This window comes from Rattus norvegicus, chromosome 10, assembly GCF_021556685.1.
Source record: "Rattus norvegicus strain SHRSP/BbbUtx chromosome 10, alternate assembly SHRSP_T2T, whole genome shotgun sequence".
In the NCBI taxonomy this organism is placed as follows: Eukaryota; Metazoa; Chordata; class Mammalia; order Rodentia; family Muridae; genus Rattus; species Rattus norvegicus.
In genome coordinates, this window is record NC_141543.1 from 79,513,028 (window position 1) to 79,577,500 (window position 64,473).

At 48.8% G+C, this 64,473-nt stretch overlaps 1 protein-coding gene and 1 long non-coding RNA gene across 16 annotated transcripts; one reads left to right on the top strand and one right to left on the bottom strand.

Moving 5' to 3' along the window:
• Positions 1 to 14,311: 14,311 nt before the first annotated feature.
• On the bottom strand, positions 14,312 to 47,452 carry Akap1 (A-kinase anchoring protein 1). 14 transcript variants are annotated; one of them, XR_015630137.1, is made up of 14 exons: positions 34,117 to 34,295; positions 27,970 to 29,563; positions 27,535 to 27,547; positions 27,321 to 27,423; positions 26,990 to 27,069; positions 25,164 to 25,297; positions 23,651 to 23,777; positions 23,002 to 23,129; positions 20,715 to 20,892; positions 18,602 to 18,752; positions 18,172 to 18,239; positions 16,248 to 16,321; positions 15,568 to 15,630; positions 15,165 to 15,334 (listed from the first exon to the last, which is right to left on the bottom strand). XR_015630137.1 is itself a non-coding variant. In XM_087569308.1 (12 exons), the coding sequence occupies exons 3-12, from the start codon at positions 29,534 to 29,536 to the stop codon at positions 15,260 to 15,262; spliced, it is 2,565 nt and encodes an 854-aa protein (XP_087425434.1). In that variant the 5' UTR covers positions 29,537 to 29,563; positions 36,342 to 36,729; positions 47,297 to 47,420; the 3' UTR covers positions 14,312 to 15,259.
• LOC134480855 (uncharacterized) lies at positions 34,367 to 35,710 on the top strand. 2 transcript variants are annotated; one of them, XR_015631929.1, is made up of 2 exons: positions 34,367 to 34,604; positions 35,585 to 35,710. It is a non-coding gene; the product is annotated as an uncharacterized LOC134480855 (long non-coding RNA). The 2 variants fall into 2 exon arrangements; XR_015631928.1 differs by having other exon boundaries at positions 34,372 to 34,604; positions 35,607 to 35,710.
• Positions 47,453 to 64,473: the final 17,021 nt, after the last annotated feature.

Sequence of the window (64,473 nt, forward strand, 5' to 3'; positions counted from 1 at the left end):
CTGATGCCCTCTTCCTGTGTGTCTGGGGACAGCTACAGTGTACTTATATATAATAAATCTTTAAAAAAAAAAGTTGGGGAGGAAGGAAAGGGTTTATTCAGCTTACACTTCCAGATCCTAGTCTTATCACTGGAGGAAGTCAGGACAGGAACTCAAGCAGGGCTGGAACCTGAAGGCAAAAGCAGATGTAGAGGCCATGGAGGGATGCTGCCTACTCCCAGGCTGGTCATGGATTGATCAGCACCACCCACACTGATCACTAATTGAGAAAATGCCTTACAGCTGGATCTCTTGGAGGCATTTCCTTAGCTGAGGCTCCTTCCTCTCTGATGTCTAACTTGTGTCGAGTTGACACACAAAACTGGTCTGGACAACAGGAGTTGAAGCTGGGCTATAAAGCCTGAAGGCCCACCCCTAACTGACTGATTTATTTCTTTATTATATATAAGTACACTGTAGCTGTCTTCAGACACACCAGAAGAGGGCATCAGATCTCATCACAGATGGTTGTGAGCCACCATGTGGTTGCTGGGATTTGAACTCAGGACCGCTGGAAGAGCAATCAGTGGTATTAACCACTAAGCCATCTCTCCAGCCCAAGACTCCACTTCTTAAAGATACTATAACCTTCCCAAATAGCACCACTAGCTGGGGTCCCTATCTTAGTGAGGGTTCCATTACTGTGAAGAGACACCATGACCAAGGCAAGTCTTATAAGAACAACATTTAATTGGAGATGGCTTACAGTTTCAGAGGTTCAGTCCATTATCAACAGGGCAGAAAGCATGGCAGCGTGCAGACAGGCATGGTGCTGGAGAAGGAGCTGAGAGTTCTACATTTTGATCAGAAGGCAGCCAGGAGGACCCTCTATTTCCACCCTGGGTGGAGTTTGAGCATAGGAGACCTCAGAGCCCACCTACTCAGTGATGCACTTCCTTCAACAAAGCCACATCTTGGGTTCTCGGAACTCAAGGGGCCTGAGACCACAGGCTGTTCAAATCTGCTGCCATTTTTCAATGGCTTGGTTAGGAAAGGCAAGATTTCTCTCCATATTGTGAGATCAAAGCGGAGGGTAGCAGTAATTTGTTGGTTGAAGGAGCTCCCCGCCATCCGTAGCCGAGGCCGTGGTTCTTTATTTGTCCATTTGTGAAATCTATTCACGGATACCATCATGGCTTGGAGAGAAAGCTTTTCTTGGTAGTGATTTCTATTTGCAGAAAAGTGGCAGCTTCTGAGTGAGCTTCCCCAGGATCGTTTCCTCCTAACCTCACCACTGAACGGAAGCTCAGCCCAGCCCTCAGGCCCGAGAGCCCCCGTCACTGCCAAAACAGGAACTAATCCCATAATTTCTTCAGATTTCACAGCTTTCCCACTGAGGGCCTTACTGATCTCAGAGTCAAACGCAGGCCGTCACATTGCATTTAATCCAATCTACGTTTTCATCCGTCTCAATAATCTTCATCTAGTAGATAAATTCCCACACACACCAACGTACACATTTGCTTTACTTCTAACTTACTCTTATTTGTTGTGGGCTGAGGTCAAACCTCATGCATGTTAGGCAAGTGCTCTACCATTGAGCTACACTCCTAGCCCAGGTGACTGAACTTAACAATAACAAAATATTAACTTTGTTTTTCATAAAGGAGTTTGGGAAGCTTTCTCTCTCTTTTTTTTTTAAATATTTATTTATTTTGTATACGAGTATACTGTACACTGTAGCTGTCTTCAGACACACCAGAAGAGGGCATCGGATCCCATTACAGATGGTTGTGAGCCACCATGTGGTTGCTGGGATTTGAACTCAGGACCTCTGGAAGAGCAGTCAGTGCTCTTAACCACTGAACCATCTCTTCAGCTCAAGAAGATTTCTTTGAAGAAAGAAAGAAGGGATATAGTATATTTGTTTAAATAAATGTATTCACTATGTATGGTGGCAAAAGTCTTTAATCCCAGCATTCTAGAGGCAGAGACAGGTGGATTTCTAGTAAGTCAAGGCTAGTCTACATAGCGTAAATAAATAAAAGTATAATAGTATAAATAAACATAAATTAAAATGTTTGTTTAAGGGCTGGAGAGATGGCTCAGTGGTTAAGAGCACTGACTGCTCTTCCAGAGGTCCTGAGTTCAAATCCCAGCAACCACATGGTGGCTCACAACCATCTGTAAAGAGATCCGATGCCCTCTTCTGGTGTATCTGAAGACAGCTACAGCGTACTCATATAAATACAATAAATATTAAAAAAAAGTTTGTTTACCACTAGATGGTTTAACATCAACTTGACAAAAGGCAGAGTCATCTGAGAGGAAGAACCTCATTTAAGAAAATGCCTCCATCAGACTGGGCTATAGGCAAGCCTGTAGGGCATCAGTTCCTGCCTCCAGGTTCCTGCCCTGCTTGAGTTCCTGTCCTGACTTCCTCCAGTGATGAACAGTGACACGAAAGTGTAAGCCAAATAAGTTCTTTCCTCCCCAAGTTGCTCCTGGTCATGGTGTTTCACCACAGCAATGGTCACCCTAAGACAACACCCATCCTTCTGTCCATTCACTTTTGCAGTGGTGGGGTTAGAACCTAGGGCCTTTGGTGCGACACACGTGGAGTCCCAGTACTCCAGGTCTGCCAAGGCTCCAAACACTTTCTACCGCGTTTTCAAGAGACTGCTGCTAGGCGTGGTGGCACACTCTGGTAATTCAAGTAGTCAGGAATCGGAAGCAAGAGGACAAGTTCACCACCATTCTGGTCTACATAGCAAGTTCTAGTCTATATAGCCAGGCCTATATTGTAGGACCATATCTATATCTACTGTTACATCTGTACCTGTATCTATCTCTATTATAACTATATCTATATTATAACTATATCGTCTATATCTGTATCTATATCTTCTTTATCACCTATATCTATCTATATCAGAGAGACAGACAGAGAGAGAGAGAGAGAGAGAGAGAGAGAGAGAGAGAGAGAGAGAGAAACCGATTTCAACCAGGCCAGCTGAAAGCACCTGTAATTCCAGCTGCTCAGGAGACTGAAGCAGGAGATTCTTTGTTTGAGAACAGTCTGGGAAATTTAGCAACAATGTCTCTCCACATAAAAAGAGCTACAAAAGGACTGGACTTGCCGGTGCTAGCCAGCAGCTGCACAGGCTTGTCCTCGGTCCAGAGGCCTCTCCTTACCCACCACCCATCCCAGCCTTCTCCTTTCCTGCTCCCTTTCCTGTTCCCTCCCTCCTCAGTGCCCCTCCCCATGGGATCCCTTCTTCTGTACCTCCAGTGCACCGGTGTTTTGCTGGCCCAAGACCCCCTCCTAAACTCTCAAGTGCTTGGCAGAACAAAAGGCTAACGTGGAAGGCAAGCCAGGACTGCTAATGCCGATTTTGTCTTGTCCTCAGGTCTCCCACACAGCAGGTCTCTGAGTAAGTGCAGTGAGCCTGTCTCCAAGTGTATTTACATGCACACTTGTCCCCAGACACACAGGAAGCAGGACCTGAGTTGAGGGCAACTTTCTTGACCCCTCCCCTGCTTCCCCTCCTTACCCACTCCCCTCCCCTGTTGTCCTTCCCTGTCCCCTCTGCTCCTCTCCCCTACTCTTCTTCCCCACCCACTCCCCTCCCTAAGCTCAGGATCCTAGTCCTGGTCCCATGGCCTGGAGGATTCCTGTCTAGCGCCCTCCTCCTCTTTAGTGCCTTACTTCCTGTCCTGAACTGTTGCTCCAAGTCTCCACATCCCCGTGCTTTTGCCTCTGAGGGCGCCCGTTTCCTGACTAAGTAACAAGCCAGCCAGTACAAAGGCTGAATAAACAGTCAGTAGAAATTAACTTGAACGTTCAGGGAGAAGAACAAAGACTTCCGACGTGAGCCAGGGAAGGAATCGTAATTGCCAGAGAGAGAGGGGCGGCCCTGAGCTCAGGCTGCTGGAGACTTGGGAGTGGGGGATGTTGACAGTGGCAAAGACAGGCAGGCGAGATGCTGACTTGATAAGGGAACGAGTGAGAATTCTAATTCAAGGAAGATGCAGATGGAGAGGGACAGGGGGACGGAGAGGAGGGGCCGCTGAGGGGTCCAAAGGCAAATGGTAAGGTCCCCCTGCTCCTGGCTGGGCATCCTTGCCTGGGCTCCCAGCCCAGAGTAGATGTTCTCATGGGGACACTAACAGCCAAGTAGGCAAACATGGAGACTCCGGGATAGGAGGAAAAGCAGAGGCAACGGCATTGTGTCTCCAGGGTGGAAGAAGTGATGAACCCTATGGGCTCAAAGAAACGTGTAGCACCCCGCCCTAAGCCCACAGAAGCAGACCCTTTTAAGAGACTTCTACAGAGAAGCAATAGGCACGACCTGTCCTTACCCCACCCCGTGTGGCAGCTTACAGAGAGATATGAATGTTCAGAGCCATGCCGGAGAAGGGCGCTTCAGGGCAGAATCCTGAGGAAGAGTGCATCCTGGATCCTAGGGGACAGCCTGAGATGAGAAAACAGGCTTCTATGCCTTGAAGGGAAGGAGAGGGGAAGTGGAGTCCTGAGGGTGCAGAGGCTAAGCAGATAACGCCAGGGGACTTCTGAGGGAGGGGAGACTGGTTGGTCATTCCAGAAATGGAGTAAAAGGAAGCTTCCTGGCAGAAAGGAGACAGCTCCCAAGACAGGTCTATCAGACTAGTCTGAAAGATCTGAACAGCCGTGTTTGCTGGAGGGAGACCATGTCAGACCACCCAACCTCCAGAGATCACTAGGAGGGACAACCCGGTCCCTGCTGCTACTGGTGGCCCACCAGAGTGCACATTCTCAGCTGCTGGACACAACACACATGTTCGAAAGCCAAGTGCTGGTACACGGGCTTGGGAAGGGTCCATGCAGGACACCAGGCTTCAGTCCTTGAGTAACTTCTGCCTTTTAATGCTATGTCAAAGCCCCTTCCCCCCCAACCCAGGACGGACTACACCTCTGAAAATCCCTGATTTTTTTTTTTTTAAATTTGTTTGGCAAAAGACATCTCCATGCTCTGTGGCCTCTTAATTTCGTAGATGGTAAAGTGCAGAGAATTAAAGAATCAATGGGCAATTAAGGAGGCACTGGCAGGTTCTGGCCAAGAGCATATTATTTATTTATTCGGCCAGCTACACTCATTTTTAAAGAGCTAACTTCCATTTTGTTTCTGACATCAAAAATAAATCAAACTAAAAACTGTATACATCATAACTGGAAAAAAAAATCATTTGCATGGTATGTCGCCCCTGAAGCCTCCTCAGCGGCCGACCTGCAAAAGGAAATTTTGTCGGTGTCAGAAAAAAAAAAAAAGAAAAAAAAGAAAAGAAAAGATGAGATGAATTCATTCGGCACTGGCCTTCCCTGAGGGTACAGATGGGATCGAAAAGACAAAAATAAGGTTTTAATTCACTAGTGATTTTCCCACCCTGTCTCAAGCTTCTTTTTGATTCTGAGCATCCATTTTCCTGGGTCGTCTTGGGAAGGTTGCAAGATTTCAATCCATTAACACAGTAGTAGGCTGGTGAAATTTCAGAACAGGCTGAGCTGAACAGCCACAATGAGGACACAAGCTGCCCTGGGGCTCCCGGCAGAACTCAGACAGCTATGATTCAGCTCCTAGACCACGATCTGTCGCCCTAAAGAAGGGGATCTCTTTGAAGAGCCCTCTTTTTCTCTCCTCCACTTCCCCTTACCCGACTTGGGAGAAAAACAGCGTTGCCCCCAAGCCCATATCAGCTTTCTGATTTTGGCCAGCTCCTCGGCATTAGTTATACCTGCACCAATGACCTTCTTCCACCCTCCACCGCCCTTTTTCACTCTCCCTTTCCCTGACTCCTCACCCCTCCCCAGCAAGCGCTCTGGCTTTCTACAGGCATCTACCCCGGCGGCTACCCCAAGGTTGATTCTAGGACAGTGGCTCCCAAACTTAAGACTGCATCTAAACTACGTAGACAGAGTGCTACACGGTTCTCGTTCAGTAAGTCTAGGGTGCGAGCAGGGAATTTGCATTCATATTAAGTTTAATACTGAGACAGTGCTTGGAGAACCTGTTTTCAGTGATGAGGCCAAGGGAGGGGATACCTATAGTAGCTTGTGCTGTGGCTCCATCTAGTGGAAACATAGCGCAATAGCAGCAGTCTGCCCTGTGGCGTGCACAAGACTTAACTGCACTCCTTTGAACACTTCAAAAACACATTCTCTTTTAACGGCTCTACTTTTTAAGGTAGGCCGTTTACTGTTTAAAGCACTCTTTCCATCCTCTGAATAGGACAATTAAAAACTATGCCCTGCCCAATGTGGATGAAATGAAACAGGAAACTGGGTGTTTTGAGGGTAGAAACTAAACTGATTTTGATAACTGTCCCTCAGAAACATCTGACCTAAAGCATGACACTGCATGCACACATGGCAGACAGCAGAACATCACCCAGATTACACAATAACTAGCTCTAAGTCACCACAGGAACCAAGAACTCCATGTTGTCTCAATCCAGTGGGGAAGCGTACCACTTTAGAAGAAACTCAAGCCTGGGGCTATGGCTGTTGTAAAGAACCTACTGCAGCAAGCTCGAGACCCTAGGTTGACTCTCAGGCACCACCTAAATTGGGTATAGTGGTTACACCTGTCATCCCAGCCTTGGCAGTTGGGAGACAGAAGTGGGAGGAAGGTTAACCAAGCAGTGATGGTGGACAACTTCAATTCCAGCACCAGGGAGGCAGAAGCAGGTGGATCTCTGTGAGTTTGAGGCTGGCCTGGTCTACAGAGCAAGTTCCAGGATGCACAGAAAAGACCTGTCTCAAAAAAACAAAAAGAGGGAGGAGGGGGCTGGGGATTTAGCTCAGTGGTAGAGCGCTTACCTAGGAAGCGCAAGGCCCTGGGTTCGGTCCCCAGCTCCGAAAAAAAGAACCAAAAAAAAAAAAAAAGAGGGAGGAAGGAGAAAGAAGAGGAGGAGGAGGAGGAGGGAGAGGAGGAAGAAGGGGAGGAAGAAGAGAAGGAATAAAAAAGAAGAAAGTTGTTCAAGGTTATCCTTCTAGTTTAAAACTCAAAGAAAAAGTAAAAGAGAGGGTCACAAGTTCAAGACTCACCTCAGCTACCTGGACTGTGGAGTGAGTTCAAGGCCAGCTTGGACAACTGTATCAACATAGAAATGTAAACAGAACTGACATTGTAGCCTAGTAATAGAACACATGTGTATCTGCCCCACCTCAATACTGAAAACAAGGTAAGTTTCAAAGTTCCATTCTTAAGAATCTCTGTTTCAGGCTGGAGAGATGGCTGGGTAGTTAAGAGCACTGACTGCGGGGTTGGGGATTTAGCTCAGTGGTAGAGCGCTTGCCTAGGAAGCGCAAGGCCCTGGGTTCGATCCCCAGCTCCGAAAAAAAGAACAAAAAAAAAAAAAAAAAAAAAAAAAAAAAGAGCACCGGCTGCTCTTCCAGCGATCCTGAGTTCAAAGCCCAGTGTCTCACAACCATCTGTAATGAGATCTGATGCCCTCTTCTGGTGTGTCTGAAGACAGCTACAGTGTATTTATATAGAATAAATAAATCTTAAAAAAGAATGTTTCAATGGGCCTGTGCCCAGCCACTTGCAAGCATTATAGGTAAATTGAAGCAAATGCTTGAGCCTCTAGTGTGAGGCAGTCTGAAGGGCAGTGATCTCAAAACCATGTTCCCTACCTAGCACCATCCAACAGCAGTCTGAGCCGCACTCGAACTCATGACAACACATGTTCATTAACCTCCCAGTAAACATCAGAGGGGCAGGGGCGGGGCTGGAGAGGTGCCCCAGGGGTTCAGAGTGTCACCAGTTGTTCTTCCAAGGGATCCAGGTTTGAGGTAGCTCCCAAGCACCTGTAACTCCAGCTCCGGGGGCTCTGACGTCCTCTTTCGACTTCTTCAGGCACCGGGCAGGCATGTGATACACAGACATACTTGCAGGCCAAACACTCATCTGTATAAATGATATTTTTTTATGGCAAAGGAGGAGCCAGGCTCTTGGTTTGGTTGGTAGAGTGCTCGCCCACCATGACTGAAGCCCTAAATTTGGCCCCTGGCACCGCACAGCCAGGCGTGGTGGTATACACCTGTGCTCTCGGCACTTGTGAGGGGAAAAGATCAGAAGTTCAAGATCACCCCGCGCTGACATGGGCAATTCAAGGCCAGCTTAAGCGACATGAGATCTCCTATTGAGAACTAAATTAGACTGACTGAGCTGGGCACAGAACTGGGCACAGAACAGGACATGAGGGAACTGTAGGACCCAACACGCATCCTATCCTCACCTTTTGAAGGGATATGTGCATGTTCGAGAAGGTATCACATTCTATGCTCCAGATTCCCGTGCATTTATTATATGCTAAAGGTGACAACGGGGTAGTAATATTCCAAAGCTAATGAGTGCTGTATCCTCAGAGGCTAAAAACATCAGATCCCCTGGAACTGGAGCCACCTGAACCCAGGACCTCTACAAGAGCAGTGCGTGATCTTAACCACTGAGACACCTCTAAACTCCCACCCCAGATTTTTTCATGTGGATTCCAAGGTTGAGAATCCCCTGTTTGTAAAGCAATCACTTTACTGATTTATGCATGTAGACCCTCCCCCAAATAATCTTTTAAAATATGGATTTTTATTCTGTGTGTCTGCATGTATATGTGCATACACGCATGTGCATGTGAGTAGACACAGAGGCCAGAAAAGGAAGTCAAACCTCCTGTAGTTGGGGTCACAGGCACTTTTAGCTGGCCAGTGTAGGTGCTAGGAACTTGACTCTAGTCCCCTGAAAGAGCTGCAAACATTCTCAACTGCTGAACGATCTCTCCAGCCCCCAAAAGGTCACAATGTTTAATTATCTTAGTGAGTAGCTTCACCGCAGACCAGTGAAATCCGCTCATGCGGTAGGTTTCAGGTAAGTATAATACACAGCCAATATAAACCATCATGGCCCTGGGGAAGTACTCAACCTTCGATGAACAAAGAACAGACTCCGAGTCCCTCAAGTGAAAGTAAATGTCTGGGTGCAGGGGCTTGTGCTTATGGGGACCAAGTCACTTAGGAACCTGGGCACCCAAGCACCCATAGAGAGCAGAGCCTGGGTACCAGAAGACACAGGTTCAAGGCCAGGCCCAGCCTATTGTGAGCCTAGTCCCTACCACCCCAAGGGTTCCAGGACCCCACAGAAAAGGGAAGAAAGGCCCCCACTTAGGCTAGCGCCATCTGCTATAGACTCATTGGCACACTTCCGCAGAGAGCTTCCTGAAGGCTCTGGGTCTGTCTCAGCTTTGTAGCCGTTAGCAGGCTTGGCGTACGTGCACAGGCACTTGGTGCAGAAACCCATAGGAGCAGTCAGAATGCCTTGCCTGTCATCCTGCCAGGAAGACCAGAGAAAGACAAGAACTGCATCCCGGCTCAGGGAGGAAGAATCAGCCGTCCTTGCCCAGAGCACCGGGGGTTTCTCCAAGGCCGTCTGTCTCCACCAGATGTCAGTTGGGCCTGCTTCTCTAAACAAACAAGTCAGGATCTCACTGAGATTATATTCTTTGTAAAGATACAAGTCAACCTCCTTGAGAGGAATATCCAGTTGGCCCCTGTTTGCCAAACAGATTAACCCGAAATCAAACCTGGCAATCCTGTTGAAATTCACCTTCACTTAAAAATGTATAGCCATAGTACGGTGTGCGCACTCATGCCATATAGCCATGTTCATGTGAGCGTTCATGAGAGCAGAAGCACACGTGTGGAGGTCAGAGAACAACCTCAAGTGTTGGTCTTCTCCATCTACCCCAAGACAGGTAGGTTTGCACACTGCCCCACCAGGCTAGCTGCCCAGGGAGCTTTCTGACGTTTCTGTCTCCCCCTACCCTCCCCCCACCCCCAGCGCACTAGGATTATAACACCCAGCTCTCTGTGGGATCTGAGGATCCAAACCTGGGTCCTCGAACCAGCACTCACTCATCAGCAACCACCTTTTGTTTTTTTTTTTTTTTTTTATTTAGAAAAGAGAGGGTTATGGGAACACAGAATTTGTGCTAAGTCAAATATGGTGCACAGGTGGCCATGGGGCCAGAGTGCTGTCTTCAGAGAAAAGGTTGGAAGGTTGGGGTGGTGGTGGTGGTGTCTTAGTCAGGGTTTCTATTCCTGCACAAACATCATGACCAAGAAGCAGGTTGAGGGGGCTGGAGAGATGGCTCAGTGGTTAAGAGCACCGACTGCTCTTCCCGAGGTCCTGAGTTCAAATCCCAGCAACCACATGGTGGCTCACAACCATCTGTAATGAAATCTGATGCCCTCTTCTGGTGTGTCTGAAGACAGCTACAGTGTACTCATAGATAAAATATTTTTAAAAATTAAAAAAAAAAAGCAGGTTGGGGAGGAAAAGGGTTTATTCAGCTTACACTTCCACATTGCTGTTCATCACCAAAGGAAGTCAGGACTGAACTCACACAGGGCAGGAAGCAGGAGCTGATGCAGAGGCCATGGAGGGATGTTACTTACTGGCTTGCTTCCCCTGGCTTGCTCAGCTTGCTTTCTTACAGAACCCAGGACCACCAGCCCAGGAACAGCACCACCCACAATGGGCTGGGTCCTCCCGCCTTGATGACTAGTTGAAAAAAATGCCTTTCAGCTGGGTCTCAAATGGAGCCATTTCCTCAAGGTAGGCTTTCTCCGGGATAACTTCAGCTTGTGTCAAGTTACACACAAAACCAGCCAGTACAGGTGGCTTGAATGGGAAGGGCACTAACTTGATGGGGGTTAGGTGTGGCCTTATGAGAAGAAGTGTGCCATTCATTGGAAGAGGGTTTTGGAGTTTCAGTTGCCCGACGTAGGACTTCAGCAACCTCTCCAGCACCATGTCTGTCTGAGTGCCGCCATGCTTCTCACCATGACGATAATGGACTAAACCTCTGAAACTGTACGCTGGCCCCAGGGAAATGTTTTCCTTTGTAAGAGGTCATGGTGTCTCTTTACAGCAATAGAAAGGTGGCTAAGACAGGGGTCTAGAGTGACATCACCGAGCAGTTGACACACAAACCTCGTCTGGCAGCTTATGGCAATTCTGCCTCACCCTACCTCCATCGTGGCTTAGCTGAAGCTCTTCTGTGTCCTCTTCACTCTGAAACATGGCTGACACTGGGCACAGGATGAAGGAAAGCAGGACTGCCCTCTTACCTGCAACCTGTGACACATACCGCCTTACCTCAGCATCAGGAGGAACCCTATGTCCACATTTAAGTCCTACAGGGCTGAAGGACTGTTGTGGAGTAGAAAGGATTCTTGGCAAAGGGGACACCCAGTTAACCGGAGATGCCCAGTCAAATAATGGTGCTTGTCAGGTCAAGACGACACACATCACGTCTCCTGCCTTGGAAAATCAGAGTGCCCACTCTTCGATTCCTCAGGGGCGGGGGAAATGGCTCAGGATGTGCTCTTGTCACTGGGGCATCAGTCCCCTGGCTTTGGGGGTAGTGCCTGAGACGGCCTCTGTCTACCTGTAGTCTCAGGTCCTCCAAAGTTGTCTAGCTTCACACACTGCAGTGGCCTGTGAGTTCCTACCTGCTCATTCCATGGCAGTCTGTAGGCCTCAGGCTGGGAGGCACGGCCCTCCCGCTGAAGGGCCTCTTCACTCTGAGCCTTGCGGTCCTTCAGTAAGAATGAAAAGGAGGCCTCAGATCCACAATCCAGGGACCCTCACACTCCCATGCTTGTTACCTGGTTTTCTCACCTCAGTAATCACCAGTAAAACACTTTAATGGAAAAAAAAGGGGGGGGGGGGAGGTTCACATGTCCTGATCATAACAAATCAGACATAGTCCAAAGGGAAGGTGAGTCAAAACCAAAGGCTCAGGGGTGCTGTGGAAGATACAGGTGTGCAGTGAAGATGGCGGACAGTTGGATCAAAATGTGTTTTAAAATGACTGGCTTAATGTCACAATTCAGAAGTCTGAAGGCAATCTAGGGGCACACACACATGTAATTCTAGCACCCAGGAAGCAGAGACAGGATTGAAGTTTGATGCCAGCTTGGCCTACATAGCAAAACTTCACGCAATCTTAAAAACACTTCCCGAAACATGCCTTTAAAACTACTGCGTGTGTGTGCGATGTGGACATGTGGAGGTCAGAGGACAACTTTGGGAAGTGGTTTTTCTACGTCCACCCTGGATTTTCAACTGGGCATTGAACTCAGGTCTAAGGAGCCATCTCCCAGCCCATAATCATGTTTTTGACACATTACCCACCATATAGCCCAGGGTGCTTCAGTTCTCCTGCTTGTATAGCAAGACCTGGCCAATCTATAGCGTTTACAGTAACGATCTGTGTAAGGGTGCTGGGACTGGCGGACGGTCTAGTATTGCTGTCTGAGAGAGAAGCCACAAGCCAGTTACTGGTATGGACTGGAGACACAGAAATAGAGACTGCCACAGAACGTCCACACCAGTTATCAAACCGTGGACTTTCTTTTTTTTTTTTTTTAAATTATATCTTTATTTTCTGATACGAGCACACTGTAGCTGTCTCCAAACACACCAGAATAGATGGCTGTGAGCCACCATGTGGTTGCTGGGAATTGAACTCAGGACCTCTGGAAGAGCAGTACAGTGCTCTTAACCGCTGAGCCATCTCTCCAGCCCCCCCCCCTTTTTTTTTTAATGTATTTATTTTTATTCCACGTGGAAATGTGGGCACTGGGAAATGAACCCAGGTCCTCTGGAAGAACAGCTGGTGCTGTTAACCGCTGAGCCATCTCTCCACCCCTTAATGTTACAACTTTTTTTTTTTTTCCGGGGGGGCTGGGGACCGAACCCAGGACCTTGCGCTTCCTAGGTAAGTGCTCTACCACTGAGCCAAATCCCCAACCCGGACTTTGTTGTTAATGTTTTTCTTACACGATTTAAGCGAAAAAATATCAAAATTTCCTTCTTTTTAATTGCAGTTTTTGGGAAACTGTCACAGTGAGGAGTCAGGTTCTGTTTTTAAATAATTTATTGTTTTATGCACATTAGTGTTCTGACCACCCACCAGTCCGTGTGAGGGTGTCGGGTCCCCTGGAACAGGAGTTACAGTTGTGAGCTGCCATGTGGGTTCAGGAAATTGAACCCCATCAGGTTGTCTTTCTACTGTGTTTTACCAGACTGCCCTAGACATTATCAGCAGAGTTGATTTTTCCTTCTAGGTCATCTTACATAAAGAGCACTCACCCTTTGGCTCAGATGTTACAAACTTTTCCTGGCTTGATTCATACTTGACTTTTAAGCCTTTCACAGAAGCAAAACCATCAATGGCCCTGTATTCCCCTGTTCCCCTATGATCTAAAACTATCCCTCTGGCCGACCATTTAAGTACTGGCATTTGTCAGGGGACATAAACCTAGGTGAGCATGGGGTTCCTTGCTACTTAGATAAGTGGTTAACAGCACTTCGACTGGGGAGTGGCTGGCCTTGAGACTTGGCTCTGCTCTGTTCTGCTTTAAGTAGCTCAGCCAGGAAGGGTTCCTGCCTCACAGGCTTGTGGATTCCGTATCACCACAGCACGGCACAGATCACTGTGGGAGTCCTCTAGTGTGACGGCTGTAAGTGACTTCAGTTCTCAGGAGCTGGATGCTGGTCTTGGCATAAGCAAAGCTATACTTGCAGTAGCAGGTAACCTAGAACCTAGGCTCTGCAGTGACCAGCTACTCCTGTGTCTCTCAGGGCTCAGAGGATACTAACGCCTGCAGTGAGCTGGAAGAAACAGTACCATCGAAGGGCAGTCCCCAAGATTCAGTCCCCGAGATTCCACCCTCACCCCCAGCAGTTGGCTGGATCAGGCTAAGATGCCTTTGATGACCCCTAGTAACAGGAGTCTCAGATAAACTAACTTGGAAAACCCCAAACGCCTGCTCCTCTGAAAAGTGTCTGTCTTTTGTAGGGTTCATACCTTCATGATTGGCCCTCCAACCTCCTTTTCTCCCGAACTCCCAACCACGCCCCGTAGAACCACCCTCCAAGGATGACTGAGACCTTAAGATCTGAGAGACCGAGAACCTACATCCTCCCCAGACCCTATGGCGTTGGCCAGAGGAGCCTGTGTCTCTATCCTCTACCTTCCACAGCCTCTCTCTACACCACACCCTGTGTTCTCTCAATGCAGAGGCCAGAGGAAGCTGGGCTGCCACCTGGTGGGAGCAGGGGGAAGAGCAGGCCAGAATGTCTTCTAAGGTTTTGGGTCCTCCCTTTCTTTCACCGTGGCCCTTGAGAGCCACAGCTGGACCCTCTACCACACCACTCGCCACTACTCCTTAGTCCCAGCCCCAAATTTCTGCCACCACTGAAGAAAAAAAAAAATGGACTCAAGGTTATAGTTTATACAATTCAAAATTTATGTAAAGTCCATGATACTTAAGTTATTCTTAAATTGCACAATGCTAAAGACAGCCTATAAAAGTCAAACACACCACTGCAAGGTAATCCAATGAAGGTTTTTTTTAAATGCGTACAGGAAAAAAAAATCAAATCCCCAATGACAGTCTCCCATACAGCTTCCTGTCTGCACAGAAGCTCAGGGCCCCTGGCTGGAGCAGCAGGGGAGTTAGTCCCACTCCATGGGATGGGTGGACTTGTGGAAGAGTTTTAAGTTCCCTTTGTTCTCCAGTGTGTCTTGTACAAAATATTACATTTTTAAACATATTTACAGAGTTTGCACAAATAGAAAATGGTTACAAATTACAACCAGGCTTGGCAAGATAATAGCTTCCCCTCTCCCCACTCACTGGGGTCAGGTGTGACAATCGCTCCTTATTTACACCTATGTTTAAAAAAGTCTTGAGTTCCCAGAGACCCGGAGGAAGTATATAAAAACTGCTAAACACCGTCAACTCATCCAAGTGAGCCACACAGGGAATCCATACCGATTAGTCCGTGTCTCACTCCCTGAATAAAGACTCTGAAATTGACCCTCTCAGCCAGCCCCACACCCGCCCTGGCCTGCCTGCTGCAGTGTGTGGGGTTTGGGTGGGGAGAGGGGAACGGATGGGATGGGAATGGGACAGCCTGGCTGAGAGACCTCCCGCCAGACAGCCTCCAGCCAGGCTAAGCCAGCTGGCTGGTGAAGCGCCCGCCACTCTAAGGCTTTGAAAGGATACCCAGCTCCTCCTGGGAGGAGTCTCCTTCTCCACAGGACTACAGAATGGGGAAAGAAGACTCAGTGAGAACAGTGTTCGTTACTCTGCTGTTAAATCTCTGTCCTGGGTGCCAAACCCAATCTCAACAGTGCAAAGAAGACCGAAGCAGCCCAGGAGCCACGGTCAAAGGCTGGCATAGCAGCTGTCTACCCACTGTGCCAGGCCCCGCTCCACCAGCGACCGGTTTATCAACACCACCTGGAAAAGAGAGTTTTCTTGAGAATTCTGCCTGGTACCTAGGGGCTAGGTCTCAAGCAAGCACATCTAGCTTCATGGCACTACATGACACTAATACCATCACTCCCAACCCTGATGCCCAGTGTCCCCTGAGTGGCACTGGCCCACGATCATGTTGTCTAAGAGTGGCCAAAACTAGTTCCCAGTCAGCCTGTGCTGCTGACAGCAGCTTGGGTAGAAAGGGGCAGACTCACTTCATCTCCAACCACACTCCATAGCTGAATCAGAGGAAGGCCAGTTGCACTGTAGCTTGTCACCTGGAGGGACATGGGGCATAAAAACATCTTAGGCTGTACACACTTAAAACTTGAGACGAGTTTTACCAAGTAACCTAGACAGGTCTCAAACTCAAAATTTTCCTGCCTTAGCCTTCAGAGTGCTCCAATTAAAGGAGTGTGCCAGGCCTGGCTTATGCACTTCAAGCTTGCTGGTCACTCCAGCCCCATGACCATAGGGGTCTGAAGGAATTTAAGTGTCCGATCTCAAGAAGTCGGGACACTTAGCTGCACTAGGCAGGAGACTCCCCTGACAGCCCCTGGCTGGTCTCCAGCCTCCTGCCCCCCTCCCACACCTGGGCCAGTCTCCTGCTCTCTGCCATGCACCTGGGTCAGCCTCCTGTCCCCCACCCCACCCCCACCCCCCCACCCCCAGACACACCTGGGTCAGCCTCCTACTCCCCCACATACACACACACCTGGGCCAGTCTCCTGCCCCACCCCCACCCCCCACCTGGGTCAGCTCCCTACTCCCACCACACATCTGGGCCAGGTTTCTGCACACCCCCCAAACACACACACACACACATACACACCCCTGGGTCAGCCTCCCCCCTCCCCCCCACGCCTGGGCCAGCCTCCTACTCCCCCACACACACCTGGGCCAGCAGTGCTGTATTGCCTGTCATCTCACTCATGGCTGCGTCTGCCTCGGGTGAAAAGTGATCATCATCTAGAAAAGAAGAAAAAGACAAAACAGTTCAGACGCCCTCTGGGGCAAAACAGTCTCGTCACTTATAGGCTGCTCCAGACACTGCAGACTGCAGGACTGTGTCTAGGACAACCACCTTACCAGCTGAGTCTATGCCTCTGTGACTCACGTGGGTAAACACAGGGGAGCCCCAGCTGCATGTGCCCCCCAAGGCATAGGGCACACAGGATGGGGGGGTGAACACATTTGTGTACTTCCAACCAAACCCGCAACGCCCAGAAGACAGAAGGGCGGGCATGTCTACTTTATGGGCAAAGGCTGATCCCCAAAGGGCAACGGGCTCCCACATGCTGGATTACAATTAGGCAGCATTCTAGTCCCAGCAGGGCCCAGTGTGGGTGGACGTCCTCTAGTGGGCAGGACTCAGGTGGCTCGAGTATAAAGTGACAGATAAGAGAACAGGCCAAGGCAGGGAGCAGGAGGGTGGGAGGAGAGCTTTAAGCTGTGGTGGGCAAGTCTTGTGATGAAGCAGGGCTATTTCTGTGGGCTGGCCAGACTGTTAGGTGGACAGCACAGAGACGGGTGGGGAAGAGGGGGAGGGAGGGAGCCTGCCGGTGCTCTGGCAGGACTTCAGCCGCTGCACCACACCCCCCTTTTTTAAAGAAAGACAGCAAACTCATGGCAATGCCCCTGCTTTGGCCTCCTGAATACTGAGATTTCAAGTGTGCAGCATCACGCCTGGTTACACTGAGGTAAGTCTTGAGCACTTAAACGGCTCTGACACAACAGGATCTGAAGGGGAGAGGGCAACGGGTCAGACAGACTTACCTACAGCGTGAGAAGCTGCGATCTGACCACTTTCTACATCAGTACACATGTGACTCCCACAGCCACCCTGACGTGTGAGCGCCACCCTATCGTGCCAGAGGACATGAGCCCAGCACCCGTTCTCTAGCAATGCTCTCGGTCTTAGACACGCAGGTCAGCACAGTCCCCACCCCACCCAAGGAGTGGAGATTGTGCCAAGCAGTGTGCTGGCCCCGAGCCTGTCCCCTCTGGCCACATCCTAAAAAACCTCGTGGAACCGCAGGCTGGCAGCTGGGTAAAGTGCAAAGCAGCAGACCCTGAATGAGGCCACAGCAGCTCTGGCTTCGCCTGGGGACTTGCTAGAAATCTGAGATCTTAGGCTACTGTGTCACTGCTCCGCACTGGCCCCTGGTATTCTCAGACCCGGCGGCTGCTCCCTGGCGTTACTTCTGGCACTGTAGGGCCATATAGAACTAACACTAATTTATCTCAGCGGTGGCTGGTTCCAGTGTGCACCACACCATGTTAGCCTAGCTACCTTCTAGCCCCAGGGGTCCCTCCAGTCCCATTGCTAGTTGCCCCGGTCAGCCCTGGCCAGCCAGGAACTCTGGTCCCAGCTACCCGGTAACATCAAGACTCAACAAACTGTAACCCAACAATCAGATTTATGTGTTCAATAGTCAATCTAAGATACATCCACAGAATAAATTCACTGCCAATTAATAAAGATAGAAATTGCCCACCTAGACAGGATAAAATTGACCTAGACCACCTGGATCGGAATCATCTTCCTCCACTGTCTCTATCTTGATTCCCCTCATTCCTCCTCCTCCCTTCTTCCTAGACTTTTCCCCGCCCACCCTTCCTTCTCATCCAATGATAGGCTTCACCTTATCCTGGACCCGCCTTGCTGCATAATGACATCATCCGACACTGGGCCTCAGTCTAGACTATTCAACCAGAAGCTAACAGTGACAGCAACTGTCTACACAGGCGATAGGCGAGGGCCCCAGGCCCCAGTGTTCCTCACCCCCTCCCCCAGCAGCTGGGGGCTCGCCTGTTACCTGACAGCGGAACCACACTGTCCAGAAGGACTTCTGCTCCTTGGAATGGCAGGGTCACAAAGTCAGACCTGGAAAGGCAAGGAAGGGATGGGTTTAACATGGCCAACAGCATCTGACCTCAGCACAGCGACACCTACAATCCAGGGTGACGAGCACACCTGACTGCAGATGGACAACTGCTACAGCCTGGCTCAGAGGGTAAACTCAGGTGTCTCTCACTCCACATGCCTGGCACTGGGGCTCCTCCCACTGAGCGGCTTCCTGGTTCTGTGAGGCTGAGGCAGGTCAGCACCTTTGTCTACATCTGATGTGAACACAAAGTTGGCAGCAGGAGGGGAAGACTCCAGCCCCATCTGAAGCTGGGCAGAACTGAGCCATGCACCCATGCCATGCAGGGGTGACTTGTGATTGGCCAAGGAGTCCCACTCACCTAATTTGCCGGAGCACGTCGACTTTCACCCTCTTATATCCACCATAGTCCACGTAGCGAATCTCCACCTCATTGGTCTCCTCATAGGAGGCCACTACTTGGGCTCGCCACCAGGCCCCGTCCGCACCAGGGGCAGCGCAGATAACCGTTACTGCAGGGTGGGAGGACAAGTGTGTGGGACACGTCTGGCCTAGGGCAGGGCTGTGAGGGCTACCCTGGTCATTGCTCCCCACCTTCCCACATTGTCAGAGGCATGCATTTCCACAGGGAGGGGACAGGGACAACACGAATCCTCCACAAACTCTCTCCCGGAGCCCAAGACAAGCAAGGGAAAACCCAGGACATGGGAAATCCAGCTCAGCACATCCCCAAAGCTACCCAATCCTGAAGGACCTTCAGTCTGGGTCCATGACTCTGAGATGTAGCCTAAACCTAGTACAATACAAAACTCACTGAGCAGGAGTGAGGGCCTGCCCTATGTGTGTATGCATGGACGCGGAGGCCGGATATGACCTTCCTCAGATGTTGTGTCATTCCTCAGATATTGGGCCTTTTAAAAAAAAATGCTGGCTGGTCAGTGAACTCCAGGAGTCTGACTATCTCTGCCTCCTCAGGGCTGGCGCACAAGCATACTATACACAGCTTTCCTTCCTTTCTTCCTGTGAGAAAATCAAACTCACATCCTGTGACGAACATTCACTAAATTACCTCCCAGCCCTGGGCCTAAGGAAGTCCCCGGAGAGAATCAAGCACTGCTAAGCTTAGTGGCCCAGCACCTAGGACCTGGTCTACCTGACTCCACAACAACCCCAACAGAGAGCCTGGCAGAAGGACATCCTAGGTCTATAGCTCACACCATTGAGCCTCTGCCTCACAAGTACAGAGTGCCCCAGGCAGCCGAGCTGGGCAGGGTCAGGTACCGATCACGGCAGCACCTCTAGCATCTGCTGCAGCTAACTACACCTGGTCCTGATGCAGGCGGCAAAGCCCCAGTGCAGCTAGCTAAGCTTCCACTCCAGTTTGAGCTTGATCTCGGGCTAGATTACTGGAGAATCTGATGAAAATTAAAACCCCATTCTCCCAAAGGGGGGAGGGGGCTACAGATAACTTCAAAGCCCACGAGGAGACAGGAGGCATGTTTTGCATTTAGTCCCCTACCCACTGATATAACAACAAAGGCACCAGGACACCCCAGCCCTGTTCAAGCTGCCTCAGCAAGTCCCTTGTTTGAGAGATAGCGACTCACCCAGACCACTGCACAGGTGACAAGCTACACCCGAATGCCCCACATGACACTCAGCATATCCACTCTACTCCCTGGTGGGCAAGCCTGGGTACCACTCGGTATCGCCCCACTTAGAAGACGCAACGCCCAGTCTGGAGAGGTGGTTCTGTGGTTAGGAGCATGTGTTGTTCTCGAAGACCTAGGTTTGATTCCTCGACCGACATGGTGGTTCACAACCCTCCATAACTACAGTTCCAGGGGACCCAAAGCCTTTCTGACCTCCATGGGCACCAGGCACACATGTGGTGCACATACATACATGCAGGCAAAAATACTCACGAATAACATAAAATGAATGAATCTAATCTTAAAAAAATGTTTAGGTGGGGTTGGGGATTTAGCTCAGTGGTAGAGCGCTTGCCTAGGAAGTGCAAGGCCCTGGGTTCGGTCCCCAGCTCCGAAAAAAAAAGAACCAAAAAAAAAAAAAAAATGTTTAGGGTTGGGGATTTAGCTCAGGGGTAGAGCACTTGCCTAGCAAGCGCAAGGCCCTGGGTTCGGTCCCCAGCTCCGAAAAAAAGAAAAGAAAAAAAAATGTTTAAAAGAAGACGTAAAGTGTCAGGGCTATGATGAGTCCACCCATCAAATCGCCACTCCAATCCTACTGCTTTGGCCGGTCAGTGAAAGTACGAGCTAGCACTGGGCTAGCCAGAAAACTCACTCCAGTATAATTCCATAACGACACAAGAATTTAAGGATGCTGTCACACAAGGGAGCCTGAACAGTCTTTTCCTGATCCAGACCAAGGCTGACACGGGCAACCCTCCTTGCCTACACGTCTTGGCCTGACCAGGAGCCAGGACTGTCCCTGACTCTCCAGGCAGCACTTACTTTCCACTGGGGTGGGCAAGGTGGGGATTCCAGGCTGAGAGTAACAGAGGTACATCTGCTGGTCCAGGCTGCGCAGTGCGTGGAAGGTGGGGTGTGTGTGTTGCTGTACAAATAGGTGCCCAGCATTGACCTGGTTGACCACGATGACTTCCACAGTGATACCATCAGGCAGCATGAGCTGGAGAAGGAAGAGGCAGCCAACACTATATCAGTTATTCTCATGTATGGGGTACGTCCCGAAGCCCCAGGGCAAGTCCAGGAGCTGGCACAGTAACATGGCACCCAGATAACAGAGGTCTGTGGGCTGTTGCATTGTAATACCGAAACCTGCCATTAGAGGCAGCATCACCTCGGGATAAGATAAGGGAGACCCCTAACCCAAACTAGGCAGCCAGAGGCCAACTATATATGCAGTGCTGACGACTCCTTGCACAGGCTGGGCAAGGGTCTATCTCCTGGAGCATGCAAGCAATCAACCCATCACTCACTCCCTCCCTCCCTCCCTCCTCCCCCTCCCTTCCACTCCTTCTGGAATTTTTAGTTCATGCTCACTGAGTTCCCTTGACTTTTTCCTTTCTTTTTAAAAGATTTATTTTATTTGTATGGATCTTTTGCCTACACGCATGCACACGCATACATATACACACATATGAGTGTGCATGCACAGACCATGCACATGCCACCGCCATGGATTCCCTGAAACTGTAGTTATTAGACAGTTGTGAGCTGCTGTGTGGGTACTGGGAATTGAACCCAGGTCCTCTAGAGGAACAGGCAGTGCTCCTAACTGCTGAACCATTTCTCCAGCCCCCTTCCCACTTCTTCTTTTTTTTTTTTCTTTTTTTCGGAGTTGGGGACCGAACCCAGGGCCTTAAGCGCTCTACCACTGAGCTAAATCCCAACCCGCCCTTCCCACTTCTTTTGTTGAGTCTAAGTCAAAGAAAGCAAGTGGGAGTGAGCAGTTTGCTCAGAACAACATGCCGGAGAATCCTGGGTGAGCTGCTTCAGGCCTCTTTGGACCTACAGTTGACTCTAGAGCTTGGAAGAATTTCCCTGTCTCAGAAAAGCAAGCAGCAGCCTCAAGGCAGGTCCCCTGGTGTCCTATTCAGTCCTCTGTGCCTTCTAATTGGCTCCTAGATCAATCGCATCCTATCCACCTCCACCTCGATTCACTTTGGGGTGGGGTCTGAATGTGTGCTCATCTGCTAAGGGGCAGTGCAACAGGTCCTAGCAGAGGCTTCTAAGAGCCCCATGCTTGGCACCCTTTTCCCTGACGCTAAGCTATGGCAACAAAGCAGGGCTCTGAACACAGGAAGGTTTGGACTGTGCCTTCAAACCTAGTGGCCCCAAGAACATCCTTTACTTCTATGGGTCCCTGTAGCCCTGCTGACTTCAAAACACCTGGAGTCTCCTCCCCAGTCCCACTGAGCAAGCAGAACACAAGGGAAGGAAACCACCCACACTAGCCATTCCATTATTAAGGAAGAGAGGCCACAGCCAAGCCTTCTGAGAAAGCCTCTAATTCAGAAGTAAAGCATGGAGTGGAGCCTACCCCATTCCCTAATGCCCACAGTGGAAGAACCCTACCTCCACCCCCTACAGCACAAGGGTCTCTGGTTGGGAAAGACAGAGGTGAAACACCTACCATCCTAAACAAAACCCGAAGGGGCAATCTTCCTGAAGCGGCTTGCTCAGCCTCTGAAATGCAGTGAACAGTGTGTGGCCCACAGAACTGAGCCATCTACTCTCAGCAACAAGGGGCCCAGCAAGGGCCAGGGGCAGGCCTGCTCATCGCTCTGGAGACAGTACCTTCTCTTCTGCCAACTTCTTGGGCTTCCAGGCTAGGGACTCTGCATTTACCAACTAAAATCCAGGCAGTTTCTGAGGAGAGGCAAGAGGAGGGAGTCCTTTGCCAGGGCCACTATTCAGCCCAGCTGACTACAAAGAATGTAGCAGTCCATCTAAGCTCATACAAATCCTTATTGGCAGACCCTACCCAGGCCTCCTCAGAAGTCCCACACCCAGTCACCTAGCTCAGTCTTCCATAGTCAAAAGCCCAGAAAAAAGAAAGCATGCCCAGGGCAGGAAAGGAAGTATAATCCTCCTAGTATGGGTTCAAGAGGCCCTGGCTTCTCACCAGCACTCTCTCCTGCCGTCAGAGAAGACACCGGCAGAACTGAGTGGAGGCCAGAGCAAAGAGCACACACACCCACTGGCCTGCTTAGCCCACGCCAGGAGCCTCCACTGGGTAAGAGTCAAGAACTGAGATCCTGTAGAGCATGCTCACCCACGATGTCATCGGCAGGGAAGGCAGTGCCAGAGAAGGCAGCGGTGGTGCATAGATATTGGTGAGGTTCAGCTCCTTAAACTTCTTCCCAATCAAGTTCAGAGCTTTGTCCACATGATGCTGAGAGCCTACAGGTAAGGACAGGACACAGCCTCTGTGGGTAAAAGAAGAGTGACAGCAAACACAAACCCACCCTCAGGCCTCTTTGGGATTCTCGCGTGCAAGGGTTTCTAAGGTGCCAAACACTGGCTTTGCGTTAGGAATGAAGTCACTTAAATCCACTCCCCTTTGGTCCCCATGCTTTGAACACACCAAGAAGCTGGCAGATGGGAAAGGCACAAGTGGCCTCAGCCAGAAGGTACCTGTGACTGTGAGGGAAATGTGGATGACAGGCACTGTGACCCAGGACCCTGGCCCTGTCACTGAGCACCCACCCTGGCTAGACAGAGACATGGTGCAGAGGGGCAGTCTCCCACAAGCACCCGAACCGGAGGAGTCTGTAGGAAGACACCCAGCATGCCCTCTACCTAGAAACCCACAGTTTCTATTTAAAAGCTAAACTTCCAAATGGACAGCTGCAACCAGGAAGCTACTGCCTTGTGTTGAATTCAGGCGAGGGAGCCAAGCACAGGGCACCACCGCCACTGACCTTCTATGTGGCAGATCTGGATGTTCTGTGTGTAAGGCAGGGTGGAGATGTAGATCTTGGCACCAGACGTCTGCTTCAGAAAACTCACGTACCGTCCCTGCTTGCCAATCAGTCGACCAACTAAATGCTTCCAGGGAAAGAGAGAGGTAAGGATGACAGGAAACCAACTCCTCGCTGCCCAAGGACCCAGGCTTAGTCAAGCTCACACCATTCGTTTCTGTCAGCATGTATTTTTCAGAACTGTTCTAAGCACTTATGCTCACTATGTACCTACGGATAGACAACTTTATCATCTTCCACATGAAGAGAAACAAGCTGGGACATGCTCTGGAACCCACACAAGCCCACACAGCTGCTAAGCAGCTGAAGGGGACAGCCTGGCCCAGGACTCAGCATCTCATTCTAACAGTATGTCCCAGACCAGGAATATTACAGTACCCCTCCTACACATGCATGCACTCTTAATAATCCACTGCTCTAAGGGCTGACTCTCATTCTGAACATCCCTGCCACTCCAAGTCCACCAGGGGCCACAGACAAAAGAGCTGGTTGGACAACGAAAGCATGAGAACACTCAAGACTCCCACCCCACCACTAAAGAAGAGCAAGTACATACAAGTGCCCAGTGCACCAGAACTCCAGGCAAACAGAAGACGCCAGACTTAAGCATAGTGTAAGGCAAGCCCTGCAACAATTCCTAATGACCCCAGCCCTGGAGGGTGGCAAGGGACATGGTCCCTACTCACCCAGAGCCTGCCTCACTATGCCCTCTGTGACCACCGAGGGCAGGATTGATAACAAGGTCACTAGGGAAAGAAACTACCACGGGAGCCAGCAGCCCGGGGTCAGCCTAGGAGTCTTGACCCAAAGTTCAGACTCAGCTTGGAGCCAAGTGCCCTGGGGATTAAGCAGTCTGCCAATTACTTTTGAACCCCAGTGACAAACACTAGTAAGCGGTTAAGTTCTAACAGCAAGGGGCTAGAAACTACTTAGGCGCTGGGGACTGGTGAAGCACCTCGCATTCCTACGATGAACAATGCAGTTAAAACAATGTTTTTAAAGACTAGCACAGGAAAATTAAGTTGCTAAAAATTTAGAAGTATTAGTTAAGACACCACAATCTTGGCTTGTTTAACAATCACAGGGTGTGAGGTGAGAGGGAACACAGCCGCTCGGGGTTGGCCTGCCTGCCTGCCTTTGCTTCTGCCTCAGGCTTTCTGTACTCTACAGCAGCTGACACTCTGCCCAGTTATCGAGTCCACCTCACAGTGCAGAGCAGGGAGACTCTGGCGTTCACTCCTCTGACTGACATTTGCTAGTATACAGAGAAGACCTAAGCCCCAGCCCACACAGAGGAGCCTGGGGGACCCAGCAAAACAGGGGAGGGAGGAAAGACAGTCTGCAGCTTCCCAGCCTGGTCATCTAATGTAATTTGCTGACATCCTTTAACCCTGGCATTGAAAAATTTTGAGCTCCCACAGAATCCAGCCTAAAGGAAAGTCACTGCCCTTACCTTTGGCACCTCGATCTCCCAGATGATGAGGTCAACCTTCTTAGGGTTGGAGCCTGCCTGGACAGTCTGGGGGCTATCAGGTTTCGTAAGCCCACAACAGCTATCCACTGAATCCATACTGTTCCCGTCAGAACCTGCAGGGGAGGAACGACATATATACACACACAGACACCAGCTCACAGTAACTATCACAGCTTCCCAAATTTAGAATACTGGGAGGCCCTGCACACAGACACCCCTCTGCAAGCTTGGCAGATACCACAGACTAAAAGGCTCAGGAAACCCAATGAAAGGAGGCTTAGGGTACCCATGCACCTAATTTTAGCCTGTCACTGAACAGTCCTGCCTGCTTCTTTGGCAGCCGTGCCTCGCCACAGCTGCTGGGCAGACACACACGTGGTAAGCTAGGAAGAGGCACTCTCTATACCCAGGGAGGGGCTTATACAGGGTATATCGGGGAGGGGAGCCAACAAGATGACTCACAGATCTGCAGTTCCAGGAGCAGGCCTTGACCTTCCTGTCACGATCACCTCGATCCCTTTCCAAATGTCCCAGGCCCTCAGACCAAGGATCTCTAGTCTCCAAGGCCCAGGCTTGGGGGGAGGGGGTGTTCTGGGGTACTTGGGCAATCACAGTAGGAAAGCCTTCTGAGGGTCCCATTCTCAGGACAAAGCCAGGTGGGCCTCCTCCCTTCCCCTCTGGAACTGGCTCTGAATATGGGGTGGCCCAAACAGCCCAAACAGTGAGAGAAACCAAACACCAAACCAAGAGAACAGTGGAGAATGTGACTCTGGAACCAACACAGGCCATTCCACTCTTCCCCAGGACCATTGCAAAGAAGGAAGAAGAAGAAGAGAGAAGAAAAAGGAAGAGGGGAGGGGGAGGGGACAAGAACAAGAGGAGGAGGAGGGGGGAGGAGGAGGAAGAGGAGGAGAGGAAGAGGAGGAGGGGGAGGAGGAGGAAGAGGTAGAGGAAGAGGAAGAGGGGGAGGAGGAGGAGGAAGAGGGGACCAAATAAGCACCAAGGACCATTCAGCGCAAGTTAGGAGATCCGGTCCTGACTGAAATACCAAACTCAATGGCCTGAAATAAATCACTCCTGTAAGCAACTAATTAGGCTATTTTCCACCTGGTTTCTCCCAACTCAGGACATAATTCTTTTCCAAGCAATCCACATCTGGATATAAAAGACTATGGTACTCTCTGTTCCCAGTCAAGGAAGAGACCTCCAAAGCGATCTCCCTTTGAGGGACCTCCCTCAACACTAGGTTTACGGCAGAGAACCCCACCCAAGAAACCCCACCTTGGGCAGCCATCTTGAGGTAGAATGAGCTGGTGAAGGTTTTACTACCACAAAGCCCCTAACCTCTGTCCAAGAGAAGTAGACTAGCCAATATGTGCATGCCAGTGGCTCCCAAGAGTGACTCAGAACCATACCAAGCCTTTAGCAGGCTGCATTCATTGACTTTCCAGCTCCCTCATCCCGTCCCCCCGTACCAGCTCCCTTAACTTCAACCTCAAGGGAAGCACATACAGCGGTGCTAAAGCCAACCTGAAAACACCAGTGCTGCTTGCACCCACTGAGAGCTCAGCAGTTACAACTCCCTGGCTATGACTGATGGGCTACCCTGCCTTCCCATCCACTGATTATGGTCTCTTCTCTAAAGCTATGCTCATAAGCCTCAGGCATCTGCACAGCTACCACAATCCATCCAGAGCTGCCACAGGCTGAGGGCTCATTTATTACAATGGGCATCAGACTCCTTTATTCTTAAAATGTTTTTAAAAACCTTCCTTTTTGCCCATTTTAAGGTGCAGTTTTTTTACCTTAGCCTTCCAGCACTCTGGCATAGGATGTATAATACATTATCTGGCCTCCCGCAATTACAGTGGGCAGAAGGTGCTTCCTTTTGGAGGAAAGTAAAGTTATCATGGTCTCAACGCAACAGCATCTTGGATGTAAAAATCCAATGTGTGGTACCCCCACCCCCGGACTCTAAGGTCAATAAATAGTAAAACACCCGAGGAAAATGCCCAAGCTTCCTGGACAGAACTGGTTGGGAACACTCCAGGACAAAGAAGCCATGAGCTGCTTGGAAGTCACTGGGAGGATCACATACCCCCCGGGAGCTGCAAAGCAGGGTCAGGAGCTGCTGACCTGTAAGTTAGCGGTCTGAACTGTCTACGCTGGGGTCAGCACTCGAAAAACCCAGCGCACCCTCCGTTACCAAAGTGCCCTCTTTCCTGGGGTGGAGCTGCAACTGCACAGAAAAAGGATGGCTGAGGCTCTGCGACGGAGGCGATCACAGCAACCCAAGGCAGCTCGAGCCTCCCACCAGCACTCAAAGCTGCGGCTGTCCTGGGGAACTTACCCTTCGAGGGCTTCTGAGGAGAGCAGGTGGAGACACGGAACAAGCACATAAGTAAAGGAGGTCGGCCATTAAGAGATGCTCACCCATCCCTGGCACTTGGGAGGGACCACTTAGGAGGTCCCAAAGGACCATCCAAGGGCAGGTACCCAAAGGAGAAGAGACACTAAGACTGACTGGTGGACCCAACGGCCATGGTCCCTTCTAAAGGTCTGGGGAGGTTTCCCTGGCTAGTGAGCCCATGGGCAATTCTCACAGCCTTAGGGTATCATATGGTCACCTGACTTCTTGGGTATCCAACTGTGTGGGTGGCTGGAAAACAGAGATGGGCAGCATCACTTCCTTGCACAGGGATGGGAAGGGTGGCCAGGAGCTTTTGCCTAGCAAGTAATGGGAGCCCTCCCAGATTCACAAAGAAAGCCTCCGAGACCTTCCTACCTCCTGAATGATCTGCTTCTGTATCCATGGTCCATCCATCCTCGGTCCCCAAGTCTGACAACTCCTCCTTCAGCACCCCATTGCTGAAGGGCTCAGTACTGTCTGGCAGTGGTGGGGTGACAGCTTTGTCTCCGGAGCTTGAGATGGTCTCTGTGCAAGAGTCTTCAAGCCTCGAAGTACTGACAGGGTCTGAGCACAGCCCCAAGGAGGTAACTGAAAGGACACTCTGGCTGTTGTTGGACGTACAGGTGACAAAGGTGTCATCACCTCTCGGGTTACTTGCCCCATCCAGAGACTGCCTCTGGGGGGTAACTGGCGGTGGGCAGGGAGCCAGGGAGATGTGGTGTGCAGAGTTCTTTGGCTTCTGGTCCTTGGTGGGGCCTGACAGAGGACTGCTGAGACAGCTCACATAGGTCTTTGGTGGTGGGGCTCCTGCTGAAGGGCTGGCAGTGGCACCTGTTCTGGTGGAAGCAGGATCTGGGATTTCTTGTCCCAAGCTAGTTTCCTGGCTGGCTGGGACACAGCTCTCCTCCTGCCCCTGAGGCTGAGTGCCCGGGGTTGGATGCACTTGTGCCACAGTCTTGCCCACTGTGGTGGCCCGTATCTCTTCAGTCGCTTCCAAGATCACCTGGGAGATGATCTGGAAGGCAGTCTGCTCAATCTGGTCCTTTTCAGGCAAGGTCTTGTCTTTGTCCAGTTCTCTAGCCAGGCTTCTGTCCTGGCTACCTTTGACTTGGGGTACCAGCGCACCCTCATCCTTAACCAGCTCCGAGTGAACTGGCCCCACAAAGCTACTTGGCAACTTCCCAACAATATATTCTTCCTTCTTTAAAAGCTCATCTACCTGTGGTGGGCCACTTCTCACCTTCTCTCCCCCGCCTCCCCCGGGAGCTAGGATCGGAAACTCACTCTTCTCTACTTCTGAAACACACTCCTGGGGCAATAGGCCTTCCTCAAGTACACTTTCCCCCAACACAGCATCTCCAGTCCCTTCCGCCCCACCCGTCTCTCTCGCGTTCTCTCCAGAGGCTGCACACTGGCTTAGCCAGCCTCTCCCAGGAGTTCTGCCCAGGGCAGACTCTTGCTTACACCCTTCCACTGCTTCATAGGGGAAGGACAGATCCTTTGGGAAAAGCGGACGTCCAAGAGGAATAGATTTGGCTTCGTCCCCCATCAGGGAGAGTACCACTTTTGAATTCTCATCTCTGCACTGTCCTGCCTGCAACCTTGTGTCTACAATGCTGGGGAGGTTGCCTGAGGACTCTGATCTTCGGCGAACTTGACGGGTCCTTGGCAAGGCTGGGGGATCTGTAAGAGGCCTGTCCATAGAGCGCTGCTCTTCCTTTCCAGGAGGCTGTGTGACACTGGGGGTCACAGACAGGACTCCAGGACAGGCCTCTTCAGTGGGCAGTCGGTCCTCGATGGCAGGGCCAACCTTCAATGTCCCCACCTGCTTGCCATTGCTGCTGAGCCGATCTTTTTTACGAGAGAAAAACCACCACCAGCCAAGGAGTGCTAGCATTCCAGGCAAGGCCAAGGGGAAGAGTGAGCGGAACTGGATTGCCATCTTGGAGGCGATGTGAAGTAGCTACACCTAGGAAAGGAAGGAGAAAAAAAGGAGGTATTACAGAAGACAATTAAGAGTGCAGTAAGCTGGGCATGGCGACGCCCCCCTTCAATCCCAGCACATGGGAAGCAGAGGTGGGTGGATCTATGAAGTCAAAGTGTGCAGAATTGGTTCCAGACCAGCAAGGGCTAAATAGTGAGAGTCTGTCCCAAAGGAAAAAAAAAGGTACAATCAAAACCAACTTGGGGATGGAGGAACTGTACCCTGATGTGTGCATTACACATGCACAGGGGTTTCTGTTTGGCTACAGAGTCACAAGGCAAATACCTCAGCACACCCTGACTGGTTCTAGCATTCAGCAAGGTCAGGAACCCTGCTGGAGGACTCCTGCTTCTCCAAAAGTGGTCTACAAATCAAAGTTGCTGATCACTCCCCAGTACCTGCTACAAGTGCAGCCCTACTGAATCACACTGGTTCTTTAACAAAATCCCCAGGAATCTTTAGGCACAGTACAGTTCGGAGGAATCCTGAGACTAGGAGACCTAGCTACCCCAAAATGAATGGAATAGGAGCATAGAGGAAGTCATTCCAGAAAGCCCTTCCAGCTGTAATGACAGACATCCTTCACTAACATCCAAAGGCAGAGAAGCAAGACGGCTAAGTGCAGAGCAGGACTGAGCAGTGGTCAGGGATCAGGTAGAAACCTTCCACGATGTTACCTGTGGCTTCAGGTTCAAGCAGGCCCACCTGCATCCTTTCACTCTCAACCTTCCCATTCATCCTCGTTGGAACCTATCACTACCTTGGTGGTTAAGTAACTCAACATCTTGCAGCTGAGGAATGGGAATCTGGCTGCCATCCTACTTGCCAGCTGACTGGTCCATCAGGGAAGACTCGATGAGACAAGGAAGGGGCGCTCCATGCTACCCCTTCAGAGTAACAGCACAGGAAACCTTACGCATACCCTATGATCCAGCAATTCCGCAAAAACAAAAGTAACCGTGCCTAGGCAAAGGCTCTTAAGAGGCTCCCACCAAGGCTATCCTTTGAAACAACGTTGGGATTGGCCTTTTTCAGAGCAATGAGTGGTAGATATACAGTAGAGTCATCAACGCTGAGGCTGTACTGGTGTTACAGATATTGTGCTCTGACAGAAACCACTGTAGTGAAGAAAACAAAAGCCCTATGGGGAGATGACTTGGACTAAGCCCTCGGCTGAAGGAAAAGGGCAGTTTCTGCAAATCGATTTTGCATGGTCAAATATGAACTCATCACTGGCGTGGTCTTTCAGTAGATCCTATCTGTAAACAGAAAGCTGTCTTATATTTGTAGTTTTCCAGCTTGGATCTGCATATATCAAGGAGGAAGCTTTTTTTTTTTTTTTTTTTTTTTTGGTTCTTTTTTTCGGAGCTGGGGACCGAACCGAGGGCCTTGCACTTCCTAGGCAAGCGCTCTACCACTGAGCTAAATCCCCAACCCCAGCTTTTTTTTTTCTAAAGATTTATTCTACGTTTTGCCTGAACATATGTAGTATGAGTGCCTGACGCCCTCAGAGGTCAGGAGGAGGCATCAGGTCCCTTGGAACTAGACTTATGGCTGGTTGAGTCACCTGTGGGTGCGAGGAATCAAGCAGCAAGTGCTCCTAAGCTCTGAGCCATCTCTCCAGTCCCCTGAGGAAGATTATTTTATTTTATCGGCACCCCGGGCTGGCCTTGGACTTTAAGTTCTCTTGTTTCAGTCTCTCAAACACTGTGATTGCCACTGGGGCTATGAGTGTGAGCCACCACACCCAGCTGCTGAGGAAGCTTTCCTGAGCCCAAAGCCAACTAGCACCCAAACCAATTAAATCAGAACCCAAGAGGCAAGAGCTGACACGAGGTTTGGTCTGGTTTAACCCAGGTGAATACTGACTCGGTCAGGCTTGAGAGCCTTTTGTCTGCATCCTACACACAGCAACAACGTAAGTGAGAGTCACTGGGTCTGCGCTCAGTGTCATTCATCTGAAAGAGTAAAAGCAACTTGAGACTGTTAAGGAGTAGATCTGCATGCTTGGAACAAGGCAGGAACCCACAGCCTAGAGTCGGAAAGCACTGCCCAGCAAGCAAAAGATTACAGGAAGTGGCCATAAATTTCTGTCTGACTCCTTATTAACTAGGAAATCCCTTCCACAGCAGGACTCAAATTTGTGATTCTTACAGAATTCTAGAGGTTCTCTGGTTTCAGGAAAGAGTTGGTTCAGGACGAAGCCTCTCTCCAGGGCTGTTTCAAGGCAAAGCTGAGACGTGTGTGAGGGAGTTCCCCCACCAGCCCTGTAGAGGGCAGGATTTGTTTGTCTCCTGCTTCCAAGACAATGGGTGAGATTAGCGGCCGCTATTCATTCTCTCCCCAGAATCAGCCTCTGGGATCAGCAGATCCACACAAAGGGCTTGAATGCACTCACCGAGTCCAGAGTCCAGCGGTGTCACCTTAAGGGTATCTGGTGCCAGGAAGCACCCATAGGAGATTCTCTGAGGCAACTGATGCCTCTTTACCCCACAAGGAAACAAATAGCCCATCTCTTCCTCACCCCAGGCAGTCTCATGTCGGCCAAACAGCCTTCTAGGGAATTAGTTAAGAGGCCATTTCCCTAATTTAAATGCACGCGCGCACACACACACACACACACACACACACACACACACACACACCCTTTACCCTCACAAAGCTTCCTCCCCACTACCTCCATTCCCTAGTGTCCTAAGCACTTGGTTTTTAAACCTTAAACCTCCCAAGATATAAGTGGACTGAACTCTACAGGTCCCAAAGGCCCCCATACTCTACACCCACAAGCTAACTGGAAACTGTTCCAAGACCAGTTTCTGCCCCCCAGAAACAGGCTGCCTGCAATCAGGGAAAGCCTCCCACAAGGATGCTTCACAGCCCTGCCCTAGGCTGGTGAGGAGGACACTTAGCTATTTTGAATCTGCTGGAATTAAACTCCTGCCTGTGTATTTTTAGCAGGTCCACTTGCCCAGGAATAGATGCATACTGGCTTGTGGCCAAGCGGTCACACAGAGCTGAAAGCAGGCACGTGCTACAGCCAGCAGCCCTTTGCAGTCAACTGCTCCCTCCAGGTTCTAAAAAGATCCTTTCTCTTTCCAGAAGTACCTGTGGCTTTTTAGAATGTCCTCTGGAGAAGCAATGGCCTCACTCCCCAACCAGCTGACAAACCTGTAACCAAGTCTAGAGCCTTCTAAACAATAAAATAATCCCTGGGAATGGCACAAAAACACTGTTGGCCCTGGTGACTAAGTCAGTTTTGGCTGCAGTTACTGGGAAAAAGGGCTGCATGCAATTGACAGGAAAGTCAATCATAAAAAACAACAGCTTAGAAGCCAAGAGCCCAAGTCCACTCTAGGCTGGGCCCTGAAGCAGGGAGGATCCACAGAACTCTGCTCTGGACAGCTGTTCACACACCCACTTGACTGGAACTAGAACATTCCTCCCATTATCGTAGTGATGACCACCAGGGAAGTGTGTGCGCCCAGCACAGCTTGCTCTTGATAAATGTGCCTTCCCTTCACGGGGTCTTCCCCCGGGCCAGCAATCAAACAGAAATCCAGCTGGCCCCGAAAGCTCTCCTGTATTTCCTGTGGAGAGTAGGGGCAGGCTGCTGGCTACATAAGGAAGTTCCCTAAGTAGGAGTTGAGGGGAGGAAGAACATACAATTGTAGTTCCCTGCCTGGCAGCAAAAGAAAGAACCTCTAGCTTCCATCCACAGCGTTTTCTCAATTCGAAGCCCTGTTGCTCCTTGCCCACCTACATATTCAGATCTGTGCACGATGCTTCTATGGAGCAGTTCTTCTACCAGAAGCTCAAGGTCAGTCTGCCAGAAGACTCTCTCACACTCACGCACACACCCCTGCACAAGTATTGGTGAGCCCAGGAAAACTTTTTTAAAGACCTGGATTAGGACTAGAGAAGTGGCTCATTTAGTTCAGGGCACGTCTGCTCTTCCAGAGGACATATATATGTTAGTTCCCAGGACACATAAGGAGGTGTCGAACCATCAGTGCCAGGGATCTAACCCCTCTCCTGGCCTCCATCGGCACCAGGCACACATGCCATGTCCATACATATACATGCAGGCAAAACACCTCGTACACATGAAATAAGCTAATCTTTAAGGCAAGGATTTCTATAGGTTGCAATAGATACAGGGTGTATGTGTGTGTGCATGCACACAAATTCCCTGGGCAGAGCCTGAAGGTGTCCTAGGAGCTGACCTAAAGAGCGGGTGAGGAGGCTTGGCAAAATAAGTTGTGACCTTTATAGCACAACACTGGCAGCCTGGTCAAGTGGGGCAGATCACCAGAGGTAACCACTAGGGCGATCCCCATGTGAGTTTTGGCCAACATTAGTAGCCAGGCACTTAGCCACAGGAGGTTACTGAGCACTTGAAATATGACAAATGTGACTGAAAAACTCTAATCTTACGTAAAGTTAATCTAAATAGCCACATGCCAGCAAGTACTAGTGGGTTTTTCCAGAAAGTCCCCAGATGTGAGAGGTCCTGACTGAGCTATGGGACTAGCACCTACCTTGCTGGAAAGTACAGTTCTGCCACTGAGGCTGGGGGTGACGGTGAGCCTGGACTACTCTCCCACAGCAGCATGGCTGAGACCCAGGGTCACAGAGATGGAGCCATGCCTCAGGCCTGCTGATCTTAGCCTAGCCCCGTGTTCCCTTCATCCCTGGGGGTCTGATCAACTTGTGACTCATGCACCCTCAGGATTCCGTGTTAGCTCATAATGGGTTAGCTGACCCGCCCAAGGTTAGCCCTACACCCTCTATTGTGATGGCCTTACAGAGCAGCAAGCCAGTCAGTGCAGACAGACAGATTCACCCTAGAGCAGCTTTAACTCCTAGCACAGGTGGGCCATCTATCCAACGCCGGGGAACACTGTCTCAGCCTGCATCACAGGAGGAGGGCAGAAGCTCAACAGAACATCTAAGCAGAAGACCTGCTGGGTGCAACTTCTCTGGCCCAAAAGGAAAACTAAGGTCGAGAACCAACCTAGAGGCCCAGGTAAGAAGAGCTGGAACCCAAAACTCCCATTCTAAGCATGGGACCTCCCTCGCCAGCCTAATCAGTAGCTAACTAACTTCCAGTTTAAAGAATCTAGTTACAGGGGTTGGGGATTTAGCTCAGTGGTAGAGCGCTTGCCTAGCATGCTCAAGGCCCTGAGTTCGGTCCCCAGCTCCGAAGGAAAAAAAAAAAAAAAAAGAATCTAGTTACAAGGGCTTAGCTGTTGAAAGCACTGGCTCCCCTATGTAGGACCCAGGTTCAATTCTCACTACCCACAACATGGCTCAAAACCCTCTTCGACTGGAGTCCCAGGGGATCTAATACCCTACTCTAATTCCTGGAGGTACTGTATACACATGATGCACATACACACATGCAGATAAAATATCCACAAACGTTAAAGGAAAAATCCTTGGTGACAAAGGAACCAACCACACAGGACACACAGGAACAGAGCATCCACCTCTTTCCTCTGAGGACAGGCAGGCCCAGCCCCAGTTCTCTCTAGCAATGTGAGAAAACAAACCTTCTAGAGTGGTCTCCCCAATTACTTCATCTCAGGTAGAGAGGTAGGTGTGTGTGTGTGTGTGTGTGTGTGTGTGTGTGTGTGTGTGTGTGTGTGTGTAGGTGTGTGTGTCTTTTTTTTTTAATTTTTTTTATTCATTTATTATATATAAGTACACTGTAGCTGTCTTCAGATACACCAGAAGAGGGCATCAGATCTCTTTACAGATGGTTGTGAGCCACCATGTGGTTGCTGGGAATTGAACTCATGACCTCTGGAAGAGCAGTCGGGTGCTCTTAACCACTGAGCCATCTCTCCAGCCCGTGTGTGTGTGTGTGTGTGTGTGTGTGTGTGTGTGTGTGTGTGTGTGTGTGTGCGCGCGTGCGCGTGCGTGTGTGTGTGTGTGTGTGTGTGTTTTAAACACTATCTTATTCTTATTGTTATTGTTGGGGTGTTTTGTTTTTGTTTTTTTAAGACAGTGTTGTTTCTCTGTATAGCCCTGACCTTCATAGAACTCCATCTATAGACCAGGCTGGCATCGAACCCAGACATCCACCTGCTTCTGCCTCTCCAATGCTAGAATCAAAGGTGTGTGCCATCATGCCTGGACTAGAGGTGTGTTTTTTGAAAACTTCGAAGGTTGTGTCCAGTCCCTCCTGGCCCCCCACCTTGGGCTCTTCACTATTGCCTGGTGAATTTACAAGTGAATTCTGTCAGGCTCTAGGGGACGATGACAAAGTAGATACAGGAATGCACTCCTGGGTACATGGAGCTCCCACCTCACCACAGGAAGGCGCCACACGGCCCTGCCCCAAAGGTATGAGCAGTGATCTGACAACAAGCTTACTTGAAGGCCATAATCCTAGCTGAGACAGGAGGACCATGAGTTAGAGGCCCTGTCTCAAGACCTAGCAAATAAAAACTAATATGGTATATGGCTTCACAAGAGGTAAGGAAAGATGTTGATGTGTGGCTAATGATGCCAGCAACCAAGAAATCATAAAGGTGTAAGAGAAACATTCTATTCAGTAAATATTTATTGACAAGTCCAAGTACTAGGCAGCATAGGGTAGAAATGAGTAAGCTATGAACCTTCCACAACTTTTTTGGAAGTGAAAACCCATGACCTCTTCCCTAGTGAGCTGCTCTGCTGCCCACGTAGTCAATGGCTGGTCCAAGGGGCAGGAAAAAAAAATGTCTGGTGGTTGGAGGAATAAGCAGAAAACGAGTACCATTTTCTCAGGCAGGCAGGGATGTTCTAGTTCTTGTGCGGGGATGAGAGGACTTTAGACTAAGTACTGAAGAGCCAAGCATAGCCGGGTTGCACTCAGTGACCACTGTCACCACCACCTGGGTGCTCAAATCCAGATCTCTTCTCCTTCACATCTTCCAAAAGGGAAAGCCTCCTGTTGGCTTGGGAGCCCTTGTTGAGCAGTCCTGAACTCAGTCCCATACTCCCTGGTGCACACTCTCGGAGGTCCCTGGCTCTCCTCACACATCAGCTTCTTGGTACTACCCATGCACATTCACTTTCTCAGCAAGGTACTGGAGGATGTGTTCTCCCCAGACACAGGAGTGGATCCAGAAAGGAGGGAGCATCCGTAGGCATGTTATTGTGCACTGTGTAAAGATTATGCTTGTATTACTTAAATGCTGATTTCCGTGCCCCCCCATTATCTGGCAGCAATTCTTATTCTAAGAATCTCCTGTCTTAATGTTGTATAAACATTGCTCCTCAATTATTTTCTGAATGGTCAATAAAGCTAGCTGATCAGCCAATGACTGAGCAGGATGAATAGGGCTGGACTCTTTCTCCCAGCTGAGAGAGGGAAGGAGGGAAGGATGAAGGGAGGAAAGGAAGGAGGGAGGGATGGAAGGAGAAAGAGAAGGGAGGGAAAAGGAGGAGGAAGAGGAGGGGGAAGATGAGGAAGAGGAGGGGAAGAGGAGGAAGAGGAAGGGGAAGTGAAGGGGGAAGAAGAGGAAGGGGAGGGGGAATAACAGGAAGGGGAGGGGAAAGAGGAGGAAGAGGGGGAAGAGGAGGGGGAAGATGAGGAAGAGGAAGGGGAGGAAGGGGAAGAGGAGGAAGAGGAGGGGGAAGAGGAGAAAGAAGAGGAAGAGGAGGGGAGAAAGAAGAGGAAGAGGAGGGGAGAAAGAAGAGGAAGAGGAGGGGCTGGGGATTTAGCTCAGTGGTAGAGCGCTTACCAAGGAAGCGCAAGGCCCTGGGTTCGGTCCCCAGCTCCGAAAAAAAGAACCAAAAAAAAAAAAAAAAAAAAAGAAGAGGAAGAGGAGGGGGAGAAAGAAGAGGAAGAGGAAGGGGAGAAAGAAGAGGAAGAGGAAGGGGAAGAGTCCAGGAGGAATCATGAGAAAAGACATGGAGCCCAGATCAGTACTAACATGCAAATATCTCAGGATTTTGGCTGGGAGGTAGCCCGCTCAGTTTAGAAGATTAAGTAATACTGCTGTTCAGTGGTTGTGCCCTTAAAACCTGTTAAATAAAATAATCCAGTCTCAATTATTTGGGAGCTTGCTGGGTTAAGAAGAAAACTGCATCAGGTATCACATCCAAGGAACACATCAGACAGAAAATTCCCAGGAGGAGGCAGAGCAACAGAAAGGGACACATCCCCAGAGCCCAGTGGAGCTCTTAGGAGGAGCTGGCATGCTTAACCACCAAGGCACAAGGCCTGCCACAATGTCAGAGGCAGGGAGAAGCAGGGAGCTAGTGAAGACACAGAAAAGTCCAGAAAGCAAGTAAGGACACACATGAAGGCACATATGTGTAATCCCCAGAACGTGGGGTGGAGGTAGGGGTCTGAGGTATGAGGATGGTGAACACCAGACAAGAATGGGTTACACAGTGCAGAAAAAAAATAAAGACAAAAAAATATAAAACCTGAGAGCTTTGTAGCCACAGATAATATTTATGAATAGCAACCTTCATTCATATTATGCTACTTCTATATTGAGAAACTGAGGAAGAAGGTGTAGGAATGAACAGAACTTTCACTCTCCTTCATAGTAGAAAACCAGATAGTGTTCTCTGAAGAAGAAAAGGAAAAAAAGAAAAAGAAAAAGAAAAGAAAAGCAAGCAAGCAAGCAGACTAGAAACAGTTAAAAGTTGACAGGATAGCTAGAGAACTCAAGCAGTTTCGAGCATGTACTGCTCTAACACAGGACCTGAGTTTAGGTCCCAGCCCCCACACTAGGTGACTCACAACTAACTGTGAGTCCAGCTCTAAGAAATACAATTCCTCTGGCCTCTTTAGGTACTTTCATACATGGCAGGCAAGCACGCACAAGCAAACACACACACACACACACACACACACACACACACACACACACACACACACACACACACACACTTAAAAATAATAATTAAGGAGGCTGGAGAAACGGCTTCCTGTGTATACTCTTCCAGAGGTCCTGAGTTCAATCCCCAGTACCCACATGGTGGCTCGCAACCATCTGTAATGGGATCTGATGCCCTCTTCTGGCATGAAGGTGTACGTGCAGATAGAGCACTCATATGTAATAAAATAAAATTTTAAAAAATAATAAGAGAGAGGAAAGGGGGAGCTGGAGAGATGGAGTTAAGAGCACTGGCTGCTCTTCTAGAAGACTGAGGTTCAATTCCCAGCACCCAGATGGCAGTTCACAACTGTCTACGGCTCCTGTTCCAGGGGATCAGGTACCTACATGCAAACATGCAAGCAAAACACTAATCTATATAAAATAAAAATAAATAAAATAGTACAAATATATTTCTTTTAAAAAGAGAGACAGGAAAAGGAAGGAAAGAGGAAATGCTGTAGGTAGCTTCCAGGATGTTCTCACAGGGCAAAAGACTAGGGACCAAACACAGGTCTGTCAGGTGCATTCTGGGTAAGCCCTGTGCCACTGAGTCATACAGCTCTAGCAGAGGACTGTCTTTTCAAGCCTTGAACATAATCAAACCCAGTGTGGCCTGCCAAGGCACTGGGTTCAACCCCCAGAACAACAGATAAACAAATCTCTCTTTCCATAGGCAGTGCTGTGACACTGCAACTTGGGGTTTGGGGCAGGTTTTCACTACGTAGCTCAAACTGACTTTAAATCTTTAAAGCATAACCGTCCTGCCTCAGCCTCCCAATACTGGGATTACATGCACATGCCACCATGCCCAGCCAAGGCTTCCTGCAATGGATACTCTATTACCACAGTACATCTTTCTTGCTAACCAAGATAAACACGCAGTAGTGCCAACTCCTACAATCGTGTATTGCTCTTTTCTCACTACTGATGGCACCTTTGCTTCAGATACCCCTAAAACTAACATAGCAGTGGAAACCAAGAGAACATGCTAACTGACAGAGCTTTGGGGAACCATGGCAGCAGTCTCCCCAGCCCTAAGGTAGCAGGACCCATCAGGACCCATCATTTAATAAAAGGTTTCAATACCTACCTCGAGCTAGTTCCATGGGGGGTGGGGACAAGTTTCAGGTAATAAGACAATGCAGTAAAGAACTTAATGTAATATGCCTGCAAGCTCTGAACTGGTTGACAGCACAGAGCCCTCAGGCACCCCTGGCACATTCCCCAAGTGTGTAAGAGTGATGGGATGGTTAACAAACGCTTGCTCACCTTTTGTGGGCCCTGTAGCTGAGATGAAAAGGGCTACGGAGAATATATGGGATGGGAAGCTCTATGTAAAATGTGAGAGAACATCTCCTGGATGAAGGGCTGTCAGCACCTCAGAGCTCAAACAGTGAGAGCCATGCCAGGATGATGGTGGTACAGAGAAGGAGAGAAGAGTCCCAGGCAGAGAAAACGACCCAAATCCTCGGGCAGGAACAAGCTCAGCCAGCTCAAGGGACAGCAAGGAGAGGCCAAGATGGGGTCAGGGGAACGGCTGGCTCCACATCCCCCACAGAGGTTAAACTTGAGGAAATCACAGGACTCACAGAAACATACCAGAACATACTTCCAGGGGAACCCCTGTCCTCAAGTGTCAAGGGGCTCTGTTCTTAACTCATAAACTGCCTCCAGAAGCTACTCCAGAATCATGACACCACTGGCTAGGAACATAACAGGTATGTTTTGTGGGTAAACAGGCTAATTTTTTTTTTTACCCAGAACCTCAAAAAACATGCTTGCCAGGAAGCCCTGAAACCACACTGCACATCAGCTTAGAGAGCCAATGCTGGACCAGCATCCTTACTCCTAGCCCTCAAAGTGGGTCTAGCCCACTAAGGGGTCCAGCCCCTAGTGGGGATTGCACCCATGTACATACAGTACACACACACCCTCACATAAGCCCTCACTACTCCCCCGAATCAGATCTTGCAACAACAAGCCTTGCTCCACAGCCAACATAAACCATAGGCCACAGGGCCTTATATGGCTTGAAGCTTTCTTAATCAGAAACAGATAGATGGGCTGGAGTTGGCAGCTGACTTAGAGGGAAGGAGGAAGGGGGAGAGTAGAGAGAAAAGTATGAGGAACAGGCAAACTTGTCAAACTCCTTTTTCATCCCTCTTCCGCCTCACTGGCTTCCTCCCAGCAAAAGATTCCTAGTGGGGGTAGGAGGTGTGGGATGCAGATATAACTCAGAGGTAGAGTCTAGCATGCACAAGTTCTGAGGGGTTACACACAGACGCACACACACACAGACGCACACACGCACAGACACACAGACACAGACAGACAGACAGACAGACAGACAGACACACACACACACACACACACACCCTACCTGTGTACCTACCTACCAGAGCCACTTTGCCCCCTCCTGTGTTTGTATTTTGATGAATGCCAGAAGGCACCAGTTATTGGACTGCCAGTCAACACAATTTCATACCTTTTGTGCTACTCTGTGGCCAGTCCTTAGGTTTGGGCAACTTCACCAAAAAGGCGGGGGGGGGGGGGGGTGATGGGGAATGGAGGAGAATGTTTTTCCGGAAAATTAGCTAATGGGGTAACAATGGGGTACCAAGGAGTCTTCGCTTCCTAGGATATAGTACCTGGTCCATCTCCCTAGCATTCTGCTGGTCTCAGTCACATGCCTGCCTGGCCCTGGCCCAAACCCAGAATAGAAAAGGCAACCTCGGAGACTTCTTGAGCAGAAGCAGCTACAGCAGTTTCTAAGGTAGCATTGGTTGCTTCCTTCCCCTGGTTAGTTAGCAGTGGCCCCCGAAAGGACCTGTCCTGGACACTTGCAGTCACATGCACTTGACTCTCCTGAAGGATGCCACCTGCTAAAAATAATCACAAGCTTGGTGGAGTGGGTGACACCAAAGCCAAAGGACAAAGCTGGGAGGTTATCCTCAAGAGCTGGTCTCTCTCCATGGCGGCTGGACAAGCTGGAGTCACTGCCTGGTCTCTGCTAAAGTGACAAGGAAGAGATGGACAGCAGACCAGAGCTAAGAGCCGCCTCCAAATGGAGTGTGCGCTCATCCTCAGGAAGGCACAGCCAGACCAAGGCTAGAGAAGAGAAGGGCCTGGGGGCTGCCTGGACAGATCTTTTGTAGTCTCCTCCTCTCTTGGCTAACAGCCTGTTGAGGGCCAGAGAATGGTCTCATGACCTCCATGTGAGGTCTGACAGGCAATGTTATTATTAGCCAAGGAATGAGTGACTTCAAGGTTGTCTTGCACCCTGCTCAGTTTCCCAGCCCTGAGGCTTTCTCATTCAGTAATTACTTGTGTGTTTCAAAGGTGCATTTCCCTGATCATGACAGTTCAATTCCCAGCAACCACATGGTGGCTCACAACCATCTGTAATGGGATCAGATGCCCTCTTCTGGTGTGTCTGTCTAGTGTACTGATATACATTAAATAAATATTTAAAAAAATTCTTGAAAACATCAATTTCGCATTGTAGATGAGGGAAGGGGGTGATAAAGGAGCAGTAAGTAGCTGTCTCGGGAAAAGGCCAGTATGTGGGGAAGGAAAGGATACATCATCCCAGATCCAAAGGCAGCCCAACCCGTCCAGTGTTCTGGGAGTCACCTTATTTATCTTATTTGGGGTCTCAGTTTCAACTAGAGACAAAAGCATAAAACCAGTGTTGTTTAAAAAACAAAACAGCCAGGGGGTGGAGAGATGGTTCAGAGGTTAGGAGCACTGACTGCTCTTCCAGAGGTCCTGAGTTCAATTCCCAGCAACCACATGGTGGCTCACAACCATCTGTAATGGGATCCAATGCCCTCTTCTGGTGTGTGTGAAGACCGCTTCAGTGTACTAAAATAAACAAACAAACCCCCAAAACAAACAAAACCCCAGCTAGGTAGATACAGTGGCATGTACCTGTAGTCTTAGGTACTGGGGAAGCTGAGGGAGGATCCTTGAGCCCAGGAGCCTGGAACCTGCCATGACAACACAGTAAGACCCCATTTCAATCAATAAATTAATGTAGAGTATAATAGGTGCTCATCAAATGTAGGCTGCAGCACCAAGTTCAAGGCTACTTCTGCAAGGGCCAAACAAAGCAGACCCAGGACCAGATTGTTGTATTAACAGCTTTTTCCCAAATTAAAACATTCCATCCTGCAGGGGAGCTATTTAAACAAGAAGGTAAACTACTAAAATTAGCTAAGAACATCCTGAAACCGAACAGATTCACTAGGCTCCTCCTGCCAGAGTAAACTATAAAAGCTGAGAGTCCTTTTCAGAGGGGGGAGGGGGTAAGCTGAGCTACAAAGAAGGGAGCTGCAAAGACACAAAGACCAGAACAGCTGCCTAGAAGCAGAAGCCATGCTGCCTGGAAGAGGTTTAGACCAGAGAGTCACTTGGAAAGGACACTCTCCAACCTGCTGAGCTGCCTGTAGGATGTGCAGTGTGCTCCAAGTTCCCAGCTCTGTGAGCTGTCACCCATGCTTGGGTGGTATACACATGGGTCTGTCATGTGATCCCTATCGGGGGTGAGTAGACTGTGTGTTGCATCTCACCAGGAAAAGTTCTGTCACACAACATGGATGAAAAGGATCATCTATAAATAATGTCCACTCTCCACAGGCTACACCAACATTACGGGATCTACACCGTGACACCCTTGTCCCACTGCCTTCTGTAAAGGACACCTCCTAACATTAAGACAGGCTGCTGGGAAATGGGACACAGTAGCTCATGTCTGTAACCCCAGCACTTGCAAGGTTCTGACAGAATGACCTGAGGTCACCTGGCGGTATATCGTACATGCCTAAGATACACAAGCAGACCCTGCCTCAAAAAAAAAAAAATTACTGACACAGAATGAAAAGTCACACTGGTTTAACAGAGAGGTATCATACTGAGGTCCTTTGGAAGCTATCGGGTCTGGTGATATGACATAGGCAGACCAAAAACAATGAACACAGACCCCAGGTAAGTTCTCAAACCAAGGTGGCTCAACCGAGAGGCTCAGCTCTGGCTGCTCCACTTCATACTCGGGTCCCCCAGACCTCTCAGTAAGTTCATTCCTCAGCCTATTTCCTAGAAACCCATCCCTCTCATCCCCCTCCTCGCTGTAGACCAGAACTTGCTTCTTTCTTAGCATGCCATGGAAAGAGAACCTCTAGTGACCAAAGGGTAGTTCTGTTTGTGAACTACAAATGAATAAAACCCAAACACACAGTGCTTTTCAGACATTCACAGGTTGAGGCCATTAAGGTTTTAGAGTAGGACAAAGAATATTCTAGACTCACACAATCCAAACTCCTTATGGTAATGAAATGTTGACTCCCCAGGGTGGCAGGCAACCATATTCCTCCAGCAGCCCCACCAGGTAGCTTGCCCTGAGTCCCAGAGCAGAGTCAGAATTCTTTACAGGTATAAGCCCAAGCCTTGACCTGCTCTCCAATCAGAACACTTTGAACACCTTCAGTTCACCAACTCTCCTTTACCAATTGAAAAAAAAAAAAAAAAACAAAAAAAAACAAAAAAAAACAGACCCTGGATGGCCAATCAGCTGGCAGGAGGTTGGAGAGACACAGCAAGCCCTGACCTCTTTAGAGTTAAGGCCAGCAGTAACAGGCCTCCTCTGTCCTGAGCACTGCAGGCTTCTCCTTCCTCTAGAACTAACCCCCTTGCTTTGCTTTGCTTCTCTGGGCCTCAATGACAAAGCTAAGTAACACAAGCCACAGGGAACAGAATGCTTATTAACATGAACTGTAGGAGCATCCGAACAGCAAGGGCTTGGACAGAATGATGTTGCTGAACCCAAAAAAAACCTCAAATTGTCCCGGCATGGCAGCAACACTCCTCCATACCCTCCCCAATGTCATGCACCATCTGGAAGAGGACAACAAAGTCAATGACAAGAAGGTTAGCAAGGATGGTGTGTGCTCGAAATCCCAGCACTTGGAAGGGTGGACAGGAGGGCTGCAAGTTTAGGCTGGCCTCATTTACATAGCCTGACTCCTGTCTCAAAAGGGGGGAGGGGCACTCTGGACCTAAAGGTCAACTGTCCAGAACTTACCATGCATAAGCCTATGTCCAATCCCAAGTGCTTGAGAGAGACTGACTACACCAGGAAGGAGAAACAGAATTTGCCCTATGAAGCCAGATTTAGGACTTAACACACCCCACTGTAGAGATTAGTAACTCTCAAACATTATGATATCCATGGCACATGGAGCCCACAGAACCCAGGCATCTCCCCATAATAAAGTTCCTAGGATTACTATTCAAAGAAAAACGCCAGATACAAACTTCCTACAGACAGGAAAGAAAACTGAGCCGCAGAGAGGTCCAGGCATGTCAAACTCACAAGGAACATTAGGAAGGAGTAGCCAGGGAAAACAGGGCAGCTCCCCGGGCACATGAGCTCCGATGCCTTAAAATGCCGGTGCGATCAAGACATGCTGACCCAGGAGGCTAGGTGGCAAAGTGCGGGTAAACCAATTTGTCTTCCTTTTCCTTCTAACCAAGTTACTAGGTCAGAGGCTAGGGGAGGGAGTGCTTTTATATTTAATCAAATGACCGAGAGACATTTGACAGGGATTCCTTGGGAGTGAGGGACGCCATACTTAAGTGCCTACCCTATACCAGGGATAGTCCCAATCTCCATCCATGTTTAGGATGAGAAAAGGAAAACCGGAAGCTAAAACTACCTTATTCCGCAAACTAGCTATGGCCAGCTCCACAAATAATCTGGGTACCTGGTAAGGTAGCAAAGACAGATTGCTTTAAAGTACTGAGGCTCTGCAAACCTGACACACTGCCTTCAGCATCTGAGCAGGCGTCGTACAACTGATACCTGTGTATCTTTGCTGTCACCCTGCAGTGGTCAAGTGAGAATGAGACTCCTACAATTATCTGGGAGATGGGAGAACCCCGGGTAGACAAACTCACTAGATTTCCATCAGGTCTCACCCACCGGCCCCCTCTACAGAACAAAGCCTTCTGATTTAGCAAACTGACCGGAAGCTTTAGTGATTTGCACACACGCCCATAGGGTAGGAGAATGTCCTCTAACCCAAGGCCATTCACAAGACGACACCCAGGAATTACCCAGAACCTACAAAACAGGTTAGAAGTAAAAGAAAGCTCAACAGCAAAAAGCTGTCAAAAACCTAACCCTTGGGCTCTGCAAGACTCCTAAATAATCTGAAGGTGAGCCATTTAAATGCCAATCAGAGAAGACTCTGACTCGAGAGCGACTCCTTCATCGAGTTTATAGATGCTTTGTGGCTTTAAGAGAGAAACGGGTAGGAACCCCTAAGGATCTAAGCCTCGATTTTCTAAAGCGTTTAAAACAAAACCAAAAACCCCAAGGTTACTAATTGGGGAAGGATTTCGCACTTAGAGAAGCGCGTCTGATTATTGGTTTCCGGAAGCAATAGCAAATCGACAGAGAAGGTTACACTAGGTGCGGCAACCCCGATTTCACTGCAGGCGTTACATTTAAACCCCAAGCAGCCTCAACTTCAGTAGTGGAAAGAAAGATAGGCAGTTTAACCTCACTAATTGCCCTACACATACACCCTACCTTACCGGTTTGAGGAGCCTCCACTCGCACCTGGAGCGAAGTCCACCGGGTTTGTGTTAAGCACAGCCCAAGGGTAGAAAGGTACTAGTCGCTCGAGGCATTTCTCAGAGAAGAAAGGTCCGGGTTAACACAGGGTTTCTCGGAAGTCTCTTCTGCACAGCCCAATACTATTAGCACCTTCCCACCCGCAGAGAGGAAACAGGAAAAGATAGGACAAGGGAGTAGTTGACACCAGAATGTAGGCTCCTTGACGCGTACGGAGGCTTCTCTACACGCAGGTTTTTACCTACAATCGTGGCAAAGTCGTCCCCCCCCCCATGACCCCTTGCAAAGTCCCTCCAGATCACTGTCCTGGGGCGGGAAGAAAGGTGGAAGGCGACACGTGACCCTGGACCTCCCCACCCCCGCCAGAGGTCAGCGGACACCTCTAGCTAGAGGTCTTCCACCTTTTGGGACGCGCTTATGGGGCCACAAACTCTAATCCCCTTTCGGACACCCAAGCCCTCGACCTCCGGTCCTAATTGGTCTTATGGTCCCTTCACCGCCAAAAGGTTTGGGACCTGTCTCGCATCCCGTTCTCCCCGCTGCAACAGTCCTCCAATAATTCGCGGCACTGAATCCAGGAATTGTGCCACTGCCGGGCAAACCCAGAGCGAGTGAACTGGGCCCAGCAGTTAGGAAGTTAGGAAGTACAGGGGTTCCCAAGGACCTCCTCTCCCGCCTTGGGCACCGGGTCCTGGGCAGAGACAGCCCCGCTGCCTCCTCTCCATGCTCAAACTGGGTACACACGACCTTTGAAAAGTAAACGCTAGCGAGGCTGGACGACCTTGGGTGGGACGCGCTCGGGCTCGCTACCCAGAAGGGTGAGCCGGCACCGGGAAAGTTGAGGCTCACCGAAGCGCCCGGGGAATTGCGCCCTCATCTCCATCCCAGAGGCCAGTGACATGAGGGGGATGGGAGGGGAAAGCAGCGGCTCAAAGCAGCGCCCCAGGCTCAGCGCACGCGATCTGTCAGTAGCAGCCCGCGGGCAAATCGCCGGACAGGGAAGGAGCAGGGGGGGCGCGCGGGTCACCAAGGCTCATACCGGACCGCTTGACAGCAGGCGCCGTGCACAGGACTCTCCGTCGCCGGAGTACCTGACGCACGCGTCGCCCTCTGCACCTGCACCCCAGGCTCCCCATCACCCCAACTCGTTCTCCCTCCGGGCCCGGCAGGAGGATGCCCGCGCCAGCCGTCACTTACCTGCTCCGGGGCGACCGTCTAGGCGCACAGTCCTCCCGCCACCGCCCCCGGGCCCCCCACCTAGCCCAGCGGCCCTGCCCCGCAGCGCTGCAAGGCGCTTCGGCCGCTCCCCCACGTGCTAGCCCAGGCCGGGCGAACACAGAGACATTAAATACTGAGGACGCGCAACGACGTGCCCGCGGCGCGACGCAAGGCCCCGCCCCTCGCCCTCGGCCCCCTGGCGTGCCCCCCTCGCCCGCTCGCTCTCCTGCGCGTGCGCGCCACCAGCCGCTCCCTCCCCCGACTTGCGCGCGCCTCTCTCCCATCTGCGCCAAGAGGGGCGCGGTCTGGAGCGCTCCGCTGATATCCCGGCGCCGCTCGGGCCCGCCTTGCTGGCGCTCTCGCGAGAGTAACTATAGTCACGGCAGGCGTGGGAGATGATCCTACGTCCCACAAGGGCTGGGGTGGGTTACCCGTGTCTGAGCGCTAGGCACAATGAACTTGGCTCGCTTGAGAGCTCTTCTTCTCCGGGACGGAGAGGTATCAGGCAGGTTCCTGCCTTGGGATGGTGCGTCCCATGGAAAAGGCAGGAGCGGCTGGTGAGAGACGAGGTTACATTGTTCCTCTTACCTAGGAATTGAGCTGTCCCGTAACTTTGCTAGTATAACGTAGCATTTCGAGTATATTAGGTGGCCATTAATTGATCAGTAATATGGATAATGTGTAGCCCTCGAGGGCAAGTTGCTTTCTCATTTTTGCAGCTTTAGTGATGTCGATAGGACTTTTCTCTAAATGATTTGAGTTTTTGCAAAGTTTGCCTTCGAAGAAGTGGTCACCATGAGTCACTGCCTCCTCCCAACAACATGAGAAAATAAAACTATCATCAGACAATTGGATAGGAAGGAGGTTCCACTTGCTAACCAGCCCTGCTCTGATCCTTAAAACCTAGGCACTTTAGTTTCTTGTTTATTTTGATATTCTGAGATTGTGTCTCATGTAACCTACACCGGCCTCAAACTCTCAAACTGTCAAGTTCGAAGCTGACCTTGAACTCCTGATCCTCCTGCCTTCACCTCCCCGGAGTGTTAGCATTACATAGCACTTTCAACGCATATTTTTGTACAAAATATAGAAAAGATGCCATACCACGAACGAACCATTACTTGGGAAAATCTTCACTGGTGATTAAATGTGAATTTATGTTTTAAAAGGAGACTGTATGCTTACTGAGTGGTAAATATAATTTCATGTATCTACTGTTTCACTCATTTATTTCCTGAGGCAGCACTTGGGAAGCTGAGGGAAGAAGATTACCACAATTTCAAGTCACCCCAGGCTACCCAAGTTGAGATCCTATCTCAAAGTAAACCCCCCAAATTGTTTTTAAAGATTATTTTTATGCGTATGAGTGTTGACTACACACAGACATTCATTCACCACTCGAGTGCCTGGTGCTTGGGAAAGCCAGAAGAGGATGTTGGATCCTGTGGAACTAGAGTTACAGAGCAGTTTAAAGCCTCCATGTGGAGGCTGGGAACCGAATTCTGGTCCTCTGGAACATTTGATGGTGCCCTTGCCATGAAGCCTTCTCTCCACCACCACCCAGCCGGTCAAACTTAAGTCCAATAATACCTGTTCTGTAAATAATAGTGGATTAGTGACTGACCGTGGCAGAAGGGAACAAACAAGAAACCTCATTGTCATTGGAGATGAGATACTGGCCTGAACTAATGGCCCATCATTGCTCAGTGACTCTGGGGTGTAAGAGGTAGAGGGAGGGGGTTGGGGATTTAGCTCAGTGGTAGAGCACTTGCCTAGCCCTGGGTTTGGTCCCCAGCTCCGAAAAAAAGAAAAGAAAAAAAAAAAGAGGTAGAGGGAGGCTCACTCCTGTTGTGTTGGTTAAGGAATGGGGAGCGCTGGTGAACGAGCAGCATTTGGTTTATTTGGGGCCCATTAACTTTGTTTTGGTTGTTTTGTTTTGGTTTGTTTTGGTTTTCAAATAGCAACTGAGTTGGATATGCAAGTCTGGAGATCAAAGGAGAATGGGTAGGGAATACACATATGTAAAAATTGTGTAAAGGGGGAATACACACCACACTTCCACACATATCTGAGGCTCTTTTAATTTTGCTTTGCTCCATGTAGGTTTTTTACTGGTAACTCAGACTGGCCTCTGAGTTGTGATTCTTTTATGTTGGTCTTCTTAGCTCTATGATTACAGCTCTGTGTAGCCGGGCCTGGCTCAAAGGGGGGATATTTTTTTTTCTTTTTTTTGGAGCTGGGGACCGAACCCAGGGCCTTGCGCTTTCTAGGCAAGCGCTCTACCACTGAGCTAAATCCCCAACCCCATAGGGGGGATATTTTTAAGAAGAGGAAAAAAAGCAGAGAGTGGAACGGGGGATAAAAATAGGAGAGATAGCTTCAAGCAGTAAGGCTATACAGGCGTGAAGACCTGAGTTCAGATCCTCATCACCCAAGTTAAAAACTAGGTGTGTGGGTGGGATGAGATGGCTCAGAGGGTAAAGGCAAAGCAGGAAGACCTGAGTTCAATTTCCAGGACCCACTTGGAAGAAAATAACCAAATCCTAAAAGTTTCCTCTTCCTCTTCCTCCCCTTCCTCCTTTTCCTTCTTTCTTCTCCTCTTCTTCCTTTTCTTTCTCTTCTTCCTTCTCCTCTTTCTCCTCCCCTTTTTTCTTCCCCCTGACATTTCTACCTCTGGAGTGCTGGTGTCACAGAAGTGCATGACAACCCTGGTTTATGTGGCCTTGGCTGGGGAATCAAACCCAGAGCCCCTGGCAGGTAGACCAGCACTCTACTGACTAAGCTACATCTCTTTTTTTTTTTTTTTGGTTCTTTTTTCCGGAGCTGGGGACCGAACCCAGGGCCTTGCGCTTCCTAGGCAAGCGCTCTGCCACTGAGCTAAATCCCCAGCCCCTAGAATTTCTTTTTCTTTTCTTTTTTTTTTTTTTTTTTTTTTTTTTTTTGGTTCTTTTTTTCCGGAGCTGGGGATCGAACCCAGGCCCTTGCGCTTCCTAGGCAAGCGCTCTACCACTGAGCTAAATCCCCAGTCCCTAAGCTACATCTCTTGCTCCTTGTGAAGTTCTGTCTTCTCTTAGCAGTCCCTCCAGTCTCAAGGACATGTCTCTGAGAAATGTCCTCCCATTTCTGTTGGAAGAGTCCACAAAGGTATTCCAAGGGATGGTAAATATAAACCGTCTCCTTTATGTGTATACAAAAAGGAGCCCCTCCCACTCTCCGAGCTACATCAAATTCCCTCACAAAGAAAATGCACTTGGTTATGCCTCAGGCCCGTGTGTCTGCAACCAATACTCCTAGAAAAGGCAATGAGAAGAGCTGGGGAACAACTAACTGCACATGAGTAACTAGAACTCCCCAACACTTAATCCCTAGCATGAAGCAAAGCTCTTTGTCCTAATCCTCCAAGCTCAAACGCTCTTGTTATAATGTCTTCCTGTCTCACATCCCTTAGTCATACACACACACAGCAACAAAATCAAGATTTCAACCCAAACTTTCTGACTCAGAACCCATTGACTAAGTGGCTGGCTTTACTGCAAATAGAGACCTAGGGCCTCCAGGGGCAATTTTACACACAGAAATGCATCTGTTATAGGGGAAATTGTGTCCTCTAAAAAAGATACACTTAAACAATTTTATCTCCAAGGGTGTCCTGATTTTCAGGCTGTTGTGGGTGCTGAGTGCAGGTCTTGACTCTACTCCAATAGGACTAGGGTTTTTATAAGACAGTGGTTCTCAACCTTCCTAATGCTACAACCTGTTAATAGCATTCCTCATGTTGTGATGACCAGCCCTACACACACACACACACACACCATAAATACCTAATGTAAATACCTGATATGCAAGAGATCTGATATGTGATATCCCCAGGGATTGTTACCCACAGGTTGAGAACTACTGTTTCAGAAAGAAATCCTAATTCAGTCCCCCTTGGTGTGGCTAATAGCCTTATAAGTAGAGTCACAAAGTCAGACAGAGAGACTATCCTGTGAGGATGGAGAGCCAAAGAAGGGCTGGGCCAGCTTGGTGGTAGAGTGTTTGCCTAGCACATACAAGGCCCTCAAGTCTGATCTCCAGCCTTAGGAAGAAAAAAATGGTGGGACAGAGGAATGCCAAAGACTGCCAGGAAACCATCAGAAGCTCAGAACAGACCAGGCACCATTTCATTACTCTATAGCTGTCCACAGTCACACAATGATTTTAGACTTCAGAAGTGTGAGACAGTTACATTTCTGTTGTTTTGAACAAGTCAGTTGTCATACTGAACTCAGCTGCTGTAGCCTTCATAAACTAATGCAGTGCCCTTTTCTCCTAAGCCCCTGGAGACCAATTCATCAGAGGAAACCTGATGCCACTAAGTGGTGAACAAGAACTGTTACCTGCCTCAGCTTTGGCCTACAGGGCAGGGCCCTTTTGCATATGGCTTTGATGAAGGGGCCTTCGATAGTCCTAGGTCAGACCAGTTATAACCACTAACTACTTGGGCACCTCTCCCAGTTTCAGTTCCTCTTCTGTTCTGTTTGTAGCTGGTCTGGGTAAGATGGGTCACTTCCCAGAGCCCCACTGCTCCACTCTTCCCAGCTTCTTCCACTGGGTATTTCTGCTTGGAACTGGAGCATGAGAAAATCTATACCACTCTTAGCAGGAGGGAGTCTACCTAAAACTAACATAAGCCTTCCACGATAACAAAGCTCACACCGGTCGAAAAGCAAACATGTTCTGAGAGCCTGTTAGCTACTTCATTGGATTCCTGAGAGATATTCTGAGAGAGGACAGTTAGGACCCTCCCAGAAGCTACCTAAACTTGCTGGATGCCAGTGTGCAGCTGCTTAGATGTGTCCATCTAAGTATATCCGGGTAGTTTGCATAGCTATTCCATATACCACTGCAGCACAGCAATCCAGAATTAACTCAGGGAAACCCGAGCTTCCCTGTGGGTGAGATGGCCAACGTGTCCTGTTCCCAGGAGGAGTGAGGCATACTATATTGTAGCTGGCACCTTGCAACCTAATTTCCATCGTCGTCAGCCTCCACATTTTGCCCTGCCATCTCTCCAGGTCTATTTTCTGGCTCTCCTCATTCTAAAGCATGGCAGATATCTGGGACTGGGCTTTGCTCAGCTGATAGAATGCCTGCCTGTTACACACAAAGCCCTAGATTTGATCCCCAGCGTTGCACAAACTGGGTGTGATAGCACAGGACTATGGTCAGCATTGGTGGAGACCAGAGGATAAGAAGTTCAAGGATGGGCTGGAGAGATGGCTCAGCGGTTAAGAGCACCCGACTGCTCTTCCAGAGGTCATGAGTTCAATTCCCAGCAACCACATGGTGGCTCACAACCATCTGTAAAGAGATTTGATGCCCCCTTCTGGTGTATCTGAAGACAGCTACAGTGTACTTATATATATAATAAATAAAATAAAAAAAAAAAAAAAAAAAAAGAAGTTCAAGGATAACCAGGTAATAGTGACGCATGCCATTCATTAATCTCAGCACTGGCAAGCAGAGCCTTCTGTGAATGAGAAGCCAACCTGATTGACAGGAAGTTCCATGGCAGTCAGGGCTACTCAGTGAAACCTTGTCTCAAAAAACAAACAAACAAACAGGGGTTGGGGATTTAGCTCAGTGGTAGAGCAAGCACGAGGCCCTGGGTTCGGTCCCCAGCTCCGAAAAAAAGAAAAACAAACAAACAAACAAAACAAAACAAACAACAACACACACACACACACACACACACACACACACACACACACACACACACACAAAAACAACCCAGAAATTCAAAGTCATTCTTGAATTTGGCAACATGGGTAGTTTGAAGTCAGCTAGGGCAACATATTAAAACTGTAAAAGAAAGAAGGAAGAGGGGTTGGGGATTTAGCTCAGTGGTAGAGCGCTTGCCTAGCAAGCACAAGGCCCTGGGTTCGGTCCCCAGCTCCGAAAAAAAGAGAAAAAAAAAAGAAGGAAGAAAGGAAGGCAGGCGAAATGTATTGGAGTAAATATACACAAACTGTCACATTAGAAAGTGCCTCCTCATGGAACTGGTTGTAGATCTGCCTAGAGAAGACACACATGCACGCTCAAACCCACCCACACACATGCACACACACACGCCCACACACACTGTGACCAACCAGGTTCTCATAGTGTCTGTACATTTGGAAACATTATAAGTGGGAGATATTATTTGGGAGAGATGATCTGGCTGTGTAGACCTGGGTGAATTAAATCCAAGCTCGAGCTCATGAATAAAGACCCTTGTGTGATTGCATCGGATCCACTCCTGACTGGCCTTTCCAGGTCGAAAACGCTTCCTTGTACTACCATATCTACGAGGAGGTCAGAGGACAATTTTATGGAATTTGTTTCCTACTTCCACCTTTAGGTGGGTTCTAAGGATCAAAACCAGGTCGTCAGGCCTGTTCAATGAGTGCCTTTACCAACTAGGCTATCTTGATGGGCCTCTAGACTATTGATCAATAGATTGATCGATTGATCGATCTATCCACTTATTATTTTTTTTTTTTTGGTTCTTTTTTTTTCAGAACTGGGGACCGAACCCAGGGCCTTGCGCTTCCTAGGTAAGCGCTCTACCACTGAGCTAAATCCCCAGCCCCCATCCATTTATTTTACATGGGTTCTCTCACTGGAACTGGAGCTTCTTTTTCAGCTAGCTGACTGGTCCCAAGCCCCTAGGACTGACCTTTCTCTGCGACTTAGTGCTGGCTTTACAGATGTGTGCCTCCATGCCATGCAGGGAATTCTGCACTCAGGTCCTCATGTTTATGGAGCAAGCGCTTTACCCACTGAGCCATCATTCTAGCCACATTCATATAACGTCTTTAAAAACCTATAACACATTGTGTATGAATGTAGAGGAAGAAAACCCAAAACAAGTATGGGTTTGTAAACACATTACAGCTGATGGGTGCCTTGAGTTCCAATATAATGGAGAAAAGCAGGCGACATGCATACAATTGACCCTTCATCTTTCCCAAGGGTTCACATTCACAGTTCTAATCCACTGAGGATAGACAATTCTCAGAAAGTGCACATTTGGAATCCCAGCACTTGGGCAACTGAAGCAGAGAAAAGGACCGTAAAACTCAAAGCCAGGCTGGGCTACACATCAAGATTAACTCAGGCCTGGGATAGTGATACACATCTTTGATCCCAGCACTCTGAAGGAAAAGCATACAGGTCTCTATGAATTTAAGGCTAGCCTGATCTACATAGGGAGTCCTAGACCAACCAGGGGTACATAATGAGACCCTCTCTCTCTCTCTCTCTCTCTCTCTCTCTCTCTCTCTCACACACACACACACACACACACACACACACACACACACACACAAATTATCTATTCTGAACCTCTACAAACTTTTTTCTTGTTATTTAAGGCTAGCCTGTTCGGTCCCCAGCTCCGAAAAAAAGAACCAAAAAAAAAAAAAAAAAAAAAAAAAGGCTAGCCTGATCTACATAGGGAGTCCTAGAACAGCCAGAGGTACATAGTGAGACCCTGTCACCAAAAAAAAAAAAAAAAAATCTATTCTGAACCTGTATGGACTGTTTTCTTGTTATTCACTATATCCCCAACCAATGTACTGAAACAACTAACTATAAGGCATTTATGCTATGTTAGATATTATGAGACATCTCGACATGGTTTAAGGTACATGTGCGGTCTCTTGCCTTCTCAGTAAGGTCACGTGACTGATAAAGTGGAAGCATGTCTTGCATCTGACCTGGGATAATGGGCTAGATCTGTAGTAATGGCCACCGGTGCTTGAAGCTTCAGGGATCCTGTCAGGGAGCAGGCGCTCTGTAGATCTCTTCACTCTTTGGGGAAGCAATTTAGTAATCATTAACTAGAGTCATAAAAAAAAAATTCTTATCCTTTGACCCAATAAACCGGCTTCCCACAAAACTGCCCAAGGGAACTGATTCAAAAGAAAATCCCAATCCGTTCATGTTGAACATCTTGTTGCTGTCTTTCTTTACAGCAACTGGAAAATAAAGTCAACAGCTCAAAGGCCCACCAATAGGGGGCTGATCAGCTCAATTACGGTGCGCGTAGATACTCTTGCAGGAATAGCAGGTAACTGCTGGCACTATATGGCTGCATGAAAAGTTTTAAAAATATCAAAGTGCTTAGTGTCAAATTTTAGAGGTCTCTACATGTAGTCAAGAGCCACAGAAATAATATGTTAGTATTTGGACAATTGATTTGGAATGACTAGTTTTCCTTTTTAAATGTTTCTTAGAGTTATTTTTAAACCAAAGTCAGAAAAAAAAAAAATCAGGCAAGGGCATATTGAAAACATGGTTTAGTTGGGCTGGGGAGACAGCTCAAAGTGGTTGCTTAGCCTGTGCAAGGCACTGATGTGATTCCCCAGCACAGAGGAGTGGGGAGAAAAAAAAAAATGGCTTATTAAAAAGAAAAAACGGGGTTGGGGATTTAGCTCAGTGGTAGAGCGCTTACCTAGGAAGCGCAAGGCCCTGGGTTCGGTCCCCAGCTCCGAAAAAAAGAACCAAAAAAACAAAAAAGAAAAAACGGGGTTGGGGATTTAGCTCAGTGGTAGAGTGCTTGCCTAGCAAGCGCAAGGCCCTGGGTTCGGTCCCCAGCTCCGAAAAAAAAAAAAAAAAAAGAAAAGAAAAAAAAAAAAAAGAAAAAAAGAAGGAATGGCTCACACCTTTAATCCCAGTACTCAGGAGGCAGAGATAGCTGGATCTCTGTGAGTTCCAGGCTAGCCTGGTCTACAAAGTGAGTTCCAGGACAGCCAGGGCTACACAGAGAGTCCTTGTCTTGAAAACACAAAAACAAAAACAGAAAACCAGAACAGACTCAGTTGGTAGGTGTTCGCCTAGAGTGCAGGAAGTCCAGAGTCAGTCCCCAGCACCCCATACACTGGGCGTGGTGACACACACCTGTGATACAAGCACTTGAGAGCTAGAGGCAAGGGGGCAAGAATTTCAAGGTCATTCTTAACTACTTAGGAAATTTTAGTTCAACCACAGGTACCTGGGGAAATGGAGGAGGGTAAGGAAGGAGAGTAGACGAAAGAGAGGGTTGGGGCTGGCTGCTTGAATTTCTCACCACAGACGCGGAGGGTTACAGGGTGAGACAAACCTGCACTGAGTTCCACACATAAGTCGGGTGCACCGCGGGGTGAGATCTACTGAGGGGAACACTCAGCTTTAATCCCTTCAGATAATCTCCAGGGTAAATACTCCTCGACCAGAAACTGCCCAGCAAGGAAAACATACACAATCATAACTCCGCCCCCAATAGAACCTGTGCCTGCTTCTAGGGATTTTTTCATTTCCTGTTTGTTCTGCTGTGGCTGACTGGTAGGTTTCTGTAATGTATAGTGCAGAACCAGATGGGACAGCTTTCTAGACGCACGTGTGGTTCTGTACCGTGTAAGGAAACAACAACCTGGCGTAAGAGCCGCTGGCCTGGGCTCACCGGGAGAAGCCCAAGCAGAGGAAACCTCATTGCCTTCTTAGGTCTTAGTAGCTGGTACTGATGAGATTACGAATCCGTCACCCGCTGTGAGCAGCTGTGGCCCTCCCTTTCCTGAGGGATAGGAGCGCTAAGATACAGATTCTTTTACTTTCTTAGGAAATGAGGGAATTAGGGTAACACGGAAGTTACCTTCTAAAAATTTTTATTTAACTTATACATAAAGTCTGTCTATATTGGATTAGGGGTTTAGCTCAGTAAAGTACTTGCCTGGTATATGCGAGACTCTGAGATAGATCTTCAGCGCTGAAAAAAATAAAGTATGTATCTGTGGATGTCTTGTGATGTTGGCAGCCACTAAAGACTCGAGAACATTTTGGCTGGGGATATAGCTCAGTGGTAGAGAGTGCTTGTCCAGTATGCACATGGCCCTAGGTTGAAACCCCAGAGTTCAAAAATAAATAGAAGGAAGGAGAAAACGGAGGAGGAGAAGGGAAAGGTAGGAAGAAAAGAATGGAAAGAGATCGGAAAGAGATGGAGGAAAAGGAGGAAAGAGGAAGGCTGAGAGTAGAAACGGTGTGTGTGTGTGTGTGTGTGTGTGTGTGTGTGTGTAGGTTACCTGCCTGAAAGGGTAGTTGGAGGAGGGAGGTGTAGAGGCTGAAAGATCAGAAGTTCAAGGCTAGCCTCAACTTACATTGGATCCTGTCTCAAAAAAAAAAAAAGCCAAGCAAGAAATAGTAGAAGTTAAGTAGCTCTTTGTCCCCCACACCTTAGTCTCTCAGAATATTTTGAAGTTGATGGTAGATACTTTCAGCAAAGTCTAGGAAGAGCTAATCAGTTCCGGGGGGCTGAGATAGAGTCTCATGTAGGTCAAACTAGCCTCAAATTTACAACGTAGTCAGTTTTCAGGAAGCCTCGGAAGGCTGACAGCAGTGCTCAGCATAAAGAACTTAGTTTAGGCCAGGCAGTCTTTAATCCCAGTACTCAGGAGGGAGAAGCAGGCAGAGCTCTGACTTTGAGATCTGCAAGATCTACATGAGTTCCAGGATAGTCAGGGATACACAGAGAAGCCTTGTCAAAAAGAAAGGAGAAAAGAGAAGAAAAGAGGAATAGAAAAGAAAAGAAGGTTGGGAATTTAGCTCAGAGGTAGAGTGCTTGCCTAGCAAGCCCAAGGCCCTGGGTTCAGTCCCCAGCTCCAGAAAAAAAAAAGTTAAAAAAAAAAAAAGAAAGAAAAGAGAAAAGAGGGAGGAAGAAAGGGAGGGAGGAGGAGGGAAGGAAGGAAGGAAAGAAGGAAGGAAGGAAGGAAGGAAGGAAGGAAGGAAGGAAAGAAGGAAGGAAGGAAGGAAGGAAGGAAGGAAGGAAGGAAAGCTCTCAACAAACTCTTAGGAATAATGAGAAAGTTTCACATGGTTACAAAATGACGTGAGACTCTGAGAAGTGAAGACCCTAGCTTCCACAACTCAAGGTAGAAATTGTCCTCAACTGTGCCAGCAGCCACCCCTGCAGACACCATGTGAAGATTTTCCACCCACAGAGTATAGACTTTAGGCTTGCTCTGCTCAGAGGTCCTACAGCAAATGGACCCACAAAGACAGTTGCCTCTTTGTCAGAGCAATGATTCTCACCCTGTAGGTTACCACCCATTTTGGGGGAGGTCAGAGGACCCTTTCCCAAGGGTCACCTAAGGCCATCAGAAAACACAGATATTTACATTAGGATCCACGAGAGTAGCAAAATTACAGTTATGAGGTAGCAACAAGCTTAGCATTATGGTTGAGGTGACCATGATATGAAGAACTGTATTAGAGAGTCTCAGCATTAGGAAGGGTGGAGAACTGCCTCCCACCTTCCCGAATGCTAGACTCTGCAATGCCCTTGTCCCCTCGTCCCCTCCTCCCCTTTTTCTCCTATCCGTGAAACCTCCTGATCTTCTCGAAAGTCTGTAGCCTTAGCCCTGCCACATTGTTTAGGAGAGATTCTGTTTTCCAAAAAGATCTTTAAGGGTATTTAGGCCAAGCGGGACTTGATGGCAATTCACGCCTGTCATCCCAGCACTTGGTAGGCTGAGGCAGGAAGATGCTAATAGGCCAGCCTGGGATACATAGTTACACCCTGGCTCAGAATCAGGGCTGAGACTGTAACCCAGATGGTGGGGTGATCACCCAGCATGCCTGAGGCAGCCCTGCATAAAACTGAGCATGACCCTGCACACCTATAATCCTAGCACATAGGAGGCAGAGGAAGAAGGTTCCAAAGTTCAAATTATCCGTGGCTATATAAAATGTTTGAGGCCAGCCTAGGATCTATGACAGCCTGTCTCAAAAAAAAAAAAAAAAGAAACAAGAGATGACTCAGTGGTTAAGAGCACCCCTCTCTTCCAGAGGATTTGGGTTTGATTCCCAGCACCCACATGGCAGCTTACAACCATCTGTAACTGCAGTTCCACAAGATCCGATGTCTTCTTTGGGCCTTCTCAGGCGCCAGGAACACACATGATACACAGACATTTATGTAAGCAAAACAACCATATATATCAAAACAAACCCGGAAGTGTGTGTAACCTGCTGTTCTAGCAACACCACATAAAACTAGCTTGCTCCGGCCTCATCTTTGATGTTCTGTTAGCTGACTCCCACCTCACTCTAGGATGAAGGTCCCGTTGGGCATTCCCCCAGCTCTTCTGAGACCAAAGGCTTGCCTTACATCCCTCCCCATCAGCCTTCACCTTCATCTGCCCAGGTCTAGCCTCTTAACTCCATCCAGCAGCCCTTCATGGCTCTGCCACATTCCCAAGCTTGCCCTGAAAGCTCCTTTTCCATGAGAACGAACACATGACAAACTTGAGCAACCCTTCCCCAAGCTGTGCCCACCGCCTACGATGTTTACACAGCTGGCTCTTGTTCTCCAGAACGAACAGGTCACCTGCTTCTTGTAGTCTACCTCTCCTCACGTGGTCATTTCCTTTCTTTTTTCTTTGTCTCTCTGTCTCTCTGTCTCTCTCCCTTTCTCTCCTTACCTCTCACCTCTCTCTCTTTCACCACCTATCTTTCCTTTTTTTTTTTTTTTTGGTTCTTTTTTTCGGAGCTGGGGACCGAACCCAGGGCCTTGCGCTTCCTAGGTAAGCGCTCTACCACTGAGCTAAATCCCCAGCCCCCCTATCTTTCCTTTTAAGTAATTTTTTAAAAACTTTGTTGGTTGGGGCTAGAGAGCTATCTCAGCGGTTAAGAGCACTGGCTGCTCTTCCAGAGGTCCTGAGTTCAATTCCCAGCACCCACATGGTGGCTCACGACCATCTGTAATGAGATCTGATGCCCTCTTCTGGTGTGTCTGAAGTCAGTAACAGTGTACCCACATACATGAAATAAATAAATCAGTCTTTAAAAAAATAATTTGTCGGGGCTGGGGATTTAGCTCAGTGGCAGAGCGCTTACCTAGGAAGCACAAGGCCCTGGGTTCGGTCCCCAGCTCCGAAAAAAAGAACCAAAAAAAAAAAAATAATTTGTCTATTATTTTGTTTGCATGGACATTTTTGCTTATGTGCGTGCAGTGCCCAGACGGGCCAGAGAGTACCCGCATCCCTTAGGACTGGAGTTATAGATGGTTGTGAGTTGTCACATGGGTCCTGGACAGCAAACCTGCATACTCTGAAAGAGTAACCACTGCTCTTAACCACCGAGGTATCATTTCAGCCTCCAAGACTTTTTTCTAATGTGTGTTTTACTTGCATGTATGTATGTATGTCTGTGTACCACATGAGTGCAGGTGCCCTCAGAGGCCAAAAAGGGTCATCAGAGACCCTGGAACTGGAGTTAAAAGTGGATATATATGCCAGGTGGGTACTGGGAATTGAACCTGGGTCTACTTACAAGAACAGCATGTGTCTCTAACCACTGAGCAATCTCTCTAGCCACCAACCCTGACCCCCCTCCCACACACACACACCTCTGTTCTTATATACACTACGATGGTTAATCTTTCAAGCCCAGTACAGCTAAATTTGACATTCATTTTTCTCATATTTTACTTTCTCAATGAACTTCCCTTCAGTTTAATATTAAGGTCAGCAGTTGATTTTTCTTTCCCAAAGTAAGGGGGAAAAAAGACTCACCCAAAAACAGTGTTAGTGTTATTGTATGTATTTATCTTGTTGGGGCTGAGAAGGGAGTGAGAACATTGTGTATGCAAGACAAATGCTTTGTCTGAGTTAGACTCCTTAGCCCTGATATTCCTTACACACACACACACACACACACACACACACACACAGAGAGACACCAGTTTTTATTTATTCTTTGTTATTTTCATACACGTATTCAGTGTATCTTGATCACATATACCCACTCTTTCCCCTCCTGCTCCCTCCAGACTCCCTTCAACACATCTCCTTCCCACCTCTTTTATGACCCCCTAAATCCAATTAGTGCGGCTTCCAGGTCCATGGCTATGGGGTCATCTACCCCAGCATTGGCCACCTACCAACTGCCAAAGAAAATGACTACTACTGCTGGGACTGAGCAGTGGTGACACACGCCTTTAGTCCCAGCTCTGGGAAGGCAGAGGCAGGTGGATCTTTTCAAGGACAGCCTGGATTACATATTCAGTTCCAGAACAACCAGGGCTACACAAAGAAACCCTGTCTTGGAACACCAAAACTAAATAATGAAAGAAAAATGCCTACCTCTCTTCAGTAGCCATAGATTGCTAATAGCTTGAGGTCTGGTCTTTTGCTGTGTCTTGTAATGCTATGCGTGGGCCCCAAGACCTGATTGCCCCAAAGACAAGAGAGTCTACACGTAGACCCAAGTGGTGCTATGTTACCTTGCCCCCAAGTTATTTCTGATTGGTAAATAAAGACACTGATAGCCAATAGCTGGGCAGAAGACACATAGGCGAGGTTTAGGATTCCCTGGCTTGCGGTTGGAGTAGAACCTAGAGGAGAAGAAGGCAGAAGAGGAAGGTGAAACCTTCATGTGTTAGGTAAGTTCATGAAAATGTGGTCCTGAGGGCTGACCAATTGGAGTTGAGAGCAGCCCAGATGAAACATAGTAAGTAATAACTCGGGGTTATTGGTAGAAAAGTAGAGTCTGATAGCATAGAGGGCAGACATCTGCCCAGCTCTGTGCCGTTTCCAAATGATAAAGTTGTGTGTCTTTTATCCGGGAACTGAATGATCAAAGGCAGGGTAGGAACCTCAGATCGGGATTAAAAATTTCTACAGCAAACACCTCCTCCGCTAGGGCTGGGGTCTCCAGAACCCCTCCCCCATCCATGCCGGAATGTTGACTGGCTTGATCTCGTAAAGGTCTAGTGCAGGTAATCACAGCTGCTGTTAGTTCACGAGTGTAAGGGCTGTGTCATGTCCAGGGGACAGCACCTCTCAGGGCTTCTCCTCATCTTCCATGCTTTCTACTGCCTTCTCTGTGATGATCCCTAACCCAACCTTGGTGAAGGTTGATATAAATGCTCCATTTAGCCTGAGCATAGCCTCAGCACTCACACTTACTGCCCCCAGCACTTTGACTAGTTATGAATCTCTGCGTTAACCATAAGCTTTTCTTTCTTTCTTTTCTTTTTTTCGGAGCTGGGGACCGAACCCAGGGCCTCGTGCTTGCTAGGCAAGTGCTCTACCACTGAGCTAAATCCCCAACCCCAACCATAAGCTTTTCCGACCAAGGCTGAACAGCATTAAGCTACGGACTTAAACATAAATACATTTAGAAGGCAATTTGACACCGTGTCCGCTCAATAAAACCACAGTAATAGGTCCCCACCTGTGGTTTATGTTTTCCTGAGCCAGGGGGGGTTTGACCAGGTTTACAGTACCAAGCATGAATTCCTTCCTGTGGAGCAGGCCCAGTCAGAGAGTGGCTGGTTCCCCCCCTTGCCTTCATGACACTACTGCGGCAGTGAGCACATCTTGTCTGCAGGTTAGTAGTGTAGAATTTCTTTTTCTTTTTTTTTTTTTTGTTCTTTTTTTCCGGAGCTGGGGATCGAACCCAGGCCCTTGCGCTTCCTAGGCAAGCGCTCTACCACTGAGCTAAATCCCCAACCCCTAGAATTTCTAGTACGACAGAAAACCATTAGTGATTTTCTACTCCAGTGACCTACATGGCGGCACCTTCCAGCACTATGACAGCTAGCCAGCGAGAAGCAGGTCTCTTGGACCATTCCACTTCGATTTCTTTGTCCTGCAACCCAAAGTACATGTTATCGTTAGCAATAAAGTCTTACCATATGGTTATGGCAATCAACCAAACACAATGGCAGTCGGGAGTGCCACCCTACATGGGTGTAGACAATGCCTCTTCCAGAAGACGTGAGCTCTTCCCTGGAAATTTCACTGTCAGATATATGATACGCCCCTGTGTATTGCTGGACATAATGTGGGGACCAAATTCCTCTTGTTGTTGTTGTTGTTTCGTAGTTTTTGTTCTGTTTGTTTTTTAAGACAGGGTTTCTCTGTGTAGCCCTAGTTCTCCTGGAACTCACTCTGTAGATCAGGTGGCTTCAAACTCCAACATCTGCCGGCCTCTGCCTTCTGCCCCAAGGCTTGAGATTAAAGGCATGCAACACCACTGCCCATCTTTGTTTTGTTTTGTTTGGTTTGGTTTTATAAACAGGATCCCATACGGTAGAGCTGGCCAACTACCAGGCTGGCCTCAAACTCAAGATTCACCTGTCTCTGCTTCCCAAGTGCTGGGATTAAAGGTATGGACCACCATTCCTGACATCAAATTCCCTTCTTAAAAAAAAAAATCTCATTTTCTAATGAGCTTACAGAGTCGTGTACCTAAGGCCTTTTCATACTCACTGCTTCGCTGCACTGCCCCCATCCCCCTCAATCGTGCGAGCCTGCATGCGTGCATGCGTGCATGCGTGCGTGCATGTGTAAGTCAAAAGACAACTTTCTCTCTTTTTATGCTGTGGGTTCTGGATATTGAACTCAAGCCATCAGGCTTGGTGGGAAACACTTTTAGCTACTCCCCCATTACAAAGGAAAGTGTCTGCACTCCCAATTATGAACCAAGTCCCACAGTCACACACAGATGAAATACTGCTCACTCTCCTACCCGCTCCGACATCCTCAGGGGGTTCACGTACTTGTCTTGGCAGAACTACAAACGGCTAGTTATTGCAGCGTACTTCTACGACAAATGGTTGCAAGTCTGCGATCTTTGGCCTCAGAAATGTTGGTTTGTATGGGAGAGAGGAATATAAGCAAATGGTACATGCACTTGTCATACTCTAGGTCTTCCTCGGCCATTCTTTTTTCTTTTTTTTTCCAGAGCTGGGGACCGAACCCAGGGCCTTGTGCTTGCTAGGCAAGCGCTCTACCACTGAGCTAAATCCCCAACCTTTTTTCTTTTTTTAAGATTTATTTATTATATATAAGTACACTCTGGCTGTCATCAGACACACCAGGAGAGGGCACTAGATCCCATTACAGATGGCTGTGAGCCACCATGTGGTTGCTGGGAATTGAACTCAGGACCTTTGGAAGAGCAGTCAGTGCTCTTAACCACTGAGCCATCTCTCCAGTCCTTCCTGGGTTGTTCTTTATCTTATTTTTTTGAGACAGCTTCTCTTTCTTTTCTTTCTTTCTTTTTTTTTTTTTTTTTTTTTTTCGGAACTGGGGACCGAACCCAGGGCCTTAAGCGCTCTACCACTGAGCTAAATCCCCAACCCCAGA

Coding starts and splice junctions, on each gene's coding strand:
- Akap1 (XM_087569308.1), bottom strand. CDS start 29,536: ATGGCAATCCAGTTCCGCTCACTCTTCCCCTTGGCCTTGCCTGGAATG. Junction 25,298..27,969: donor AGAAGCAGATCATTCAGGAG/GTAGGAAGGTCT, acceptor CCTCCCCTGCAG/GTTCTGACGGGAACAGTATG. Junction 23,778..25,163: donor GGGAGATCGAGGTGCCAAAG/GTAAGGGCAGTG, acceptor TTTCCCTGGAAG/CATTTAGTTGGTCGACTGAT.